The 70,502-nt window shown below is 37.4% G+C and overlaps 6 protein-coding genes, 3 non-coding genes and 1 pseudogene across 9 annotated transcripts; 5 read left to right on the forward strand and 5 right to left on the reverse strand.

The window, feature by feature from the left end:
- Positions 1 to 1,683: 1,683 nt before the first annotated feature.
- LOC143601647 (uncharacterized) lies at positions 1,684 to 6,317 on the forward strand. The gene is made up of 13 exons (XM_077079006.1): positions 1,684 to 1,777; positions 1,878 to 2,036; positions 2,853 to 3,104; positions 3,175 to 3,294; positions 3,383 to 3,463; positions 3,548 to 3,643; positions 3,720 to 3,815; positions 3,876 to 3,929; positions 4,012 to 4,215; positions 4,283 to 4,408; positions 5,084 to 5,149; positions 5,230 to 5,529; positions 5,611 to 6,317. Exons 1-13 carry the CDS (start codon positions 1,715 to 1,717, stop codon positions 6,085 to 6,087), a joined length of 2,094 nt encoding a protein of 697 aa, XP_076935121.1. The 5' UTR covers positions 1,684 to 1,714; the 3' UTR covers positions 6,088 to 6,317.
- A 1,594-nt stretch (positions 6,318 to 7,911) lies between these two features.
- LOC143601645 (putative methyltransferase PMT27) lies at positions 7,912 to 10,984 on the forward strand (annotated as a pseudogene).
- Positions 10,985 to 16,188: 5,204 nt separating this feature from the next.
- On the forward strand, positions 16,189 to 20,695 carry LOC143601648 (uncharacterized). The gene is made up of 8 exons (XM_077079007.1): positions 16,189 to 16,417; positions 17,146 to 18,627; positions 18,708 to 18,869; positions 18,934 to 18,985; positions 19,059 to 19,207; positions 19,962 to 20,048; positions 20,131 to 20,259; positions 20,359 to 20,695. Exons 1-8 carry the CDS (start codon positions 16,343 to 16,345, stop codon positions 20,440 to 20,442), a joined length of 2,220 nt encoding a protein of 739 aa, XP_076935122.1. The 5' UTR covers positions 16,189 to 16,342; the 3' UTR covers positions 20,443 to 20,695.
- Positions 20,696 to 20,932: 237 nt separating this feature from the next.
- TRNAG-GCC (transfer RNA glycine (anticodon GCC)) lies at positions 20,933 to 21,003 on the forward strand. Its single transcript has one exon. It is a non-coding gene; the product is annotated as a tRNA-Gly (tRNA).
- Positions 21,004 to 39,093: 18,090 nt separating this feature from the next.
- On the reverse strand, positions 39,094 to 41,527 carry LOC143601649 (protein FMP32, mitochondrial-like). The gene is made up of 7 exons (XM_077079008.1): positions 41,313 to 41,527; positions 41,057 to 41,188; positions 40,112 to 40,171; positions 39,926 to 40,002; positions 39,785 to 39,841; positions 39,578 to 39,644; positions 39,094 to 39,502 (listed from the first exon to the last, which is right to left on the reverse strand). The coding sequence occupies exons 1-7, from the start codon at positions 41,496 to 41,498 to the stop codon at positions 39,383 to 39,385; spliced, it is 699 nt and encodes a 232-aa protein (XP_076935123.1). The 5' UTR covers positions 41,499 to 41,527; the 3' UTR covers positions 39,094 to 39,382.
- Positions 41,528 to 41,770: 243 nt separating this feature from the next.
- Positions 41,771 to 41,843, reverse strand: TRNAK-CUU (transfer RNA lysine (anticodon CUU)). Its single transcript has one exon. It is a non-coding gene; the product is annotated as a tRNA-Lys (tRNA).
- A 1,582-nt stretch (positions 41,844 to 43,425) lies between these two features.
- On the reverse strand, positions 43,426 to 46,521 carry LOC143601650 (uncharacterized). The gene is made up of 5 exons (XM_077079009.1): positions 46,260 to 46,521; positions 44,892 to 45,061; positions 44,737 to 44,797; positions 43,912 to 43,981; positions 43,426 to 43,710 (listed from the first exon to the last, which is right to left on the reverse strand). Exons 1-5 carry the CDS (start codon positions 46,471 to 46,473, stop codon positions 43,590 to 43,592), a joined length of 636 nt encoding a protein of 211 aa, XP_076935124.1. The 5' UTR covers positions 46,474 to 46,521; the 3' UTR covers positions 43,426 to 43,589.
- A 2,619-nt stretch (positions 46,522 to 49,140) lies between these two features.
- On the reverse strand, positions 49,141 to 54,761 carry LOC143601651 (transmembrane and coiled-coil domain-containing protein STS1-like). Its single transcript, XM_077079010.1, has 15 exons — positions 54,447 to 54,761; positions 52,310 to 52,391; positions 51,395 to 52,162; positions 51,153 to 51,318; positions 50,901 to 51,053; positions 50,729 to 50,826; positions 50,564 to 50,655; positions 50,424 to 50,494; positions 50,206 to 50,341; positions 50,077 to 50,136; positions 49,921 to 50,000; positions 49,770 to 49,846; positions 49,607 to 49,677; positions 49,473 to 49,530; positions 49,141 to 49,394 (listed from the first exon to the last, which is right to left on the reverse strand). The coding sequence occupies exons 1-15, from the start codon at positions 54,674 to 54,676 to the stop codon at positions 49,284 to 49,286; spliced, it is 2,253 nt and encodes a 750-aa protein (XP_076935125.1). The 5' UTR covers positions 54,677 to 54,761; the 3' UTR covers positions 49,141 to 49,283.
- Positions 54,762 to 68,890: 14,129 nt separating this feature from the next.
- Positions 68,891 to 68,963, reverse strand: TRNAE-CUC (transfer RNA glutamic acid (anticodon CUC)). Its single transcript has one exon. It is a non-coding gene; the product is annotated as a tRNA-Glu (tRNA).
- Positions 68,964 to 69,151: 188 nt separating this feature from the next.
- Positions 69,152 to 70,484, forward strand: LOC143601646 (protein CHAPERONE-LIKE PROTEIN OF POR1, chloroplastic-like; the record flags this gene model as incomplete). The annotated part of the gene is made up of 4 exons (XM_077079005.1): positions 69,152 to 69,259; positions 69,585 to 69,757; positions 69,854 to 69,960; positions 70,028 to 70,484. Coding segments are annotated over exons 2-4 (701 nt in total), but the record flags the coding sequence as incomplete, so codon positions are not given.
- Positions 70,485 to 70,502: the final 18 nt, after the last annotated feature.

Consider the following 70,502-nt stretch of genomic DNA (forward strand, 5'->3'; position numbering starts at 1 on the left):
CACATGTAGCCACTCCTCGGGAGTTAGCTTTCCTCTGGATTTGGAATTACGTTGATGGGACCTCGCCATGTCAGAGTCGCCTGAATCATCCTCCAGATCCAACACTGACTGGTTTCGACTAGTCTCTTCCGTAATTCGTCTGAGGTTACCCAAATTAGAACCTTCCGGTGCCGAGACACGTCCCATGTCTGTGGGAGTGGGGCCGGTTGGTGTTGTAACATTTTCTAGGGTAAAACCCCCAGGTTTTACGTCAATGCTTCGTGACCCCGGAGCTGTGACACATTCAAGAGTACGACCACTTGGAGTCGTAATACGTGCAAAAACACTGAGACCCGGAGGTGCTTCTGTGTTAGTTACACGTGACTCAGGTGCAAGGGTTCCCGTCGGCCCTTCAGGAAGTTTACTCATATCGAACGAACCAAAAAACCAACGAAAACTATTGATGTTCTAACACCAAACACGGATGGCGCCAATGAAGAAACACGGATCCTTCCCCAGGTAGGGGTCCTGGATCCAATGATTAGAAACAAATGTAATTAGGTTGTGTCGACAAAGAAATAACATCCAAGGCCCTCACTACAACGACTTAATGTCAAGTACGTATTGGAGTCATCAAAAGGGTAAAGTATACTCTATAGGGACAAAAGGGCATTTACGGTGCCTAAGCCCTCTTTGCACTTAAACGGAATAACAACTTGTCCTGGATGTTTCATTACAGGTTCCTCAAAAAGTGATTATATAAATGGCACTCTTCTCTCTCTACTCTTATGCTTAATATCCTTTGTCGATTCTTATTTTCCAAACTCTAAAGACACATACTTATTGTCATACCGGTGAGTGATGACAAGGAGAAATTCGCTCTTCTCAGTAAGAGAAATCTGAATGAGACGAGCCACTCTCTGACACTGTTTCTAAACTTTAGTCCCATGGCCGATAAATAACAACCTAACCTTTTCCTTGGTGTAAATTTGGAAACTAAGAGGGTATGACTAATCTTTTGAAAATAGTCAATCGAGGTACCCATTCTATGACAGCTCTTAACTTTCCCTCTATTTTGGTTCCTTTAGTTGCTCATTTGATTTCTCAAAAAGCAATAAACCATTTGAAAAAGCTCTATTTTAAAGCCTTTGAAAATTGATTATTTGATTTTTCTTTCATATAAACAAATAAGCAATTTGTAAAAGATTAGTCAAACGTCCTCTAAATAGACAAAATTTCATGGTGAAGTTTTATTTAGGGATTAGCTCGGTACCGTACCGGTAGCGAAAATACCGATCCCGAAATTTGCAATTCTTGGTACCAGTACCGAAATATTCAGTTCAGTATCGGTACCGAAGGTAAAAAATCAGGAAATACCGGTATTAGTACTCCTGAAACTCAAAATTTTGGTGCCAATTCGGTACCAATTTCATTACCGGTACCGAATTTGCTACTATCTAATTTAACAACTATACGTAATTCAGTAGTAACATAAGCTTGAAAAGGGTTAGTAATGTAGATCCTGCAAATATTAGGGTGAAATTAGCAAAAGAAATGAGTGAAAAGATCCATCAGCAGAGCACGCTCGAGTCGACTCGAAACCGTCGTCTTCTGCAAATTGGTCTTCAGCTCATCTTATTCTCCACAAATCGATCTGATTAAATTAATTAAGCATAAGCATAAGCATAAGCATAAGCATAAGCATAAGCATAAGCATAATTAGCAGACGATCAGTATGAGGAAGCGAGATTTAGCAATTCTTATGCTTGCCGCCTTCGCCATTTTCTTCTCTCTTCAGGTAGTAGTTAGTTATCTCAATTCATTCATTGACCTAATTCAAATTAAATGATTAATTTTGTTTAACTAATCACTTGTTTATAATAAAATATATCAATCAGCACGAAGGCGATTTCTCGTTCAAGGAGGCGTGGTACCATCTGACAGACGAGTATCCGATCAAATACGAAGGGGAACGTCTTCCTCCGCCTATTGTCTCTGATCTTAACGGTGATGGCAAGAAGGAGGTCCTTGTGGCCACTCATGACGCTAAAATTCAGGTATTTTATCTATTTAGGGTTTTAATTAGCAACCATATTTATTTAGCTTTGTGTGTTTGGGAACTTAATTAGGTATTTGTTGCTGCTGCACCTATACTTCTAACTTTTAACCAATTGGAATTGTTATTACAACTATACAGTGCAAGAACAAATGCCTAATTAGTTGAGCTCTTAGACCATCACGTATGGACATTCGGATGCTGACGTGGCTCCAATGACACCATTGGAACACCACGCCGCCCATTTCCTGGTCACTAGTGGCGTGAGGGAGTGACCACCCTCACGCCGGTCGTTAGGGGAAGGACCAATCAGAAATTTTGTTCTTTTCCCCTTTTCTTTTTCATATCTTTTTGTTACTAAATAATTTAAATAAAAAGGAATGGTAGAGGATGATGGAGATGAGGTGTTACATAGGTTGAGTGGTGGGGTTGAATGATGGAGGAAAAACTGAATTGGCGAATGATGGAAAATGGTGTAAAACATCATAGCCTTAGCTGTGTTTATCATCATCATCTTAAGTTGAGCTTAGAGTCCCTAATTAGTTACTTGTTGGTCTCGGTGTCTTTTGTTTATGTAACAACTGCTAAACACTTCTGAATCTTTACCTTTTTTGTACGCTTTGATTGATTCTAATGATAGACTTTTAGTATTCCGTTTGCTTGCAAATCATTGTAACTTTTTTGTTAGTCAAGTTTCATATCATATAAGCTATATGTATTTATGTGTTTCATTGAGTTTAGCCTACTTAATTACCTACTGGATATCAGTAATTGAGCAAAATTACAGCTTTGTGACATCTTATACTTACTGATGTAGGTTTTGGAGCCTCACTCAAGGCGTGTGGATGAAGGGTTTAGTGAGGCGCGTGTTCTTGCAGAGGTGAGCTTGTTACCTGATAAGATCCGGGTAGCTTCGGGCAGACGAGCAGTGGCCATGGCAACAGGGGTGGTTGACCGAACTTTCAAACGTGGTCAAGTACAAAAACAGGTCTTGGTTGTTGTGACATCAGGTTGGTCCATTATGTGCTTTGATCACAACCTGCAGAAACTATGGGAGACAAACGTTCAGGTGAGAGCACGAAAGGCAATTTTGGAATCATAGTGTATGTGATCAAATTAATAAACTTTTACTGTTTTAGGAGGATTTTCCACATAATGCTCACCATAGAGAGATATCTATCTCTGTAAGTAATTATACATTAAAACATGGAGATGCTGGTCTTGTAATTGTTGGTGGACGAATGGAAATGCAGCCACATGTATGTTTTTTTCTCAACTTTTTTGAATTTGATCAAACAATATTACATAGTGAACTTTAGAATTATATTACTAATTTCCTTATTTCAGATGCACCTAGATCCTTTTGAAGAAATACAAATGGCTAAAGAAAATGCAGATCAACATAGAAGAAGTGCAAGTGAAAAAGAAGTAAGTAATTGCAAATTAATTTCTGTATCATATTTTTTAATCAAACATTTCATTTCATTTCTTTTCTTTTGTTTTTGTTTTTAGTCTGCAGATGCTTCTGCTGCTGTGGATTTACGACATTTTGCATTTTATGCTTATGCGGGGCGAACGGGTACACTTCGCTGGAGTAGAAAGAATGAGGTTATTTAAGTTAATGCTGAGCACGAAAACTATACTATATTTTCATTTACTTTAAGTTATTATTGTTGAATAATAGAACATTGAAGCGGCTCCTTCAGAAGAATCAAGACTAATCCCACAACATAATTATAAGCTAGATGTTCATGCTCTTAATACACGTCGACCAGGAGAGGTACTCAAAACACATGTTTTATATATCTTAATCATTGTTTCTGAACATTTTCATTTGTAGTTTGAATGCAGGGAGTTTAGAGAATCAATTCTTGGAATTATGCCACATCACTGGGTGAGTGAAAGGAGTTTGCTTTTCATTTTTTTAAATTTTTTTTATTTTTTTAAAATCACCTGACAAGTTTTGTGTGCCACAGGATAGACGGGAGGATACAATGTTAAAGCTGGCCCACTTTAGGCGACACAAAAGGAAGGCAGTCAAGAGAACACCTGGAAAAACTTCAAATTACCCTTTTCACAAGCCGGAGGAAAACCATCCTCCTGGGAAAGACTCAACAAAAAAGATTTCAAATTTAATTGGAAAAGCTGCAAATTTTGCAAACTCAGCCAAGACAAAAAAGGTAAATTTTGGAAATTTGTTTTGGTATTTTTACATGTTACTGAAGGAATTTTATGATCTTTTTGCAGGCATCACCTTATGTTCCGACAATTACAAATTACACACAGCTTTGGTGGGTACCAAATGTCGTTGTGGCTCATGCAAAAGAAGGGATTGAGGTTTTGCATTTGGCATCCGGTCGCACGTTATGCAAGGTAACATCACGCTTTTGAAACTAAGTGAACGTTCAGTGAACCGTTCGGCAGGAAGTTTGTTGATGTTCGTTTATTTAATGAACGAGCGAACATGTACAACTTTTTTTTATTCATCTAGTTAAATGAGCGAACATGAATCATGTCTCGTTTGCTCATTTATGTTCATCATTTACGCTCGTTTTCGCTTACTTATGTGTGTTATAAGTCCGTTCGTTTATATATTCAGTTAAAAGTTTTAGACCCATCACAATTTAGTCTAGCTTTATTAGATTTCTAGGCCGACAGGATTGATGTTCACGTTTAATTATAATTGGTATACGCTTGGCTATGTTTATTATTCTATGTTTGTTCATTTGTGTTTGTAAACCGTTTGTTTATATATTATTAACAAGCAATCATAAACGAACACGGACACACTCATGTGCTTAAAGAACAAACAGGAACAAAAAAAAACCCGTTCATTTAATCATTTGTGTTCGGTCGTTTGTTCAGTTAAAGATAAACGAACGAACACAAACGTGTTCCATTCGCGTTCTTTCTACTCGTTTACAAGCCAACAAAGCTATATTATTAATTACTACTACAAATATTTGTGTCCATGTATCATGTGTATATCAATTATTTATCCCCATATATATTTTTGTTGAGTTATTTCCAAAATTTTGCTTTCTTCAGCTTCACCTTCAAGAGGGTGGCCTGCATGCTGATATAAATGGAGATGGAGTTCTTGATCATGTCCAGGTTTAGCTTTTGCAGCTTTGAGCTTTTTTTTTTGTCTTATCATTTGTCATTAAATTATATTAATAATATACTGTGTGCAGGCCGTTGGAGGGAATGGTGCTGAACAGACAGTTGTTAGTGGATCAATGGAGGTGTTGAAACCTTGTTGGGCTGTCGCAACGTCTGGTGTACCCGTACGCGAACAGCTTTTTAATGTTTCTATATGTCACCGCTCACATTTCAACATATTCCCTCATGGAGAATATTCTAGAAGCTTTAGTAGATCTGCAGATGTAACTTCACTCGAGGTAGCAACACCAATCCTCATCCCGACAAATGATGGTCATAAACATCGAAAGGGTAGCCATGGAGACATTGTTTTTTTAACAAATCGTGGCGAGGTATGAAATATAAATCATTAATATTCTAGTTTTTGTTATTGTTCTTTTAACAAACTAAACCGGTGGGATTGTGTGTGGCAGGTTACAGCGTATTCACCTGGTCTGCATGGACAAGAAGCGATCTGGAATTGGCAGCTGTTGACTGGTGCAACATGGTCAAACCTTCCGTCACCAGCAGGGATGATGGATGCTGGTTACGTGGTCCCTACTTTGAAACCGTTTAATTTACGGATGCATGATAATCAGCATTTTATCTTAGCGGCAGGTGATCAAGAGGCGGTAGTAATATCGGCTGGCGGAAGTCCACTGGCTTCCATTGACCTTCCTGCACCACCAACTCATGCCTTGGTTGATGCGGATTTTTCAAATGATGGGTTAACTGATCTTATTGTTGTGACTTCTAATGGGGTGTATGGGTTTGTTCAAACGAGGCAACCGGGGGCTCTGTTTTTTAGCACACTTGTTGGCTGCTTAATTGTTGTGATGGGGGTTATATTTGTCAGTCAACATTTGAACTCAATGAAGGGAAAACCTCGAGTTCCATCGGGCCACATTTGAAAAAGATTGACCAGAGATGGTTTACAAAGATGATGTAAGGTGTTTAATGAAACAATGAAGTGTCTTTATTTGTTTTTAAGTTGGTTGTTAAGAGAGGTGCTATGAGGTTGTAGTATAAGAGGGTTTTATGTATACAAACTCGCGGACTGGTAGACCATTTAGTCATTATGCAGTTTCATTTTTGTAAATTCGGTTATGGTGTTGGTTAGAGAGTGAAAGAGTCTATTTGCAAGATCTTTACTTTATTTAGCCAAAAGTCTTTAAAGTAAATGCGCAAGTACTAAATCTGTAGATACACATATTTTATCAGAGTGATTTCAAGGCATGGAGGAGCTGTTGATTAGATGTGATTTCATCTCTCCATAAGATTAATATTACGGGTTAGCATTCTGAAATTACTAATTTGCCCTCAAATTGAATTGGATAACTATTAAGCGTTTTGGTAGTAACTTAGTTTTCTAATTTTAGTTTCAAGAAATAAATGTAGAAGTTGGAGATGTGAAACCTATAAAGATGTTTGTGAGATTGCATGGCTACTTGAGAAAAGTTGTGTAGATTAATAGAAAGGTTTGTGGGAAGGTTGCTTGTAGGTGGTGTTAATGATTGTCATACTACAGGCGACAGTGAAAGACACACCACGTAGAAACCACCTAGGCAAAGGGGTGATCACACTGAGGAGTGCTATGGTTAGTGAAAGGCGAGGTGTTGCTTTCTGATTGGCTCCACCAAAATATAAATATTATTAAAAACTAAGCCATCTCCTTTCACGTGTGAAAATTAACCAAACTCATTTTCACATTCACTTAAAGGGTGAGGGGTAGCGTGGTAAGAGTGACGGCTATGTGGCATATTCCATTTTCACGGTCGCATAACATAACCTTTGGCCTAAAGGTTTGTTTGTAGAGGCTTTTAGCTTTATGACCCTTTATGATAGATGCTATAAAAGGATTTGTGGGATAACTTTGTCTTTTAAAACTGTGCTTAGAATTTCACAAAATCAACGGGTATAAGTAGTGGCAAAAGCGCTAGGATATTCAGAAGATTTCGGTTTATACTCGTTGGTATTCCATGGTGAACGTATTTGCATTGTTGATGTTCTTCGGTTTGATGTGAACCTTAGCATAGACGAGGAACAAACCGAGTTAAGCAAAATGTAACCGTATTAACCATATCAAACAAATACCCGATGGTTCAGTAAAGTCGTTTAATTATGAAAACCAAAAATTGAGGTTCAGTTTTGGTTTTTGTGTGTGGTATACTGGTATATATAATCGATCAACAATTATCGAGCAGGCATGTTATTGCTAGCTTGTGTGATTTGAGGACCTTCTTGATGTGAAATAAACAAAATTTTGTCTATGCTCTTTGCCTGTTCTAACTCAAAGGATATTAGAAGTTGATTTTATCATGAAGCTGCTACTACATGTGTTATGTTACACACTAAAATAATGATTTCTTTCTTGATATATACTGTATAAAAAACAACATAATATTTATCATCAACATCTATATATAGACACACATACACACAAGAAGCTATTATGAGCTAAATTAGATTATGCAAGACCATTTGTGAGAAATGGTAGAGAAATAACAATAATAATGTGTAAGACTAAGAGAGAAAAAAGGGCAAGGCAGAAATGTGGCAACAAATGCAATACCCTTGTCTTTTGGATCTTGACAATCTAATTTTTTTCTTTCTTACAAACTTACTAAAAAACTTCTCTTTGTGATTGTAACCATCATGCCCACCGGAAAACACCGCGCAAACAAGCGATCTTCTAGTGGTTCCTATGCATCCACCATCTCCACCCTTGTCGTTGTATGCATATTCATGTTAGTGTCTGGATGCTCACTTCCAACTCCTATGCTTCCTCAAACAAACCCATAGCCAAGATCACCATCCGCAAGATCCCCATCGACCCTCCTGCTTTTGAAGACAACCCGGGTGACCTTCCTGAAGATGCCATCCAACCGGACGATGGTTCAGGAACACGCTTTGACCACCCGACCACCAGGTCAAATGTTACCAAACCACAAGTTGACAAACAACCACGTGTTGAAAAGGAAGCTGAAGAGACTCAAAATCAAAATGTTGAGCGAGTCCCGACGTTTGATAACACTACGGGCGTTGAAGAAAAGAAAACTCGTAAACATGCATACGTGGCAGATGTCAGTAAAACGGGTGCGATGAAAAATGAGGAAAATGATGTATCAGAGGACGAACAAAAGAAAAATCAAAATGATATGCAGACGGACGCGTCAAGTGGCAAGGATACCGAAGAGCATGATGTAACCGAAGACGAACAAGAACAAACACAAAATGATCAAATACAAACGAACGAAGAAAAACTAATAGAAACTGAAAACCGTTCAGAAAATAAAACAAAAATGCCAGTGGATGAAGTAAAAAAAACAGACAGCACCGCTATTGCCATCATAGCACCGACTAAAGACTCAAAGGCGACGACAAGCAGTGGGACAATGATGGTTGGTGGAAGTTCTTCCGGGATTCCAATGGAGTCAAATGAGTCAAAGAGAGGATGGAAGACTCAAGCGGGTCAGTCACACAACGAAAAAGAACGACTAAGTGATGTCGCTGGCGTGGCACCCGGTTACAAATGGGAATTATGCAATGTTACAACTGGGACAGATTTTATACCTTGTTTGGATAATGAAAAAGCAATCAAGAAACTGGCTGGTAGGAATCATTATGAGCATAGGGAACGACATTGCCCAGAGGTGGGTCCCACGTGTCTTGTACCGATACCCGAGGGTTACAGGACATCGATTCCATGGCCTCATAGCAGAGATAAGGTATAGTTTTACTATATTATTATAATATGTTGATACTTAATATCATACATATTTGGTCATGTTTAAATGATAATATAAAGATGTAAATGCATAATGTACCACACAAGTCATTAGCAAATGTAAAGGGCCACCAGAATTGGGTCAAAGTGACTGGAGAATTTCTTACTTTCCCGGGAGGTGGAACTCAGTTTATACACGGTGCTCTGCATTATATTGACATGCTACAACAGGTAATAAGTTAATCAATTTAATTAAGTTATTTAAGTAGTTATAAAGTATGAATAATTCGCGGGGCTTTCATTTAACGCAGGCAGTGCCAGAGATTGAATGGGGAAAGCACACTAGAGTAGTTTTAGATGTAGGGTGTGGTGTAGCAAGTTTTGGAGGCTATCTTTTTGACAGAAATACCCTTACAATGTCGTTTGCGTCTAATGATGAACACGAGTCTCAAATTCAGTTTGCACTTGAAAGAGGAATACCTGCTATTTCTGCTGTTATGGGCACTCGTCGGCTACCATTTCCAAGCAACGTTTATGATCTTATACATTGTGCTCGGTGTAGAGTACCCTGGCACAAAGAAGGTTCAAACATGAACTTTTTTGTTTATTTCATAAAAAAAATACTAGCTTTAGTCTTTAGAACCTGAAATACCATATGAACTGAGTTAATATTCTTTCTCTTAAGGTGGAAAGCTTCTTCTGGAGGTTAATCGTCTGCTTCGTCCGGGAGGTTATTTTGTTTGGTCAGCAACGCCTGTGTACCGAAAAGATGGAGAGGATGCAAAAATATGGGAAGGTATTGTTAAATAATATTCATGATTAATAAAATTATATTAACTTTAAGTAACTAAAATAAAATAAAAAACTTACACTCAGAAATGTCGGCTTTAACTGTTGCAATGTGTTGGGAGCTTGTTACTATCACTAAAGATGAACTCAATGAAGTTGATGCAACCATCTACAGAAAACCAGAATCAAATGAATGCTACAGTGGAAGAAAAGTACAAGAACACCAATGTGTAAACCGGATGATGATCCAAATGCTGCATGGTAAACATGTAAAGAATAAAGAAAAAATAGATCAAATTTAACTTTTAACTTTGTAATTTATAAATAAATTATTCGAGTTTTTTTTGGCAGGTACATACCTCTACAGGCATGTATGCACAACAACCCAATCGGAGACATAGAGAGAGGTTCAAGATGGCCCGAAGACTGGCCCGTTAGGGTCCAAACACCGCCGTATTGGTTAACCAACTCCCATATGGGAATTTATGGAAAACCATTTCCAGATGACTTTAAAGCAGATTATGATCATTGGAAAAAGATTGTAACCAAATCATATATGAAGGATTTACGGTTAAACTGGGCCAATGTTAGAAATGTTATGGACATGAGAGTTGTTTATGGTGGGTAAGTGCGAAATCAAACATTCGTCTACGTTTAGTTTTAACTATTAAGATACAATTTGAAATCTTACTAATGTATGTTGACCCGTTGTTAACAGGTTTGCTGCAGCATTAAAGGATTTAAAACTATGGGTGATGAATGTAGTGAGCACAAGCTCTCCCGACACGCTGCCAATAATATTCGAGAGGGGTCTTTACGGAATTTACCATGACTGGTGTGAATCTTTTAGCACATACCCTCGAACATATGATCTGCTTCATGCAGACCATCTGTTTTCCATGCTGGCAAAAAGGTGCAAAATCGCACCTGCCTTCGTTGAAATGGATAGAATTTTGAGGCCAGGCGGACAACTGATTGTTCGAGATGATGCCAGCACGATAATGGAAGTTGAAGAGTTGTTAAAGTCACTACATTGGGATATCCTTGCTAAGAAGCAAGGAATATTAAGTGCCCGAAAGTCAACTTGGAGGCCGGATGTTTATGCGGTAGCTTTGTAGTCAAATAGATGATTCTAAATATGAGATGATGCAAATCTTGAAATGTGAGGTAAAACACACATGAAAAAGTGTTGGAAAGTAAGAAGTTAAAAACTTGACATTAAAAGATAATACTGACAGTTTCACTTCTTATTCAGTTTGAACCTAGTAGATCTTGCAACATACCATTCTGAACAGCTTAAATTATTATTTACATAGCATAAAGAAACATTAGTAAATAACTTTAGAGTAATCAAATAACATAACCAGAAATAAGAGAAGAAAAGCTAGCTAACCATCAGCACGATCGACCAATATGTTTCCGGTTCACAAATATCCAACCAGGAAGCACATTCTGGATTTGTACTCGTCATCTGAAAATAACATAACATAGTTTAGTATGTTTATGTTTAACCATTAATTAGACACATATTATTCCAAGTGAAACTGCCTCAAGAAAATGTAAACAGTTAGTTGTCAAAAGAAAGAAAGAAGGATTATTCAACAAATACCTCATAGAAGATCAAGCTCCACAATATAAGGTTGCTCATTTAGTTCACTAAATATGCATTTTGCGCGTAGACAGATAACACCAAGTGTTGTCATATTGTTTCTAACAAACTGTATATTCAATTTATATTATGGTAGAACCATCAACCATATGCTTTCTTCACAAAAACTATACACTACTTTCTTGATTGGAGAAGATTAATAGTTGAATAATAATTAGAAAATAGAAGGCAGCACTATATGCAGCAAGAGGCTATCATAAGTCATAACTACTCATACATTACGCATATCAATTGTAAACGAACCGGATGTTCAGTAAACTATTCGTGAACCGTCCGGCGGAAAGTTGTTTATGTTCGTTTATTAGTAAACGAACTAACATAATCAAAGTATTTGTGTCCGTTTAATTAAACGAACGAGCATGAACGCATGTTTCGTTTGTTTGTTTTTTCTCTATTTATTTATGTTCATTTACATATTAATAGAAAATATATAATTGGCTTTACATTTGTTCGTTTGTGTTCATATCTGTCCGTTTATGTGTGTTTGTTAGATTTTAAACGAAGGAACATAAACGAACACGAACATGTTCGTTTTTAAACAAACAAATATGAGCACAAATATTTGTTCGATTAAGTATTCATGTTCGTTCGGTTCATTTGCAGTCCTAGTCTTCATCACAAATGTGAGAATGTGTGGGGGTTATGATTGATGTTTTTACAAAATAAAAATGTGAGCTGTGTTCGAGTTGAACAATTCAACTTGTCAATCCGACAATTGAATTTTTGAATTTTCCTGACACTCTCCGGGAGCATTTTGTTTATTGAAAATTGACAAAAGGAATTAAAATATGTCAAATGAACTTTGATTTTTTATATACATTATTATTTGGAACCTACGCTTTACGGTAGGACTGTTAAACCAAATAGAAAAACAAACCTAAAATGTTAAACTACACACTCTCTTTATGACGTGTTAAATCACAAAATTTAGAACGAAACGTAAAACATTATCGTAGAAGATGATAAGTAAGTTGAAAAGAAAAAAAGCATTATTCAATCGGCTATCCATTGCGACGCGACCGTTAATTAAAAAAAATAGATGAAAAAACATTGAATACACGCTTGATAGTTTGTATTTATATTAATACTCTAACGTGTTGCAGCGGGATCTTTAAACCAAACAAAAACTTAGAGTTAGAAAATTAAACCATGCACTTATGTTGTAACATTTAAAACTCATAAATTGAATTATAATAATAGTAGTTAAATAAAGTTATGAAGTATAAGGTTTCTTAAACTAAAAGTAATGCATGGGGACTAATTTGAACTATTACTAATACTCTAATAAAGAAAAATAAAATAGCAATAAATTCTTGTACATTAAGCATTAAATTTGTATTAATGGAAACACAAATTAACAAATCAACTTCAAAAGTTTGAAGCATGGACAATACTAACAAATAAAACTAAGAAAGGAGTTAAGACAATAAAAGAACCGAAAAATGAATAGTAACAATGTGAGGGGACACCAAGTTGCAAATTAATATATATTTAATGGTTAAAAAAATAATTATGTTTGGTTTGTAAATTTGGTAAAGAAGTTAAAGTGTGATGACGACAGTTATTGTAGCAATGTTTGTCATGGTGAAAGTTATACCGCTGGTGATAGTAGTGGTGGTGATGGTAGCAAATTCCTAGGGCGCTCTATATGATGTTTGATTAACATTCAGGTCTAGTGTATGCTCTTTAGATTCAATAATCGTTTTTACGATGAATTTGACAATGTGTTACTTGTGTCCTTAAGATCCATGTATCATTTTAAGAGGAGGAATTTAAGTTTATACTCATAAAACTCTAGCTAAATTTTCAAAATAATTAGTTGAATGATTGGGAAAACGATTGCTTAATGTTTGGAACTTGTAGGAAACTTTGTAATTTCGAACGACGATGCATTTATACTATGTTATCACATTTTAGTATGTGAACGGACCTGAACCAATCCAAAAGTTGTAGTGTCGAGTTGGTAGAAATCCAAGCACAAAAAGGTATCCCTGTATAAAAAAATATTGGATCTACCATTTGTTAGAATGCGAAATCGACCTCTGCTTCCTCTTCTTTATTGTTGCTACATATTTTAACTTATACCCTTTTCATCCCAAGAACACCATCGCAACTGGCCTTTTTTCTTAACAATATGGGGTTATTGTTTCCTCCTCACAACTGATTCAAGTTTACTTTTATTTACTTGATTAGTGTTTCTTAAAATGGGTGTTTTGATATCGTAATATGATCTTTTTCAGATTCTGTTTGAATAATTTCTGTTTTCAGACGGTCTAGAAATCATCACAATATGGGTACCAAATATGGTTTGATTTCGGTACACATGTTCATGTCCTATTATCGTAACTGATCTTTACTCATCCCTACAACATATAACAAAAGTAGTGACGGAACACACAAAATGCTTCGACAAAAAACCATATCTATAACTTTTAGCAAGCCATGTAAAACGTAAGTATAATTTACTTAAATATAGGTTGTTTTAATGCTAAAGTAATTTATAACTTTTAACATAGTTTAGTATACTAACATTATCATTACTTTCTAAATATACATCTTTTAAGCTTTTGATTCTTGAATAAATGTATACATTGAACGAATGTATGTTTCAATAAATTCTTAAATGGGACTTCTATAAATTATACAAACAAAATAACTTTATGTAAAAGGCTAGAAGCCTAGAACTTATGCCGAAAAGTGTGGAAGCGCTATGCCGAAATCGAAGAGTCTGACGTGGCATGGTAACACCATCTCCTAGCTTTGGATTGAGAAAACGAGACTATGAGATGAAGCAACCGACACAAAATCGCCAGAACACGATACATTCACAATTCGGTAAAAGCATAATGTTCTCCATCCCATAATTGTTTTATATAAAACAAGTAATGTTTTTAAAAGCTCATGAATATCATGATTAATAAAAAAAATATAGTCGAACCCAATTAATATTCTTAAGAGTAAAATGTCATTTTTGTTCTTGTGGTTTGACAAATAATGCAAATATAGTCAAAAAAGTTTATTTTTTGCATATGAACCCTCCACGTTTTTCAATTCTTGCCAATTATATCCAAATCACTAACCCCGTTAGATTTAATCATTAAGTTAGGGGTAGACATATCTTTCACTCTTTCTTTGTTATAATACTTATTTCAGTGAACTGCGGTTTTTGTCCCTGTGATTTGTCCAAATTTACGGTTTTAGTCCAATAGTTTCAACTTTGCAATTTCCGTCCCTATCAAATTTGCGATTTTCGTCCTTGTATTTTCATTTTACTTGCAATTAAACCCAAATATTAACCCCGTTAAATCTGGTCGTTAACCCATCTGCGTGCCCCTCACGTGACGGCCAATTTTGTCGTTTTTCTCCCAAAATAAATCTCAGTTCTAATTCGCAAGCCCCCTCACGTGAGGGGCTGGTGTGTATTTTGGGGAAAAAAGGACAAAATTGCCCCTCACGTGAAGGGCACATTGATGGGTTTATCGATCAGACTTAACGGGATTAGTGAATTCAGGTTTAATTGCAAGTGAAATGAAACCATAATGATGGAAATTGCAAATTTGAAACTATTGGACTAAAAGATTTGGACAAACCATATGGACGAAAACCGCAGTTTGCTGAAATAAGTATTATAATAAAGAAGGAGTGAAAAGACATGTCTACCTTTGACTTAACGATTAAATTTAACGGGGTTAGTAATTTGTATGTAATTGGCAAGAATTGAGATACCTGGCGGGTCCATATGCAAAATATAAACTTTTTGAACTAAATTCGCATTATTTGTTAAACCATAAGGACGAAAATGACACTTTACACTATTCTAATGAAGATAGTTAAAGCCTGGTTTAGTGATTTAGATCTAACTAATGATGATATTGGGTCAGGCTAAACGTACCCCCCTCCCTTGCTATCCATACACCCCTCCTGAACTTTCATTTCCCTTTAACATTTATAATTGACATGCTAGTCCCCTCTTATTTTATTTTATAATTTTCTCAAATTACTAAATAAAAACCTATTAAGTTTTTATTTTTGTTTTATAGTTTTTTTTTTATATTTTTGTTATTGATTTTATTATTTTATTTCTTTAAGATCTTAGTAAAAGTTTATTTATTCTTTTACATGTATTAAAAAGTTTTGTATGTTTTCTCTAGCTAGTTTTTTTTTTTTTTAAATGTATTCAAAATAATTTGATTTTTTTGTTAGGTTTGAATACATGACATTAATGTTACATGATAAAAGAGTCAACTTTTTTTTATATCAAATTGTATGTTATTTAACCTTTTTATTTATAAACGTAATACGTTTTTATAGAAGAATGTAAACTATCCCTTAATTAAAAAAAACGCTCTTTAAAAAGATTAAAGCAAGTATAGGGAAAAAAACATTTTTCTAAGTAAGAAAAAATATGTTTTTAGTAAAGGATTTTAAATATACATAAAAAGATAAATAGAAAAAAATTGTTAAATAAAAAATAGAAAAAAAAATGCTTTTATAAAGGTAATAATAATAATAAAATATAACAAATGACAAAAGAAACAACAAAAAGATTTAAATTGTATTAACGTAAAATTTGAAGGAGGGGGTATGTTTAGTAAAAATGAATGGGAGAGGGGTACGTTTAGCAGCACCCTTGATATTTGGTTTTGTAATTTAATTAAACTAATAAATAATAATATTTTGTTTCAGGTATTCGCTGGATTTTTCTCTTTATGTAGCAACTACAATTTAATGAGTTAAAAGTAAAAAATCTTACAAAGTAGGACAAAAGTCCCAAACATTAAAAAACAAATAAATATAGAAACATTGCTTCTTCCCCTCTTTCAGTTATTGTTCGTCACAGACGTTACGTACGTCATGAATTTGCACATCTCAAATTCGATACTCATACTCTAAATTTGTATTTGTGTTCTCCACCCAAATGAATTGAATTATTCGAATTCGACTTATTTGAGAATTTAGGGTTTGTTTTTGTGTGGAGAAGATGACGTCAGCAGCAGTGGCTGCTGTTACTGCTTGGCTTCCTGAAGATGACTTGCTCCTCAAGAATTCTATTGAGGTAGGTTTTCACACATCCGTTTAATCGATTCCATTGTTAATTTGTTATTATGTTATTGTCTCAGATATTTTAGGTTTAATTTGATGCTTTACTCTATGTTAATTGTAATTGAGTTATTTAATTTTGTTTTGTATTTGTTAATTAATTTATAGCCTTAATATATGATGTGTATTGCTTATAGTTATGTATTAGTGGCCCTAATTAACTTGCTTATAACATTTTTGTTACATTCTACTAATATTTCGAGTAATTCAGACCGCGCGCACGTTACTAAGCGTAGTTTGCCCTAATATATGCATTATTTGGGTCCTTGCCCTAGAAGCTATTGCGTTTCTGAAAAGAGTACAACGGGTCGTGCACAGGAACTTATCGACGCCAAAGAACTATAACTTTGTTTTCAGTAGGATCGGTTTTGCTATTCAATAGGGGGTGGCGGTGCAGCTTGTTGCCCTCTTGCCCACCACTCTGTTGTAATTGGATCCTTTTGTTCAGTATATGAAATTATTTGTGTATTATATTACTGAGATGTATGCTTCCTTTTCGTTTTTGTCTAATTATTTGACTATGGAATATTGGAATTGAAACATTTTCATACATCTTAATAGAAGAATGATATAAGGATCTGTTATAGGATGTATGAAATGTTCATATAAGCATATGCTTGTCATCATATTGTAAACTTAGCTCATTGTTTTTTGTTGATTTTCTGTTTTTGTTTTCTTTTTCAGGGTGGAGCTTCTCTCGAAGCACTTGCTAAAGGGGCAGTAAACTTTTCACGCAGATTCACGTTACGTGAAATTCGCGATCGGTGGCATTCTCTTCTTTATGATCCTGATGTTGCCACTCAAGCTTCTGCTCGCATGGCGGAACTTGAATTATCTGGTTCTAATCCATCATCAAAACCTAGAATAGACAAAGCCCCCGAGAAAAGAAAAACCAGAAGCATCCGCAGACATTATTATGCCATGCGTAAACGATTGAAAAACGAGTTTTTTAGCTCTCAAAATCTCGGTTTTTTTGAAGAACGCAATCTTCATAAGTTTCAAGATACAACTCATGGTGGTGATGCTATGATAGATGATTGTCTTGCAAATAATCTAGGGTTTGAGGAAAAAGATTTTGAGATCTTGCGTCGAGCTTTTCCTGAATCGTTAACGAGTATATCTACTACTGCGACTACTACTGCTGCTGCTATTGTTAATAATAATCCAGATCATAATTTTCATTTGGAAAGATGCAATAAATCAGTTGAAAATGAATTGATGGTAAAAAATGCCACCGGTATTGATGAGTCGGGCCCATCTGAAACTCCAAACGAAAAACTTTCCAAAATTGATAAATCGGTTTTTGGCGGGAAACACCATTTTAACTCCCCGGTTTCAGACGGTAGTGCTTCGTTTCAGATGAGTGGATTGCCACTCTGGAAAACAATGGAAGATATTTCTGCGCCCGATATGCCAGTTGATGATACCAATGCAGAAAGTCATCAGGTTGCAAAAGAAACATTAACAGATGGGTCCCACCAAGTTTCCATTTTGGCAGACAATGAGTTAATCAGTTTGATGGGTGTTCAAGAAGGTGAATATACAGATTTACCAGAATCTTTACTCGACTTCTCAAATGAGAATGATATTCTTTTTATGGATGATGCAAAAGATACAGTAGATGGAGATGTGCAAGAACGGGATTCGCATTTACATGATGCTGCCACGTCAGCAGTTGCGAGTCCTAACCTAGAAGAGTTGAAAGATTCCTCATTTCATAACAATCAGCATGATGCTTGTCATCAGGAGCTTACTGAAGGAACGATTATTTGTACTTTAAACAGAGAAGATCCCGATATTCCATGTAATGATGATATTTTCTTGCTGATTCACCCGTCCACTCAATTTGCTTCATCAGCTGGACCACAGATTGTTGCAGATTCTAGTGGCCCGCTATCCTCGTCATCACTTGAGAAAGATGGCGAACTTGGACTAATTACAGTTAGAAAAGGGAAAGAACTAGCGCCAAGTTTCTCACGGTCAGTTACAGGTGGACCAACTGTATTACTTGTGTTTAAACGCGAGCCATCTGATGGTGAATACGTTGGCCTGCTTCCTGGAAAGCCTAACAATCTTAGAATTCCTGGTCAAACTCGACCCTTGCCGCCTCTAATGATTAGTGGGAATGGAGTACTAGAGGAAACTGCTAGTAAAGTTGAACCTCAGGTAACAATAATATTCTAAAATTATGTGATATAATATTATCATTTCAATCTTATCTGAAGTTTTTATTTAATTGTGCACAGGTTTTAAGTAGCCCGGCAATGTACAGTGAGATGCCATTACCATTAGAACTTGGCAACGTCAAGATGATTGATCCAGAATCAATGGACGATTCGTATATTAATAATGATAACAACTCTGATAGTGATGGTGACATACCTTATTTTTCGGATGTTGAAGCTATGGTAAAGTTTTGTACTTTCATTTTTTAGGTTTTATTCTTTTATTAATGTTAATATATTATTTCAGCTACTTGAAATGGACTTGACTCATGGTCAGGAGTCATCTTTCACAAGTGAAGGTAATGATTTAATGTTAGTTTTGTAATACTAATCTTGTTTTATATATATTGTATGTTTTGTCACAATCTGCAGTTGCAAAGTATCAATTTGATGATGCTAAAAAGATGATCATGAGGCTGGAACAGGCGGCTCGTTCTTCTTTCCAAAGAGCCATGTCATCACATGGAGCACTTGCCATCTTTTATGGTCGACGCTTGAAGCAATATATCAAGAAAGCTGAGGTATGCAGATTAGTTTCTTTTGGTTTAAGAGTTAATTGCACACATGGGCCCTTGTGGTTTGATCATATTGCATGTTCGGCCCGTGAATGAAAATTGTAAACTTGGTCCAAAGTTCCACATTTGTTTCTTTTGATGGGTATGCAACTGAGATGTTACAGTTAATCTTTTGGGATGTTTTTTTTAACGGTTGTGTAACTAAGATATTACAATTTAATCTTTTGGGTTGGTTTCTTGAGTTCTGTGAAATAATACAAAAAACCAGCTGCTCAGTTTGTGGCAGGAGCAGGACTGAAGTCAACAGAAATTTTTACCAATACTGCTTGATCTATGGATTGTGATGTTATTTGTGTTTTGAAGAGAGAAATAAAAGAGAAAGAGTTAATTGCACAAATGTTTAGTCTAAGTTTGCGATTTTTTTCATACCTGGTGGCCAAACATGCAATGTGATTACACCACACGAGCCATTTGTGCAATCAACTATAAGAGAAAGTATAAAATGACGAGTATGCCCTCACATGGAATGAGGTTACTCAACCCTCAAAACTGACGAGCATTAATGTTTGGGGCTAAACGTGCACGGTGCACCCGTATACAAATATTACCAAGTTTTCAAGTTTTTATTCCAGGGGAGCAAACATGCAATATGATCAAACCACAGGGGCCCATTGTGCAACTAACTCTTAGTATAGTTATTAAAGCTGTTACACTTTAGTTAGATTGAAGCCCGGGATGATAAATTTTTTGTGTTTTGCAGGTCACAATTGGAAGATCAACAGACGACACCGAGGTTGATATTGATCTAAGAAAAGAAGGTCGTGCCAACAAGATATCCAGGCGGCAGGTGATAATCACTATTTTAACCCTGTATTAATCTATTCAACATGTTATATATTATATAAATCTCCCCTTGTTTATGTTGTCAGGCTATCATAAAGATGGATACAGATGGATCATTCAGTCTAAAAAATCTTGGTGCGAGTTCGATCTCAATCAATGGCAAAACAGTGGTTCATGGACAGGTGGTTGCACTCGCTTCAAGTTGTTTAATTGAGGTAATTATGTCTCCCTGTTTTAATTTCAATTAAAGCAAATATTTTGAAATGGCATTTAATTTTTTATGTACAATTGACATGTTTATTTCGAAATGGTAGATACGCGGGATGAGTTTTGTGTTTGAGATCAATGACAAGTATGTGAGACAGTTCTTGGATAACCAACAAAACGTTCCAAACTAAAGTGCAGTCACATGACTTTGACGGTATGAGAGGAAGCGCATAAATTTCAAGCGGGCCCTTCTTTTTTGCCTGATCGTATAATTATGTACTTTTGTTAAAAATTGTGAATCCTTGTCGTGTTACTTAGGATATGTATACCATATGCTTCCCCATAAATATGCAATTGTGTAGATTTGTAATATATATCATAATCTGTAAACATGGTTGCTTTATTTTATTTAGTCTTGGGGACATTGAGTTTGACTTGCTTTTCTGTCATTTTATCTTCTGTAACATCTCTGTTTCAGAGATTGATAATTTTTAAGCAGTTTATATTAATCAATTTAAAAAATATTTTCATATGCTGAAGAGCTTACTTGTTACAAACAAGTGAAGTTACCTGTATCTATCGAAACATGGTTAGTTCACATCAAAAATAATGTAGTACAGTGGGACAGGTATTAAATTTAATAGTATCTAAATATATTACTTATATCCACCATTGCACATAGCACCAGTGGTCTAGTGGTAGAATAGTACCCTGCCACGGTACAGACCCGGGTTCGATTCCCGGCTGGTGCATAATTTTTTAATTAACTCTTTTTTTCAAATGAAAAGGGACTATAATTTAACTACCCTACCCTGCCACTGTTTTAAACAATGTCTAAAGAACGATGCGGGATACAAACCCTTAAATTTAGCCCCCTTTTTGACCATTGTGAGTGGAATGTTGGATGAAAGAGACGTTCCCCGCATGGCCGCATGTAGTTAAGGGCGCACACGTAGATGAGAGAGATTTTGATTGCAACAGTGAGAGGTTGGTAATTGCTTTGGCACATGTTACAGAGGATGGTGGTGTTGTAGAGCTCATTAGTCGTTAGTCGGGCTGTGGGATGGAAGCCAGTGATTAATTGGATTTGAATTTTTATACATAAAATTTTCAATTTTATATATATTCCTAGATTGAAAGCATAAAATTACTCGATGTGGGTATGTCCTTTTGGGCAAGGCAAAGTGACGTCAACAAAGTTAATCCTAATGGTGAGGTTATACATGAAAAGATAAACTAGTTGACAATGAAAGTAGATTTGACGTTGGAGCTGCAAGAACTGTGATGTAGGGTTAGAGACTAGGATTGAAGGAGTCCATGCTAAAAAGAAAGCATAAGCAAAGTGGGGAGTCGAGAATAGGCGAAATGGAATAACGAGTGAAGCAAGGGGGTTGATAATGGTAGTTTATGTGATCTCTACAATATATTGAGGTAAACCTACATTTAAGTTGTTTTGGCCACATTGCATTATATAAGCAAACTGATGTTTACACTACATAAAGTAGTTATGTCTACACTGTATTAGATATGACTACAATACATTTGAAAATGTGCCTATAATATATTTAGGTAAGCTTACATTTCATTTGTTTTGCCTACATTGCATTATATAAGAAAACTGATATAAGAAAACTGATGTCTGCACAACATTATTTTTGCCTACACTGTATATTATGTAAGAGTAAACTGTGGTTTTCGTCCCTGTGGTTTGTCCAAATCTGTGGTTTTTGTCCAATAGTTTCAAATTTGCGATTTTAGTCCCTGTGGTTTCATTTCACTTGCAATTAAACCCGAATTCATTAACCCCGTTAAGTTTGGTCGTTAAACTCATCAGCTTACCCTTCACGTGAGGGGCAGTTTTGTCATTTTTTCCCAAATACACCCTATCCCCTCACGTGAGGGTGGCTTGCGAATTACGACTGGGGTTTCTTTGGGGATAAAAAAAACAAAAATGTCCCTCACGTGAGGGGCACGCTGATGGGTTTAACGACCATACTTAACGGGGTTAATGAATTCGGGTTTAATTGCAAGTTAAATGAAACCACAGGGACTAAAATCGCAAATTTGAAACTATTGGACAAAAGCCGCAGATTTGGACAAACCACAGGGACGAAAACTGCATTTCACTCATTATGTAATATTGGTTTTGTGCGACCGTAATGTGATTAATGATGGAGCTATGATTTAGTAGGAGTGTGTTGAGGTTTATTTGGTGGTGCTCTTCAATAAACCTGCTGTGGATGTAAAGCAAGAACACAACTTGATCTTAGTAGTTATTACTTTTTGATTTTATTATTTATGATGTACTAAGTGCTCGAACAGCACGTTAGTTTACATATATGTAGCTCCAGAATTTAGTTCTACATATATGTAAACCATTAAGTTACATATGTATACTTTAGTATGAGTTCCACAATACAAAAAGTTGTAGCTACAAATACGTAAACACACATTACCTGCAGTATGACTTACCATGTCCGGTTTCAACAAGATAGTTTTGCACATGAGGGGTCTCACAATGTTTAGCCATTTGCGTGGTTCATAATGTGGTTCGGAACAAAAAATATATAAACGTTTCATAAGGAATGAACATTGGCATTCACAGTAGTTCTTATAATTTGAAATCAAAGTGTTGGTGGTATGTCTTCTTTGTTACATGGCATTGGTTTGGGAATTGATATAATCCAACATACTAAATTAACTTATCAAGAAAATAAACCAACAAGCAGAAAAAACCTATCGAAACTCTAAGAAACCAATTACTTAGCAGGAAATGAAATATGAAAACTTTGATCTAACATGAATACCCAATGATCAAAGCTCAAAAGATCGACATTCGTTTGGCCATTCATGACTTGGAGCTATTCTCTTCTTTAGGAAACCAATAACCATCATAGAACCAAAGTGAAACTCCCGATATAGCCACACTATCTTGATTATGATGCCAAGTGTAAAACGTATGTGTTCTGTTCTGTAAATAATGTTAAATTTTGATACATAACTTTTTTTTTTTCATAAATAAGTTTTAGAAAAACATTCCCTTTTCCGTGATCCTATAATTATGCACTTGTATAAAAAATGTTAATCATAGTCATGTTACTTAGGATATGTATACCATATACTTCCCCCATAAATATGCAATTGTGTAGATATGTATTTTTTTTATAAATGTAATTTAATAAAATGGACATTGACTGTGACTTGCTTATCTTTCATTTATCTCTTGTACACCTTTGTTTAAGAAAATGGACAATTTTTAACTTTTATTTTTTATAAAATTAATTAAAAAAATACTATCATCTACAAAGCTAACTTGTTTCATAGAAAATATCTTACTAATGTGAATTTCCCACACGATTTTAGTTGTTATTGATGAGTGAGAAAGGTCATAAATGAAATTTGCTTATATAACTGTCAAAGTGAAAAGACTTTATGTACAAAGTCACCGACAAGTAAGACTTTTTGAACAATGCTTAAAGGACGATGAGGGAAAACAGCCAAAAGATATTCATATAAGAATCCCTTTAACGTGATTGCTCATTCAAACATAGCGTTCAGGCCCGACCCTCACTCAATACCTGATACTTTTTTGAACATATAAAAAGTTGTTAGACCTAAGTGCCCAAGAAATAACATACATTGTTACTATTGGTATATGACACCAAGCAATCGTTCTATGTACATGTCTAAACAGTGACGAATTTAAGAATTTTTTCACAGGGGCCGGAATTTTGGGGATCAATCATATATTACTATATATTATTATTTTTCCCGCCCATTCGGGTTGGTTCGGGCCATATTCAAAATTGATTTATAACTAACCAATGAAATTATGTTAGTAGGCGCACCAAGACGACATGGCCGTGACGAGGTGCAAAAACGTCTCAATTCATGTATACAATAAAATATAATAAGTTAACAATAAGTTATATATGAATTTTTGTATATAAAAAAAAACTATTTGTATAACTTTTCTACTGCAAAAAAATACAAGAAACTTAATGCCTTCGACTCGCTTATTACGTTGTTAATACTTATTGATTTGAAAAGTTAGATAGTAATTATAAAAGAAGTTAAAAAGAAAGCCAAAACTTAGTAATAGACTAAGTTCTATAGTAAATATAATATTAAAAGAGAAAACATGCACATAAACCAAATCTATGTAAACTCTTCCTTATCTTCTTCCTTAAAACATATAGCCATATAGGCAGACGGAAAATGCAATAGTTGCAGGTTTTTTAATCGGAGTTTTTTCTTCATCATTTTCCTTTTCTCCATTATTTTAAAGGCGTCGGTATCGAAATTTGACAGGGGTTGGATCAGAATTTATCGTATATAGAACATTAGGAAAAAAAATTTCACAGGGTCGGCCGACCCCCGTAGTCTTGCTGTAGTTCACCTTGTTTCTGTGTAATTATCCTTTGTTATATGTCAAGATAGTTATCATCAAGAAAAATGGTAATTCTGTAATATCATCAACTATTATTATCATCATATGTTATTGTAAATAAAAAAAAGTAAAAATCATTTTAGGTTGGTTTTTTTCACGAACAGTTCGTTGTGGAGAACCAGTTTGCAATCAATTCACATGACACATGGCAATTAATTATTGGTGGTTATTTTTTTTTCTTTTTACATATTTTTTTAACAATTAATTTATCATATAAATTGATCTTTGTTTAATGACTAACTTCATTTATTTTCTGAATGAAACTAAAACACACTTCTTTAAAAAAATATTTACGAACATTTCGATGCAAATTTGATAGAAAATGTACTTTTTTCCCAAAAATATGTAATTTTTTTATAATAGGATTCCCATATAATATTATTGGTGCATAACTTATTATCTTAAAATTTTATTTTTACTTATATTTTAAACAATTATAAACCATATTTATTTAATAAAAAGTTTGGTTGGATTGGGTTGTGATTTGTGAATGAGAGTAAAATATTCGGTGGATGGAAGAAAGAGAAACGTTGAATCACACACGCGTGTTAACTCACAAAATTAAAATCGAAACGATAAGCAAAAATCTTGTAAAAGATGAAAACAGATTTCATATCAAAGTTAAAAGTGGAAAAGTGTTCGTAGTGAAAACTGAAAAATGCTTCTTTTTTTATAAACTTGTAAAAAATGAAAAGTATAAGGTTAAAATAAAGGAAAATAACACACTCATTTGCATAATGTACAACCTTTTATGAACACAAATGTTGATAATTGTATATTTATAAATGTGTTTTGTAAAAACTATGGCAATTGGATCATTGATAGATTGATGCTTAGAGTTACTATTCTAGAGTTAGTATCTTCTTGAAGGGACTCGAAACCATAGATTGAAGGTATAGTGATCCAAAAACTATGAAAGACGCCTATAATAAACTTGCTAATAAACAAAATGCCACTTTAGCCTATTATTAAGTACCACCTCCCAAATTCTATTCCAGTTTTACAAATACATCCAACCCTCCTAATTATCTTTCTTTACCAAAGACTCACTAGTACCAAAAGAATATCACAGGTAAAAAATAGTGGTTGATACATGAGTTTTGCGGTCAAAAATGGGAGCGATAAAGGACAACAAATAGCTTTGGGTTTTGTCCTGTGAATAACCAAACAGTCAAATTGTCTTTAGATTATAAGTAAAATGAATGACAATGTAACATGCACACGAACACATACTAATAGACTTACATGAAAAACTCTTACAAGAAAAATGGTAACATACACGTATAAAGTATAAACATAATTGTTAGGTGGTAAACGAGCTACTCATGGATCTTGTTAGTGTTTAATAAATTTTATTTTCCAGTTGTGGTGATTCAAATTTCAAACTATCCTCACACACAAAATACGAGTACAAGGGGGCAAGGGGCACATTCAAATTTCAAACCATCCTCACACCCCTTAGATTCCAAGCAAAGCTAACCTCACAGGCACCAAATCCCACATTCCATGAAAATACCCTCGGATCCTAACCATCACATGTTAAAACACCCACGGTAAAAAGGGCAGTTTGGACACTTCAGGTCGAGTTACCAAAGAGATAAAGATAAAGACACAGGTCCGTTACCAAGTGAAGAAACACGGATCTACTCCCCACTAATGGGTCCTAGATCCGATGAGTCAACAGGGTAGGATACGGTTAACTGCCAATACGATATGAACTCAATTGCCCAAAGTCCAGTGACGAAGACTTGCAAAACAGACACCGTGAGCTCGTTACAGGAAGGACAAGAGGGGGGGGTCTTCCCGTAACCACCCTCCGGCGTGAGAATAAGTACAGTTCTGACGAAGATAATGCACTTAAGTAATAGTGATAGTACAGTGGGAGTGAATGAATACCCCATGATGATCGAGAGGGTATTTATAGCCGAAGGGTGTGGGGAAGTGATTGGGCCAGCTGTCCCTTTAGAAGATGCTCGAATAACCGTCTGGACACGTGTCATCATGTGATAGGCTCAGTCTATACGTTGCATGTGCATGTATAACAACCTGGACACGCGTCTTTATCTGATAGGGTGGAATGCACTATCACACCCCGACCAAAGGGGGCGGAACATGCCGGGGTGCAACGTGATTGGACAAATACACAAGACACTAGTTAAAGTGACAATATTTATTTAACTCATTTTATTTCAACAAATCAATAAGCAACACATCTCGTCCACACAAACAAGTTAACTACAAGTAGCAATTATATTGTTCGTTTTACTAATATCCAAATAGTCTTGGTAACGTTTTCGTCGAGTCCTTTAGTCAACAAAAGTCAAACCTGTAACATATCATAAAATAAAGTTTGTCAACACAAAGGTTGGTGAGCAATTCATAAGTTTGAGCATATAAATATATAGTAATAAAAAGCCACAATACTTGTATACAAAACAATAAATAAAAGCTATAAATTTGGATAAAATAGTTATCGCTAACAAGTTAGCGACACCCAACTATAAGGGGTTGCCAAATAGTTTAGGATTTTATAGACAGTTGCTAAACACATTAGCACCACCTAGCTACAAGGGGTTGCCAAGTAGTCTAGGATTTAATAGTTATCGTTAATTGCATTACGTTAACGACACCTTGCCATGAGGGGTTGCCAAATGGTCTAGGATTTATAGTTCCACCATCCAAAAGCGATAAACACATAAGCATATAAGCATGTAAGCATTGAACACCAAATCGAGCAATTATTCAAGTAAGGTATACAATCACGTTTGTGGGTATTAGATTCAAGTATATAAAGCATTTAGTTTGATAAGTATGAAATGCCACCCCAAAACGAAAGATGAAAACAGGGGTATGAAAGTACTCACCTCGATTGACGAATCGGGAAATAATAAATGATCGACAAATAGAAAGCTTGTAAACGAAACGAACGAATCCGAATTGAAACGATAAACACCTTAGCTCAAAATAAATAATGTGTATAATAATGAACTTGAAACCATGAAGAAACTATATTGGAAACAATGAACGATGAGGTTCGGTTGTAAATCGGATTACCGGTTAAGTTGTTAATGATTAGGGACTCGTACTTAAATGATAATTAATATGAAAATAATATTATTTTATTGGGCTTTTAAATAACTAAACCAATATTAAATATAAACAAGACGGGTTTAAAACAAGAGTTCGGTTTTTATAAAAATGAATTGATAATAAAGCTTATAATATTATTATTAATGATAATGATAGTAATGCTAATAATACTTCTAAAAAGATGTTATATATATATAGATATATAAGATAATGATGATAATAATAATAATAACAACAATAATTATTATTAATAATACTAATAATAATAGTTACAGTCTTGGTATTAGTTAAAGTGTTGTTGCTAAAAATAATAATAATAATAAATAATATTGATAGTAAATAATGATACCATACTCGATGTCGGGTTGATTTCCAAACGAATTCATAAAATAAATATAATAATATTATTGTTAATAATAATTGATAAAAACATGATTTTACTAAATAATAATAATATGATCTTTATTAATAATAATAATAACAACTTTAATATTTATAAAAATAATGTTAACAATAATAATACTAATAATATATAATAGTAATACTAAATAAATGTAATGCTAAGTTAAACTTAATAACACTAATAATAATTTTTACGTAGTGATATTAGTATTAATAAGTGAAAGTAAATTTGTTAAGTATATAAAACTAATAACACCAAAACCGGTCTAGGATGAGACCCGAACCCGAGACCTCTAGTACAACAACTTGTGTATAAATAACCGAACCAAAATAACAATTGTTAAATTTAAACCCATAACCAAATTCAAAACAACACTATCTCAATCCAACAAGTTTCAAAGTATATAACCAAACAATATATCCGTTTATTACCAATTTAAATCCGACAATCGACATGAAAATTAATAATAACAAAACCCGAATTTAAATGTACCTATTATATGTTTCATGAATCGTGGTTGTATACCGAGAAGGAATCGAGTCGAAACTGCCGGAGACGACAAAAACCACAGTCCCCGAGGCCAATTTCCGACCACTTGAGGTGCACCGGAATTGAAGAAAAAGAACAGAAAGAGGGAAGAGAGAGGGAGAGAGAGAAGCCGTGAGAGAGAGAGAGAGTGAAAGAGCTGAGAGAGAGGTACACCGGTGGCCGGTTTTCCGGTCACCGGAAAAACGTGTAAAGGGGAAGTGGCTGTCGGGGATGCGCGAGGGGAAGAGGGAGAGGCGGAGAGGAGGGAGTAGGGTGGTCGGAGGAGATGGAGCTTTGTCGCCGGAGATCCGGGGTCGCCGTAAAAACGGCAGGAGGTGGGGTGGCGACGGGATTTCGGAGGAGCCGAGAGTGAAGGAGGGTGGTGGTTTGCGGCTGAGATGGTCGGAGCTGATTCCGGCAGAGGCAGCGGAGGCGGCCGGAACAAGAAATGAAGAAGATGGGTGGATGGTGGTTAATATGTTGTTAGGGTTAGGGTATTTTAGTTCATATATGTATATACATATTTTCACAACAGGCCCCTCAAGTTTGATATTTTGTTTAAAACGAGTTAAAAGGTTTTTTAAAGCTTATAACTAGTTTACGAAAATCATTTTAAACTCTTATGTTTTTTTAACACATTATAATATGACAAAACATCGATTATTGATGATCGAAGTATATAATAATAATTAAATAAGGAAACAAATGTTGAGTCGGGTTTGTATAACAAGAGTTTACAACATGGATACAAATCGAGATCCGAAATTTTGACGAATGTCACATGCACCCCCTGGCCATGTGCACGGTTATAACGGCCTTGCCAGGTGTCATTCTCTGATTAGCTAAGGAATCACGTATTGCTCAAGAAAGCATCTTGGAAAGTCTTCTAGAAGATAATTAGTTATTGACAGCTGTCCCGGAGCATTACCTCGTGGTCATTTACGCGGAAGGATATTCCTTCTTGCGGATGACCTTTGAGGGTGCCAGGATGCTTCCACATGCCTTGTGGGAATGTTTCTCCCTCAGATGATTTATGCGGATGGTTCATATGTCCCGCGGGTGCCTTATGAGGGACTTCTGGTTAAACCGCGGGTAGCACTTAAGGGCATTGGGGTCTTTTTGGTACCCTACCTCTATAAGTCCCCCAGTCCAGTGTTTCTTCCGTGTGAAGTATTTTATGCGGGTGAAATTCTGGTAATGCGTATTTGGGGGCTTTTATTTTTGCAAGTTGGTAGAAAATATCTTCTATTGCTGTGGATAATCATGAAAAAAGGACAAGTTGACCACTCGCAGGTGCGTGTGTAGGTGACATGACTTTTATGAGTTGTCATTGTACCCAACTGTACAACTTTTGCCTTTTTCGAATTTCCTGCGTGACGTGACGTCTGAATACTAGGTTATTTTTTCTCTCTCCACTGTTCATATCCCATCGCATTAATTGCGATGGGTATAAATAGAGGGAGTTAACTTCCTTTCAAAGTTTTATCGCCTTTGAATTCTGAATACTAATTTGCTTTCTTTCTCTTAAACTTTCGATCTTTCTCTTAATTTTCTTTGAAATAACCCAATATTTTATCAAGTGTTTACTATAATGGCAACTGTTCAGTCTGAAGTTGATGAGATAGAAGTCCACTGGGATCAGGACGAATACCAAAAACTCATTACAACCTATGGCATTCCGCGCGGAGTGGGAACCAGAGTTCCCTTCTGTCGGCTCTATCGCCAATTTTCCACCTCCTAGGAAGATGGCGTTGTATGCCGATTTTGATCATGGGAATTTTCGCCTTCCCATCACAAAGTGTTTTCTACGTGTGGTGAAAGCCTATGGAATCAACCTATCTCAACTTCACCCCCGTGACGTCTTGCGAATTCGTCATTTCGAGTTTGTATGTATGGCACATGAGATAGTGCCCCGACTGGATCGGTTCGTTGTGTTCTACAAGATGGCCAACCGGAATGGATGGTTCACTTGCCATAGTTTTCCTGATAGAATTATTGGCAATGTAACTGAGGAAACTTCCAAGGATTGGAAGAAAAAGTTTTTCTGGATTTCTGAGGACGTGGTGCCGGAGACCATGGTCCGTCGTGCTGTTAACGAGCCCTTATTGATATTACTCCGGCTGTACATGAGAAGCGCGACTAGTTCCAAAAGCTAACTTCTTCACCAACCTCGATGCGGGCACTCCCTAAGGAAGCCCTTGTATGGGCATGCATGATTCGCCTATGGCCGTCTCCATTTTTTGAGCCTGTTTTCATTGAGCTAGATGGCCGTATTTTTTTTTCACTTTGTTCTTGTTCCTTTTTGTTTTAAGTTCTATTATTGATGTCTGTATTTGTTTTCAGTTCTTGGATCAATGTTGAATGCTCTAGATGACGGCAAGGGTTGCGTGGGTAGGAATATCTGCCACGCGAAGGATACGCTTGTCCTTGAAAAGACTGCAAAGTATTTTCTCTTCCCGGTTAAAGTGCGTGCTGAACCGGTTGTCTCGGAGGCTATCTTCGAATCAGGTGCGTACATCCTGAACCCTCCGCCTCTTAACGCACTGACCTCCGACGGTACAATCGTTATTTTAAGTGACGATTCTGCCATCCTTGAGGAGGAAAGCTCAGATGATGCCTCTGAAATTTCATCTGTCTCACATTTGCTGGCAGAACTTTACCGGAAGAGGCCTTTTCACGTGTCCCAGGCGAGTGACGCAGGTACCAGTTCTGCGGACGCCGGGAAGGGGCCGAAGACAAAGAAGCGCCGGACCCATCGTCCGAGGAAGCCACCACCGCCCAGTCTTGCGGAGCGTCTGGGGACGGTGACTGGTGAGCTCTTTAACTTTTATTGTTTTTTTTTTGAAAATGAGATCTAACTATGATTTCCTTATGTAGATTCGTCCATTGCTGAAGATTATGTGGCTGGTAGGCTACCAACGCCAACACCGAATGTTGAAAAACAACCGTCTCCTCCTCCGGAGAAGGAAGCGGATAAACCTGCTACCCCTCCTACTGAAACAACCGTGGAGGGGTCCAACATTCAGCCGGTGATTACCGAATCCCTGGATTATCTTTTCCAGGGTGGGGATGCCACTGGTTCTCAAAATGATAATCCTGAAGTCACTGTAGAGGGCTTCAGGATTAATGAATCTCCTCCGCGATCTGCTCCTCAATTTTATTCTACTTCCTCGCCCTTTACGTCGGGCGGAGGAGGTGATTTTTTATTCGGACCATCTGTCCATGAGGCTGGAGGGGGTTCCTCACAAGGGGCGGAAGACAAAGAAGCGCCTGGTACCAGGCGAGTGACGCAGGTACCAGTTCTCCGGACGCCGGGAAGGGGCCGAAGACAGAAGCGTCGGACCCATCGTCCGAGGAAGCCACCACCGCCCAGTCTTGTGGAGCGTCTGGGGACGGTGACTGGTGAGCTCTTTAACTTTTATTGTTTTTTTTTTGAAAATGAGATCTAACTATGATTTCCTTATGTAGATCCATCCATTGCTGAAGATTATGTGGCTGGTAGGCTACCAACGCCAAGACCGAATGTTGAAAAACAACCGTCTCCTCCTCCGGAGAAGGAAGCGGATAAACCTGCTACCCCTCCTACTGAAACAACTGTGGAGGGGTCCAACGTTCAACCGGTGATTACCGAATCCCTGGATTATCTTTTCCATGGTGGGGATTCCACTGGCTCTCAAAATGATAATCCTGAAGTCACTGTAGAGGGCTTCGGGATTAATGAATCTCCTCCGCGATCTGCTCCTCAATTTTATTCTACTTCCTCGCCCTTTACGTCGGGCGGAGGAGGTGATTTTTTATTTGGGCCATCTGTCTATGAGGCTGGAGGGGGTTCCTCACAAGGTGCCTCACAACAGTCTTCCTCCACCCCTGTTCGTCTCGGAACCTCAAGTTCTCATTATTTCGGGAACGTACAGTTGGGAGGAGACTATGACTTGTTTGTCCCGCCTTGGGACCCCTCAGGTTTCTCATCCCAAGACCTGTATGAGTTTTGTTGAACACTGTATGCCGCCGGCTGAAATGGCGTACCAGCAAACTCGCTCCCGCCAAGAACTTCATACTGATTTGTCCGTTTCTTTGACTAACAGCTTAGCCTGTTGTCAAGAAATTTTATGGGAGTGGCAAACAATGGGCGGGAAGCTGGGTGCAGCTTCCGAAGCTGTTAAGGCTGCGGAGAAGGATGCTGCAGTGCAACGCCAAGTAGCGAGTGCAGCTAGGTGGAAGCAAGTCGACGCCGAGGCTGCACTCAGACAGGAGAAAGAGCGAAGTGTTGCTGTTGCTCAGGGTTGGAAGGAAGCCTGCGAGAGGTCTAACGCTACTCTTGAGGCTGCCCGGGCTGAAACTCAAAGGAAGAAGGACGATTTGGCGAAGGCACAGGATGAAGTGTCTCACCAAGGCGCCCGGATCCAAGAGCTCGAGGCTGAACTAAGATTGCAGAGGGAGCAACTGTCAAATGATAAATATGTTTATTTGATGTATCTAAGTGTTGACGAATTAATTTTTTTGTTTAGTTCGGGTTACGTAACCCGATACCGATCAAATTCGCGTTGGCTTGCTTTCGCAACGCCCGTACAAACAGTTAAACATCACCAGTCCGACACAACACGCTAGGAAAGTCACCTAATTTATTATAAAGTAGATTAAAATTATTGTAACTCTAGGTTGTCTTTTTGTTATATTTTTTTTTTTGAATGTTTAAGCTTGCCTCCTACTATTTACAATAAACCGCCATTGTCAGGGATCGAACCCTGGACCTCTCACCCAAAGGCCTAAGCCTTTACCATCCCACCAAAGTGGAGATGGCGTCCATGTAACACCCCGACCAAAGGCGGATTATACATCGGGGCGCCACATATTGCTTCATTACTCGCGACACTATTGGTGTCAATATTTATTAATACACATTTTATCGCGCACGCGCAGCGGGGAAAATAAAGAACATAAATCAAACATAAATCAATATATTATAAATTATAACATTCAAACAACATTAACTTGTCTTGATACATTTTAATTCTAGGTCCAAAAGTGAAAACGTCCTACGTGTCCACAAGCTCCAAAACAGCTACTGCAAACCTGAACATGTGTTAAAATAAACGTCAAACACTTGCGTGTTGGTGAGAAATCAAGTTTAATACAATACATAGATAATCATAAATCTGCGCGCAACATGTGTATGTCTGGTTTTCAACAAGGGTGTAATCTGATTTGGGACCAACTCTAAGATTCATAAGACTGCCAGTGCTCACAATTGAGCTCACAAACAAGACTAACTGTGCATGTGTAAACAAAAGAGAAAATCATAAACGAATGTTCTCCCGTGTTCATCTAATGGTACCATGAAAACTGCGGAATAGACCGACAAGACGGTTAATGATCCACACATACAAATAACAGCCAAGTCTACGTCCTCAACACATGGGATACTGCGCGACTAAAGTTCATAAACAAGTTTAAGACTCTAAGTTTGTATGAACACATGAACATCCCAAAACATTAAAAGCAAAAAGGGATTAGGTACGAGATTACTCACTTGATAAACGATGCGGTGTAAGATAAAGCAAGAACCAACTTTAAACAAGCACAAGTTAACCTATAAATAAGATTATTGTTTTAATGATTTGTTTCAAGTCTTGATTATAAGTTAGCATAATTAATAAGTATATATTACCGGAAAAGCAGGGCAGAACAGGGAGGAAGACGGAGGCAAGAGAGGGAGGCGGCAGAGAGCAAGGAAAACAGGAGAGAGTAAGTGTAGTGTGTGAAGTGTTAAGAAAATAGTACTATATATAGGCAAACCCTAGGGGACACAAACCCTAGAAAAAGGGGAAAAGATCTCAAAAGTAAAAAGTTCTGAAAAGCAAAGATATCAAAAGATATGGTAGCAGGGAAAAAGAGAAAAAGGCTGACAGGATTCAGAAAAAGGCATGGGAGAGGACAGATAAAGTACTGGTCAAGCATGGCAAAAGCAGATTCTCAAAAGATTATGTCAGTCACTTTTTCTGTCAACCAATGGGGTTGGTGCGCATGCTGCGCCGAAAGTAACTTTTCAGACATAAAGCAGATTAGGTCAACAGCTCAAAAGATAAGACAACACAAAAGCAAACGGCTAGATTTAAACAGAAAACTCGAAGGATTCAGCGCGAGAAGGCTAAGGCGCGAAGGCAGACACAGAAGGTCAAGAGAGCGCGAGCGCGAAGGCAGACAGAACCAACCTTAACGCGTCGCGGAAAGAACTACATTTCTAAGCGTGCCGCGGGAAGAATCACATTTCTTAGCGCGCCGTGGGAGGAACTAAAATTCCTAGCGCGCCGCGGGAAGAACTATAATTCTTCGCGCGTCGAGGGATGAACTACGATTCTTAGCGCGCTGCGAGAACTACAAATCCTTAGCGCGTCGCGGGAAGAACTTCCGTTCTTAGCGCGCTGCGAGAAGAATTTCAATTCTTAACGCGCTGCGAGAAGAGTTCGTCTCGCGTATCGCTGAAACAGGTGGTCTTCACGCAGGATTCCTTGTAAGGGAGTCTGGCGCGTGGAGCTGCGCAGACAACCTTAGGCGGGAAGGAACAAAGGACAAGCAAAGAGTTAGAAGAAAGAGGGAAACAAGGCGTAAGGGCGGGACGGCGACAAGAGGGAAAAGAAGGCGGAAAGAGAGGAGAGGGACGGAACGGCGGAAAGAAAGAGAGAGAGAGGCGGGAAGGAAAAAGTATATTATTATTATTAAAAGTAAAATATAAGTATAAATAAATATTAAATCATAAAAGAAAGAGATCGGGTCAGAGAAACGGGTACCTGGGTCGGGTCGGATCGGGTCAGATGTCACAGTCCAAATATGTGATCCTTTTGTTTTATCTAGATAATGACCGTTCATTTTGTGCACACAAAACTTCATATTTTATAATTATATAATAAGTGTGTGGATCATATACAAATAAAATTAATGTGCTAAACGTAGAATCAAGTAAAGTAATTACATATACAAGTAGAGTAATTCTGTAATTACTCTATGATGCAATTACATAATTACTCTACTTGTATATATAATTACTCTACTTGATTCTTACGTTTAGCACGTTAATTTCATTTGTACGTTAATCCTCCCCTATATAATAATATTTATAACTTTTTTTGAGAAAATTCCCTATATAACTTATAGAGAAAGAGAAAGTGCGTGTTAGCCCTATATCCTCTGATATTCTCAAAATAGCCTACAAAATTTGGATTGAGGCGACACATTGGGAAAAGATCCGACCAGAAATCTAACCAATAGTATTTTGACACGTGTAAAGATTTCTGAAAATCCGACCAAATTTTTGAAAATATGGAGGGACCCGTCTATATTTCCTCACTAAATCTTCTTCTCAAAAGCAGTCTTGCCAGACGGTTTTTTAATGTTTCCTACCTGATCCCTACAAATTCAAAAAACATGGAAAAATGTGGTTTTAAATTCCGTCTTTCAAAACGTATTTGAGATAAATTTGTACCAAAGAGACGATAATTTGGTTTTGTTCTTATAAGTTGAAATCACGTCCACATCGACAAGATTAATTTTAATCCGTCCACATCGACAAGGTTTAAGTTAATTCCGTCCACACCAACATGTTTGTCCACTGAATATAATTTCCATTATTTTCATGTTTTGTATATAATTTCCTTCGTCTTCTTCCTCCTTCATCCATTGATAAACCTTCATGTTTGTAGTCTTGCTTTAAACATCAACCATACCAACCTAATTGATTTACATGAAGCTCAGTTTAAGGTGGGAAGAAGATGATGTTTGAACCGAGCCGAGCTTAAACCGGTTTAAGCTAATTGATTTCCTTCATCTTCTTCCCACCTCAGTTCAAATTTTATGGGCTATTTTAAAAATATTAGAAGATTTAAAGCTAAAACACATTTTCTCTCTCTTTTAAAAATGACTATTTAGGGGATTTTCCCTTTTTTATATATAAACACGGTTCCCTAACATAACAAAACATTATATTCAAATAAGCTGGTACCTTTCAACGAATGAATCCTAAAAATGATACCCAGTGTCGCCATGCATGTTGAAGGGAAGAATTAAGATAAGAGTTGACACCTTATTTCAACATTAATTATAACCAGTATTCAGCCCCCCGCGTTGCGGCGGGGGACGTAAAACTTTGATTCGAATAGGCATCATCTAGCGACTCTCTTTCGTAGATCAAGGAAGCCAGGTTTGAGACAAAAAAAAAAACATGAAAACAAAAAAATGCATAACCAAACTATAAAAAGAAACTCCGAATACAGAAAACTTAGACCGAAACTTGAATTAACCCATGTGAAATCTAAATTTACAGAATGTTCAAATGTGCAGCCAATTTTAACTTGAAATTCTAATGTGCAGCCAATTTTAGTCAGTAGTAAAATGTACTCCCAAACTACATTTTGACCGATGAATAGGTCAAACATATAACTTGAATAAAAATTCCAAGATGTAGATAGTTAATACTTTCACTCTAAACTAGTAGGACACATAAAATGATCATCACAACTGTTTTAAGATACAATGTAATCTCAAAAAGCATAAAGCAAACGTCTTGTAAAACAAAACGCATGTCCCTATCCAACACATGCCATCAGACAACGTCAGTTGCTCCCTATTCAAGTCATCAAGCAATATCATATTGTGGACCAAACAATTGAGCATTCCGTTCACCCGAGCACGCCGTCATCACACCAAACCAACAATAACACAACTAACAGTTGAACATGATGGTGGTGAAGACGGCAGTAGCTGAGCTGGAAGACGACTGATGGTGGCGATGGGCAGCGGCTGGCTTGAAGAGTATAAAAAGAGAAGCGATAAACGGGCGAATCGCCGACGGTTAGTCTTTTTCTCATTTTTTCTGAAAAGGGACCCGGTAACAGTTGAATCAGAGCCGCAACAGTCACCACCTATCACCACAATTTACCAAGCTATGTAGGTGAAGATAGAGAGAGGAACCAAGAGTGACAAAACAGAGAGAGAGAGAAAGATACGGGTCAAACAATCTGCATTGATATGATCCTCTAATTTTGACTTGATATGGTTGAGTTCTGATTTTCGGATACAAGAGATCAAATTTATCCAAAATCCAAAACCAACTTACGTTTAAGATTTTATCATCCTATTCTTATTACACAAAATTTATTGTGTCCAGATCAATTTGGGACTCGTCTAAGCTATCATCATCACATTATAAATACTTCAAACTAATGATGTCACTCATCCTCAATTAATGACGTTTACCAAGTCCTCCCATCTGTAAGCAAAACACATAAAAATGTGTTTTATGGTATTTATAGCGAAACATTTGAGAAGATTGAATTCATGGTACTTTATACATTTGGATTTTTCTTTAACGTGTGAGAGTTTCAGGATCGTATGATTGTTGTTAAAGATACCAACAAAATTAACCAAGAGGATATATACGCTTTCATAGAGTACACGCATACACTTGACATGAAAGCTGCATATAAACAAGCAGATGGAAGGAAGGTTGATAATCGAAGGGTGCTTGTGGATGTGGAACCGGTAGAACCGTTCCTAATTGGCGACCTCGTAGACTTGGCGGCAGACTTGGAACAACCAAGATCGGGGGTAAAGAAGTTAACCAGAAATACACGGGGATAGAGGTGCACAAATCGGGTTTTTCAAATACCCGGGTTCGGGTATGACCGGGTATTGGTAATACCCGAGTCAGGTTCGGGCCCGTGTATTGTCTCTAAAAACCATACCCTATCCATCGGGTTCGTGTCAAGTATAGAACCGGGTATTCTAAAACCGGGTATTTGAATACCCTATTTTTGGGTTTAGAAAAAAACCTATTTTCGGGGTTTTTTTTTTGTTGCTTTTTTTCATGTATTTTTCGGGTATATATTGGATTTTTTAAAAGTTTGCACTAAATGTATTTTTCGGGTATTCGAAATACCCGGTTTCGAGTATCGAAGAAACCCGGTTTAGGGTATGGAACCGGTTCAGGTTTTTGGGTATTACCGGGTACAAATCGTGTCCAGTTCAGGTTTTAGTACCGAAATGCATACCCTTTCCGTACCCTACGGGTAGGGTCGAATACGGGTTCGGGTATTAAAAAAGCGGTTCCGGGTTTTTATTTCAGGTCCGGTTCCGGGTTCGGGTTTTGTTGCACCTCTACTTGGGGAGGTACATAAATCATCTCATTTTATAAGGACAAAAAAAACACCTTTGTACTATAGTTTTCTAAGAAGCTATCTGCAAAACCGAACAAACTAAAGGTCTCAGTTAGTTGTGGCTAAGGATTTCTGTTAAACAAAGGCCACTTAAAACAGATATCAAGCCACCTCCGCGAGCCCGTCTGTTTCTCAGGGTACAACAGCCGAAGCAGTATACCCTAGCACCCGAACCATAATGAAATCAAATTTCTTACACATTCAAATTGATCTCAAATAAACCACAAATACAAGCTTAATCCCAACTCTTTTGAAGCAAATATTAAACCAGAAAGTGTAAACCAACAACGTGACGACGGTTCAGTATGGTTACATCAGTGCAAGAAAAAAACAAGAATCACTTATCAACTATGCTACATTTTCACTAACTGACCAAGAATAATGTGAAACTAATAATGGTTTTCTGTCTATGTGGTTAATGCTAATCACTACAATTAGCAAGATCCCCGAGTTTATATGAGTATGCGCAGCACCGCCAAACCAACAGCAGAAATTGAGACAAGGGTACCTATGCAGTATTTTATCACATCATATTTTGCTGCTTCTAGTTGGGCCTTTAACGAATGAATTTCCTGGTTTCAAACAAAGTTTACAAGTCAACTTTTTGGTCAAACTCAAACTTAACAAATACACAACCAAAAACTCACCCGATCAAGTTTGTTTGTGAGGTTTGAAGTTTCTTGGCTCTGGTTTGCTAGTTCATCACGAATTCTCCTGCAGTTATTAAACACTAATAATATTATTATAATATCACATTGGCTGTAATCTTTACTGGTAATTTCTTTTAAACTGATCACAAATATGCATCAATATTTCATAACCTCAAACTTTTACAGTCAGTAAAACATTCTTACCCTCTTTCAAGATTTAAATCCAGACGTTGCCCTGCAGTCACTTTGTCTATCTCGTACCTGCATCACATACAAAATCACTACTTTTCATATGCTACCACCATCAAAAACCTTTGAGAATCAATAGTCAAGTACGCATAATACCTCAAATCACTACGCATCTTCTCTATATCATTCCTCAACTTTTCTGTCTCCCTTTGTAACAAAGAGAAATGGTTTTCCTGTAAAAGAATGAAACTTCATTTGAGAATATATCTTAAATTCCAAAATGCATATTAACATATTATGATCGCAATAGAAATGCTTCAAAATAAAACAAGAAATAATCACCTGAGAGCTTTGTATTTGCGACTTAAATTTCCCCAAATTACCATCTTGAGTCATCTCAATCTAGAAACAACACCAAACATCAAGAGTTAAATCATCAGAGCCATGTAAATTGACAGCGTACATAAGACTAAGCGTTGTGGGGGTGGCACCCCAAGCCACCTCACCATCAAACCTCCGCCAAACCATAACCAGAAGGTCGCCAAGAGCATCGAGTCCCCTTGGGCACTACCATGTTAACGGGCACAAGGGTGCAAGGATGCAGGACACAATTTTCCAACCAATCAAATTTACCCTTTCACATTTTTATTAAAAAAAAGAATAAAAAATAATTGTGTTTTCAGTTAAACCATTACGTGTTTTTGAGTGAAAAGTCAGTGGGAGGCCCCATGTCTGGGCCTGTATATGAACTGAACGTTCAGCAGAAAGTTCGTTTATTTAATAAAAGAATGAACATGAACAAAAAATTTGCGTTCGTTTAACTAAACGAACGAACACGAACACATGTTTCGTTCGTTCATTTATGTTCGTGAATGTTCGCTTATGTTAGTTTATTTATGCTCGTTTTCATATTAATAGAAAATAATTAAATATTATTTATATAAGTTATCTACTTAATGGTTTTATACTTGTTCGGTGGAGTTCATTTTTATGTGTTCAACTATATCGTCAATGTTTGTTTATATTTGTTATGCTCATTTATCTTTGTTCATTTATGTTTGTTTAGATTTTGAAGTAATTTAAACAAAGGAACATAAACGACACAAACATGTTCATTTTTTAAATAAACGAACATGAACACAAATTTATGTTCGATTAAGTATCTGTGTTTGTTTACAGACCTATCTACGTGACAGGTTGTTTTTCACTTTTTAGTTAAACCACTACTGCACATACACTATGATAACGAAGAAAGACAGATATAATTCAAATAACAAAGAAACAAACCTTCTGCATTTCACCCTTGGAAACAAAAGACTGAGCCACATTCTCCAAACTATCATTCAAAACATCGGTGATGGCAGACGTAATCGCCTCGGCTTGCTTTGACGGCACGCCTTGTCCTTCCAACCTCCTAACCTAAAACATCAATCAATCAATCCACATTTTCAACATTCAAACCCTAGAAATTAGGGCAAAATCGATACAACAGCATTAGCATTAACCTAATTCATATCAAATAAAAAAGGATAAAGGAGATTACAAGTGCTAGCGTATCAACGAGGAACAATCGCTTGCCGTTGGATTGAGCGAGTTGAAAAATCTGGCGGGAATCGAATCTGGTGTAATGATGATGAGATGATGTTGTTGTTGTTGAGGCGTATTTGAAAAGCGATGAGTTGAAGGCCGGAAGAGATCGGAGTTTAGTTCCGGCACGGTAAGCGGCCATGAATGAAGAAAGAATGTTGAACGAAAACGAGATCGACGGGATGTTATTATTATAATTATTGTTTATGATGCTGAAATGAAAAAGAATGGTTGAATGATTGGGTTTATATTATTATCGTTTGTTTGTAAAAAGGAAGTGGATTAAGGGTTGGTTTTAAACGTTTCTTTTCTTGTTTGCCAAGTTGATGAAGAAGAAGAAGAAGAAGAAGAAGCCATCCGTACACGTTTACGCGGAGTTAATGAATGATTAATGGGGATAAAAAGAAAAACAAACGCCCACCGTGGGGCTCGAACCCACGATCACAAGGTTAAGAGCCTTGCGCTCTACCAACTGAGCTAGACGGGCTTTTGCTTTCAACCAGTACCTTTATTCAAAAGAACATTGCCTTTTGAGTCTATACTATATACATACCAGTTATAAATCACGTGTTACACTAGTTGAATGAACGGTTTCATTTTTAATTATGCAACTTGTAAATTTATATATTATGAATTTGTAAAAATGAAATAAGATATATAAGAAAAATTAGGTTGAGTATAGAGAATTTTAGCAGTTGATGATAGATAGTTACTTATTTATCAGGTATACATATACAGATTAGACGGGTGCCCGCGCTATGCAGCGGGAAACGCAGACTATGTAATAAGTTTATGGGTGTTTATTGTTCGGTTTGAAACCGTAAAACCGTTCATCTTTTGATTTGACGGTTGATTTTTTTCTTTAACTTTTGGCCAATTGTTTTCAACTTTCAAAGGTTCTGTCTTGGTTTTCGATGACAAAAAAAACTATTACAAAAGGTTTGGCTCACGATTTAATTTAAAATTATCAAAACCAGGCCGAAACACACATACATAAAATGTATTTTTTTAACCGAAAAAATTATGACAATATCATACTCAAATTAAAGATAAAAATATGCTCTTTTTTATAGTATAATGTTTTTAAAAAAATATTAGCGTATGAAAAAGTTATTAACATTTAAAAATCATGGGGGTATTTGAGTTAAAAGTGAAAATTAAAATAAGATTTAAGTAAAAGATTAAGGGTTATTGTTGTAATTATTCTTTAAATTTAATTATAATTAAGGGGTGAATATTGTAACTATATATTAAATAAACGGTTGATTTTTGTTTTAATGTGAGAATGGTTATTTTGTCCTCCTATAAGGTTGTACCATATGCAACACTATTTATAAATCCCTTAAAAAGTAGTGTCTTAATTTGCCCCTTGTTATATTATATATAGCATAGATATATTTTTAACTTGTTAAAAAACAAACATTAAGAAATGAAAAGTTACATTCCATATTTCCATTAAAATAATAAAATTTCAATTCATTTCCTCACCAACCAAAGATCGTAGTTTTGTGGTACACCACATTAGATGTAGAAGTTGGTTTAGGTTGGTTATTGGTACAGGGCCGCTTAAGCACTTGTACATCGTACATGGTGTTTAGGGCGAGTGACAAACAGAGACTTGTTTATACAATTCTCATATTTAAATTGGTTCTATACTTCTATATTAAATTGTCGTACATAGTGTTTCGGGCGAGAGAGAAACATATACGTCGTTAAATATATACCACATTTAAATAGAAAGCAGGAAGCAGATAAATACATACACGTTGATTTAACTGCTATACATAAGAGTGTTATTTAACCATATAACTGTGTCTCTTTCCTTCTTGATCACTACATACACGTGTTTATTAAGCAATTATTCGAATAAAATTTGTTTTGTATTACTTAATCTCTGGATTAGTAGTTTAAAAAAGTAGGATATTAAGCAAAGTTAGATCAAAGTTGTTGAGTAGTCACAACTGACAGGTGAAATTAGTAAAAAGATTGGAAATGCAGCAACAATTATTCAACTATGATTTCGAAGAATATACAGTACAAAAGTGAACTCATTGAGGTGTACCGTGTACAAAAACAATACTAGGATGCATATCACAAACCTAAATCATCAACAAATTTGATACTTTGTTTCACCACATTCATTATGAGCAAAATTGAAAATTCAAGCATCCTCAAAAGTAGATGATTTACCATATTCTTCAACTCACAAAATCATCATTTCTGTAGACATTTCTTATTTTGGTCGTCTTCGATAAGGATACAAAATGTCATCAACACTTTCCTTTATTTGATTCCCAACTTTGCGAACGTTCTTTGCTACCCCTGATGCAACTATATTTGCATTTCTGGTAAATCTGTCAAGCACAATTTATCGAAGTCAGAATAATAAAGTTCAACATTTGAGGTCAAAACTCAAAACACGTCGTTTTTTATTAAAAAAAGATTAAATCTTGCATCATTTTGAAGCAAGGAATCATCTTATTTCATCTCGAGTCAAATTGTAACAATTATGAAACAAATGGAGCGCATTAGAAAACATAAAGATAACTACTTGCCTGCTAAAGAAATCATCTGATGTAGGCTGAGGTGGCCTGTTTACTCGTGGTTGTGGAATTGCATGATTATCTTCAAAAAAACAAAATGCATTAGTTCTGCTATACCAACTATGAGTACAGAATATATACAGATACAAGATCAAGATAGGGTACAAAACACCATAACTTGGCTTTGATCATCAAATGAGCTACCTAGGTCTGTAACGAACCGAACGAACATGAGCAACGGCATGTCCGTGTTCGTTCATTTAACTTTAAACAGACATGAACACTTAATCGGACAAATATTTGTGTTCATGTAGTTCGTTAGGAAATACACATGTTCGTGTTCGATTATGTTCGTTCATTTAAATCTAAACAAACATAATTGAACAAAGATAAATGAACATACATGAACAAATGTAAATGAAAACACACGTAAACGAACATAAACGACCACTTAAACGTAAAACACCATGACTTGGCTTTTATCATCAAATAAGCTAGCTTTAATTTGCCCTTTAAACCTTTCAAAACCATATGTATATCTTTACTTTTAGGGGGGAAACAATAACTATACTATAAAATACAACTACTGTGAGTTATAACTAGAACAAGAATCGTCGTTAATTATGTAAAACAATGTACGTACTATTAGTTTGACATTCTAAATTAAAGAATGATAACAAACATATAACAAACAAAGTGTATCATATAAATAGATCTTTTGAAAGATCACTCTAATGACATTGGTTACAAAGTAGAAGATCATGTGCAATAACTGATAGCACTTAGTAACTAGAACTCTCAACAAACTAAGCTCATGATGTTAATCAAACAATTTACCTTTGGTATGCGCATGAGTAGAACCCGAGTTAGCATTAGTAACCTTTCTGTCCACCAGAACCTGCAAACAGTTATGTAAATGTTATTGTATTATACATATAAATAGATAGATAGATAGATGGATGGATATATATATAGAGAGAGAGAGAGAGGACCTCTATGCCAACACAGACTGGCAACTCCTTTTGTGTTTCTTGTACATGGCCAGGTTGATTTTTGATATCTGAGTAAACAGAATAACCAAGACAACCGTATCTAAAATCAGCAAGGCTCCTGCCCTCTTTTGAAGCTTCCATCTCAGATTCTCCAACATAATAGTGAGGTACTAGTCATCAGTGTTAAAAATCAGGATCTCATATATTTTAATTTAACTACAATTATGTTTTCCATGATAATTTCATGTTCAAGTTAGAGTTCATTGGTTTTCTAGCAATGACCGGCACAGTATTCAATAGAGTGTTGAGACTCTATTCAAAATAAGCAAGAGCAATAATAAATCTTTTTCTTTTACATACAGTTTATAGTCAATACACTACAAGATTATCATTTCTCTATCAAATGTAAAACAACTTGAATTGGCATCCAAAAACAAGTTAAACATGTCAAAGTTCAAATAACACTACATGCATAGTATTGTAGTGAGGCACCAATAACTCAAAACTTCAAAAGAAGTTATTACATTTGTTAGTGTTATGACTGTTATCACTACAAATTTCATATGTAATAAGGTAATATTGCCATGATACTTATTAGTGTGATAAATTAGTTTTAAATTGTTAGTATTCCCTGTAACTCTGCAGTAAACATCTTACAATTATAATGGCTTATAGTGCACAGATACTTAACATATAGCTATAGAAGAATCAAATTACGGTTTAAACTTAACTTCTCTTACTGATTTCTTTAAAGCCTACAATAAAAAAAGCTGCACTTTTTTTTTCATTTGACTTTTAAATCTTTTTCAGGCACCCTCTAACCGCCATGTCTGAGTCTCAATGAAACGAAACAATCAAATGGAATGGTACACTTCGTAAGTAGCCAGGTAGGACTTGAAGAGTTGAAGGAGATGATATAAATTTATAAACACTTGAGCTCAATAATATTAACAACTTTAATCCAATATGGAAATATACGATATAACAATTAACAGATACTGCATTATATACTCACTGCCATCAATTCCTACACAAACTTGATAACAGACTATAATTTGAAAAGAAGCAATAGAGTTGATCAAGAGAGCCAAAAGGTAGGCAAGTTGCAAACAGACTAATATAATTACATGTTGTTGACATCTAAAAGAAGCAATGATCCGAAAATTGTGAGAGGAAATTATATTAATTATCCTATAACAATGATTTGACTACTGACTACTTGACTGGATTAGTTTCAAAGTGAATTGTACATAGAAACTGACAAAACAAAATATGAAGCTGCCTGATATAAATAATCAAAAGATAACATGTATTCCAGATGCATATAATTCCAAATCAAAGCAATCTAAAGAAAAGAAAATAGAATACCTTTAGGAAGAGAACGAGTGAAGCCGAGGCAAACAGGGTTCTTGGAATTGGATTTGAGAGTGGATGAATAATACAAGCATCCTTTACATGATTTACCTTTTCTCGAGCCACCTTTATTCTCATTCAACAACTTTAGATTATTATTATTATTATCATCATCATCTTTGTCTTTGGGGTTATTAGGGTTTCCTCCTTTCACTTCTTCTTCCCCCATTTCTTATTAATCTAAATATAATCTCTACAGAATAATATATGTGCAACACCTATCTAATTTTGCTTCAGATTACATTCTTCCTTCCTTGCTAACCCAACAATCATGTACTTATGTGTACTAGCTACATTGAAAGAATAGTTGTCGGTACATACGTCTACGTAGCCTGAAATTAGACGCGTAACTCGTGCAAAGCCAGTTGCGTGTAATCAAAGATTGAACACGCGTAACCAGACGGGAATGCACGTTATCGACATTAAAACATGCTTAACCAACACCACGTGTGTAACTCATGGCGATTAACGGTGTAGGGTGCTGGGGTTGATCGTTTACCAAGATTGGGTTATGTGCGTTACGTGGTGTTGGACTTCATTGGCCCCAGTACATGTAAACAACGGTATTTGCGTAACTTGTAACGAAGATAACAAGGAAAACCTGAAATATACAGTAATTTGGAATAAATCATTTTTTTAAACCAACCCGTTTTGGCCTCAAACCTATTTGACATGGCCCCTTTCTACTCGAACCCGAACCAAATTAACCATTTTTTGTATCGACTCATTCCGACCCTAATGTACTTTTACAAATGACTCATACTCGCCTGACTCGACCTATTACCCGGTTCTAAATGGTAAGCGCATAACATGCTAACTTTTTTAAAACTAAAAAAACTATAGCAATATCATAATCAAATTAAAGAGAATAAAATGCTCGTTTTTATGATGTCTTTTTTTAAAGAATATTAACGTGTGAAAAATTATGACTGTTAAAAAAGTCGTGGGGTAGTTAGTTTTGAATTAGGGGTCATATGTGTAACTATTATTAAACTTTACAAAAAGGTAGCAAACTTGAGGGACTAAAGTTTTAAATATATTTTGAAAGAATGAAAGTTACGTGACATATTTGTGAGTAAAGACCTTACTACCCCTCTTTTTTAAATTTTTGATGCATGTATATAAAGCAATGGGTTTGGTACCTCTTAAAATTTAAGAGGTCCCTAACCCATGCTTTATATATAGTATAGATATAGATATAGATATGGGCTCTGCTTGTTCCACAAAGGTTTACTTGAAACCGGCTACTACTTGTAACTACGGATTATTGTTGTCCAACTTTTTTAATGACCAACGAATTTTATATATATATATTTTTCCGAGCATCAACTTTCATTAAAAAAATGCACAACTAGCAAGTTGTTAGAGGCCCGAGCTACAAAGCAACAATTAGAAATGAAAATTACACCAGTCAGTCCACGATAAGAACTTAAACAAAGACCTATTTTTTATCCAAATATTCCCTAAGATTATTATTGTCCAACTTTTTTAATGACCAACGAATAATCTTCTTTTTTTTTCGAATAACAATAAAATAAAAGGGCAAACTGGCAAGTTGCTAGAGGCCCAAGCTACAAATCAATAATTAGAAACGAAAATTACATCAATCAGTCCACGATAAAGACTTAAACAAAGACCTATTTTTTATCCAAAGATACCTTAACATTTTAATGTTTTTCACCACATCTGCATCTGTCCAATTCCTTTTGCTGAATATGGTATCGTTTTTCGCCTTCCAGATGCACCAACAGGCCATCATCATGATTCCGTTCAACACCTTTCTCCTTTTTTTGCAAAGCGGAGCCGATAAATGTAAAGTGAGTAAGTTACGAACCGTAAACGCGTATATCGGTGGAATTTTACACCGGGAACTAATCATATTCCAAACCACATTAGATACATGGCAAGCTGTAAGAATCTGTTCCGCGTTTTCCGGACTGCTCCGACACAACCCGCACTCCACCGAAATTATCGGAATGGATCTGTACGCGAGACCTTCTCTAATGGTCGATCTATCCATCTCCGCCTTTCACATGAAAATGTTTACTCTTTTTGGGACTCAATTATTCTATGACATAAAGGAGTTGGAGAGACCTTTAGTATTAACAAGAACACTCTTCATCGACTTTACTGAGAAGGTTTTAGGGGGGCTTCTAACCACCTCCATTTGTCCTCCTCATGAGACACAGCCACTTGACCAAGCAGTTTACCCAGATTTTCAAATTCAGCAGCTTCGTACATGTTTAACGGTGTTCTTTTCCACCTCCAAAGCCAAGAACCAATGGGTCCATCAAAAACAATCAGCTATCGTGCGATTTTTCCGACTTTCATTGATTGGGGAATTTTTCATTTATAGGCTGAGAAGTGATTCAAGCGTCAATCCAAAACCGAATGATTTTACCATTTCCAGTTTAGTCCTTCATTAGATGAGACGAATTCAAGTTGGATTTGGCGAGAGAATTTTCCAATCCAGCAATTGTGTTCCAAATCCCTGTCAACTTTTTAGCATGTGGTAAAGCGCCCGTAAACACTTTCAAAGGCATGACAGTTTGATGAGGTAAAACTCGTTCAGTTCAAGGATCCAACAAGTGAACGACACCTATTCGCCTAATCTCTCATTATCATCCGTTGTCGTCGAAACTAAATTATGAGGACAAAAATCAAACTGGGGTTACATAAACGCTTTTTCGACGATCTGCAACTAACAGCGTTAGGATTCGGTTAGTCGCGGACTGTTGGGAACAAATACATTAAAAGTTGGGATCGTCAGCAGCCAATTCGTTAGTTGGGACCGACAGCGACCAAAAAGCGATAGTTAGGATTAATAAAAACCAATATACCTTTAAAAAAAGGCAAAATGGGGACAAGTATTACATATATGATTCATACTGAGATAACCGCAAACTGTACAGAAACGCTATGAAGGAAGACACAGACATCCTCCTCTGTACACCACCCTCATTAATCAAACATGTAACCTTAGTTTTTGTTAAAAACCGGAAAATATGATTCTAGTTCCAGACGATCCAGTATCTCCTGTGTAGCCCATAAGTAAGATGAGTGCCCATCAATCAGTTCCGTAACATCAACCTGTCCATTCGTTTACCCAATACAAACCTTAAACATCTTATTTAGAAATCATCAAATAATACTCAAATCATTACTTACATTCTCGATTCCAGGAACATTCACAGCCTGAATTCCAGCTAATCCTTGACTAAGAAGACTGTAAATTCAACCATATAATTAGAATCAAAACTTTTCAAAGTTCGGTTTCCAAATATAAAAGACTCAATTAATACCTGGCACGAAAAGCTACTCCCAGCATCCAATCATTTGTTGAGTAAGCATTTATCAATCTACCAGAAACCACCTAAAAGAGTACATTTTTATAAATATAAAGGTGCCAATTAACGTACTCGTTCTAAGTAACTAAAAGCAGTTTAATGAAATTAACATCGATACCTTCCTAACATCTCCCCAATCTTCACCTTTTATAGCAACAGGTGCCCCAAGTAGAACCACTCTTTCCACAATTCCATCTGCAAATTCAGTTAATAATATAAATTAATTTTTCCCAAACCAAAAAAAACCCGACTCCTCATGACTAACTGACCATGTCCGTTTTCAGCAAGATATTGAAGACACTTGAAGATTGCACGTGCTCCAAGTGAAAACCCCACTAGTATCACAGGCCTGAATTTTATAACCACGCGGTAAGTACAAAAGACTTTAATAATGCATAAATCGTGTAACTTAATATTAGTTGCACCTGTTGCCTTGTAACCCTTTGATAAACACTTCAGCAAGCAGCTTTCCAGCCTTGTCGGTTCTGAAGGAAACTTAAAAGTTAAATGAGAATAGTTTCGAAAAAAGGGGCAAGACTGTAAATTGAAAAAACCTGTTCACAGCAATTGTCCATTTGCTGTCAATAAGATCAGTTAAATAAAGAAGAGTTGCAGGCCAGGCAAAAGCTGATACTAAGGAGCTTAATACAGTCATCATTGCACCTCGTTTCATTAATTCCAATGCAAGTGCTGTGTATAATCAAACATTAGTATATACATATCATCAACTATATAATTACTAATTAGTAATATCTAAGGATTAAGTAATTACTTGATTGAAGCCAATCCTGAATTGCAGTGCTTACAGCAATCAAATGCTTAGATTCCCATTGTAGTACATATCTGATATAATAATACTTAATACCTCGGTAATTACAAAATAGAAAAAAGTTTTCATGAAAATTCAGTTACCTTTCCATGTTATCGGTTTCCCCTTCCCAAGGCCTAAAAAAATCTTGCTCCTCAAAGACAAATCCGGAGATCAATATCTCAACCGCCAGCCTCTGGTAATGAAAACTTTATATTATTAAAAGCAGTCACAAAAATATATATAAAGAAAAAACTAATAAAACTCACCCCTTGGTTATGATTTCGCCCTATGGCTTTGAATTCAAATTCATCAACGCTTCCCGTCCTTCTAGCCATTTTAGTCCCAGTAAGTCCCGCTCCAGCAGCTGAATCAAATTATATACGACATGAATTCTTATAATAATACTTAATAAAGCCATATTAGTTATTCTTTCTTCACCTCCAAAAGAAGCAGCCACTGCAACAGAACCAGCAACACTACCAGCAGCGGTTGCAACCGCAGCGAACCCACTGGCTCCAATAACTGGTATAATGGTACCTAATGTAGGTGCTAAAGCACTAAACCCAGCAGCAATGGCTGGAGCAGCTAAACCTGTTGTGGAAGTTATAAAATACTAATTACCATTTCCCATTCTACAGATGAGATTGAATTTACAAAAAGATTGCATAATTTGAGATAACCATACTATACCGCCAGTAATTGCCATTAGGGTTCCGCCAGTTAAAGCAGCAGCTCCAATAATACCTCCACGTTTCCACTTGGCCCACATGCTTTTTGGTTCTTTATCCTCTTCTTTTGCCTCTTCTTGTTTCAATACCGCCATTGCAGAGCAAGCAACAATTATCTCAATTGCTTCCTGCAAAACATAATAATGGGAATTCAAATTATATTTTAATGCAGATGTGACGTCGTACATACAAAGTAACACGAACCATTTTGATCCATTGGATGTTAAACCATGTTGTCAGCAACCGCAAAGCAGAACGGTGTCTAGCATCGTAACCTTTACCTCGTTTCTTAGATTTACTTTTATTATCAGTATCAATATCTTCAGGTGTATTTGCCAAACAAGCTGAAAGAAGCTCGTATAAAACCGTCACTTTTCTTCCATAACTGAGCATCCCCATCTCTTCACTGAGTTTTTCTTCAATCAGTTTTTCTTCAATGTAACTGTCGGATGCATTGTGCACTTCTTTAGAGCCAGGTTGCTTACAGTCTTTCCCCTGCTCGTTTTTAATGTTTTCATTTTTGCCATCTTTATCCTGCTCGTTTTTTAAGTCCTCCTTTTTGCAATCTTTTTCCTGCTCGTCTTTCTCCTGCTCGTTTTTAATGTTCTCATTTTTGCAATCTTTCTCATGTTCATTTTTAAAGTTTTCAATTTTTATATCTTTCTCTAGCTCTTTCATAAAGTTCTCATCTTTTAGATCTTTCCCGTGCTCGTTCTTTAGCTTATCCTTGTTGGAGTCTTGTTCCTTCACAACTTTTATCTGGTTTTCTGATTCAGGCACGGGTTCACTAGGGGTTAACTTTTCCTGCAACTCATCAGCATACGCGCGTTGCATCTCTTTTTTAACTATATAATCTTCAGGAGTTGTTTCTATGCTCGCCACCATGGCATTGATAGCATTGGACAAAGCAAGTTCATGATCTGAAGCTTCTGAAGAATCATCATCACTTTCTTCAGCCAGTAATCTTAAAAACTGTCACAAAACAAACAATAGTTACACAGAACATTATTCGTAATTAGAAACTCATAAGCCATAAGTGTTTTAACTTTTGAGCATACTGAATGTTCTTTAAGTAAATCATTTTTATAAAAGTTTACTTAAAAGTATAATGCGGCTTACCGCCCCAACATGATGACTTGCAGAAGAAGAACCAGCAGTTTCCTCTAAACCAGACCAGGCTGAATTATTGATTTCTAGAAACCTAATTTAACAAGCGTTAGGATTAAATACAAACAACTTTTACCGTGATTAGTGTGCAAATAAGTAAGAGTAATTAATATTACTCTACAATTTTTATACTCTAGTTCAAAACTGTAGAGTAATAATAATCACCCTTACTTCTTTATATAGGGCGTGTTTGGGATTGGTTATTGTACCTCCTTATAACTTTTTTTCTAAAAAGTTGATAAGTCGTTTGTCAGACTCATAACAACTTTTTGTTTTAACTTATCAAATAGTCGGGAAAGTGTGACTTATTAACTTTTGTGTTTGGTAGCGCCATGGTTTAAAAAACGCTGTGAGGCGGCGCCTCGAGGCGCGCCTCAGTTCGAGGCGGTAACAAAACGAATATGAAGCGGCGCCTCAGGGGATAAAAATAAACGTACGCCTCTTCATAGCTGAGGCGGAAAAAAACGGTCGAGGCGGAAAATACGGCTGAGGCGTAAGAGAGGCGGGAAAACCTATTTTTTTTGGCGGTAAAAAATTTGGCGCTAAAAAAAATGGCGCTAATTTTTACCTATTTTAACTCTGCACACCACACAAGAAAATACAAAGATCTGGACTTCTCTTCTTCTACGCAAACACCAAATAGAGGTAATTTTTCATCTTTTTTAATTCCCAATTCCTCTTTATCAGTTAGGGTTGCCGATAGTTGGCCGACGCCACACACAAAATTTCCATTGCCAAAACATGCATGTGAATGGCCTTTAGTTTATCTAGAATATTTCCATGGTTTTCCATAATTTAGTTTGTAGTTTAATACTTTAATATTGCTGTTTGTGTAATTGTGTTTATTAGTTTGCTGTTTGCCATGGAATGAAATAATTCTCAAGTTTATTTTCATATGTTTTTGTGTTTATTAGTAATTTAGTATCATATTATTTATGTTCTGTTTATTTTGTACACAGTATTTTTGGGATGTCTAGTAAAAAGGCAAGGAAGGATCCTGCTTGGAAGTATGGGGAAGAACATGAAGTAGTACCTGCACATGGTGGGAAAAAGGGTTACAAATACTTAAAATGTAAGTTTTGTAATAAAGTCATTAAAGGAGGAGTGAAGAGAATGAAGGAGCATCTTGCTTGTACACATAACGATGTCATGCCTTGCCCTAATGTGCCCAAGGAAGTGAAAGATGAAATAACACAATACCTAAAGCAATTTCAAGAGTCTAAATTTGTTGCCCAACGCAACTTTGAGGAGAATGTGGGAAGCGGGGCATACTACAACAGTGGCGGAAGTGTCAATCCATGCTGATGAAGATGACAATGGAGGTGGCGAGCCAGGTAGGGAAGGAGATGGCGAGGCAGGTGGAGGAAAAGGAAAAGCATTCAAAGAAATTTGATTGATGAGGAGGAGGACGATGTTGAAGTAATTTCAGATGAGGAAGATGATCTTGAGGATGACCAGTTTCATGTTCTTTGAATTTCATTAAAAACTTTTTGTGTTTTGATGTTTTAAACTTTTGGTGTCGGGTTTCAAACTTGTCTTTTATTATGTTTTAGACTTTTGTGTGTTTTTCATGACTAGTGAATCTGATGATGAAATTATTTTGGAAAATTGTTTGTTTGATGTTAACTATTTTTTTTATAAGATATATAAATTTTATATTTATTTTTAAATCCCGCCTGAAGCTTACGCCTCGTGAGGCTATGGGAAAACGCCTCGAGGCGCGATTCCGTACTTTTAAACCTTGGGTAGCGCCCATTACACCCTTCTCAAACCCTCAAAACCCAAACAACTTTTTTTTAAAAAAATGTCATTTTTGGTCATTTGGCTTTCCTCGCCACATAAGCGGATCCAAACACTTTTTTAAAAACTCAGTCCTAAGTTAATAAGTCCTTTCGACAAGAAAATCTTTTGAACTTAACTAAGCAATCCCAACACACACCCTATATGTTTAGCATGTTAATTTCATTTGTACTAGATCCCGGCCCATTTAACAAAAGTTAAATACTTTATAACAACAAATTGCAATCACAAACATAATAACTAGCAGTTAAATGAAAAAGGGAAAAAATGAATGATTAATTGAAGAAACCTGAAAATGGGTCGGAGCAGACCGAAGGATTCGTTAACCCATAAGAGAGGATCTTCAGAGACTGAATCGCTGCTACTGCTACTACCACTGCTAACACGCTCTTCGGTGTGTTCATCGGAGGATGATGATCCCAAGAGAAGGGTTTGATGAATCTGGGCCGCATTCAGGGCCAACCCGAATAAAGCTGCAGCCGCGTATCTCTGCGTCGGTGTTAACTTTGAACCACCCATTTCAATTGCATCTGATTTGGTTGGAAAGATGGTACTGATCGATTTGATTGGTTTGATCGTTTGTTTGTTTGTTTGTTTATTTGTAATTGTATTGATTTTCAACTCATCGTCGGCAACGACTCGTTAGTCGTTCGATCCACCGTTTAGATTCACAAATGTTTATTTATTGAATCAAACTAAATTCTGCCTGCCTTAATTAATACGTTTTTCTTTTTTCTTTTTTTTGTTTTTAACGACAAAACCCTCCAAATTTGGGGAGCCTATTGTCATCGTCGGTCGTTGTATCAACACAAGAGCAGAACTCTCTGGTGTAACACACGGTAGGACAAAAACTCAGGTGGGCTCAGGGTTCGAACTGACAACATTTGCACAAGGCTTAGTTCAAATCATTAATTCCCAATATTCACCCACTAGTGACACAAGTGAGATTCAAACTTGAGTCTCTACTAGAGAACCTAAACCTCCTGCCACAAGTGGGATTCATAGATGTATATACACGTAAATATTTGTGTTGCGATGGGGACGTTGATAAAACATAAGGTTGATAAAGTTTATCAGTGTATTAGGTTTGTTCAGTTTTCAATACAATTTATATTAAATCTATATAGATGTAAGCATGAAAATGAATCGAATATTATTATGCAAAGCATCTAACTGAAAAGTAATTTTAAACATAAAATAAAATAATTAAACATAGAAAATGCATAGTATTAATCTTGTAAATAAGTCAAATATTGTTTAGTCGTGAAAGTTGACTGTAAATATAAAATAATATTATAATCAAACGTTAAAAAAAATTGAATTTGTTACTACCCATGTGCAAACCTATTAAAAGCCCATATAAAATAGTCGATTATTAAGCGTGATCAGCTAGAAGTAGTAGCAAGATAGGTGACCTTCTAGATACATGAGCAACCAGAAATAAACTCGTGAGCTTATCGTGGGCAAAAACGTACAATATTAGTGGTGCGGGGGGTCAGATGTTACAAGTGGTATCAGAGCCACTCTTGTGTCGTTCGGGGTGGTGGGGCAAACCACATCAGAGACGGTGAGTCCTCGGGGGTGTCGTGAGGTACACCTTAGGCAAATCCCACATCCTAGATGGGATGATGGGGCAAACCTCATCGAGGGCATGAGTCCAAATGGGGTGTTTGTAACATCCTAGGCAAATCCCACATCGGCTGTGGACAATAGAGATCATTGGTTCATAAGTAAATGTTCAGTCTCTTGAATCACCAACGCGTTTTGGGCTTAACAGTAGTGGACGAGATGAGAGGTTCACAGTTAAGTCTGCTCAACTGGAAGTAGTAGCAGGATGGGTGACCTCTTGGGAAGTCTCCACATGAGCAACCAAAAACAAACTCGTGAGCAAAAGCGGACAATATTGGTGGTGCGAGGGGCCGGATGTTAGAAGTGGTATCAGAGCCACTCTTGTGTCGTTCGGGGTGGTGGGGCAAACCACATCAGAGACGGTGAGTCCTCGGGGGGTGTCGTGAGGTACACCTTAGGCAAATCTCACATCCTGGATGGGATGGTGTGACAAACCTCATCGAGGACGATGAGTCTAAAGGGAGATGTTTGTAACATCCTAGGCAAATCCCACATCGGCTGTGGACAAGAGAGATTCTTGGTTCATAAGTAAATGTTTCGCCTCTTAAATCACCAACGCGTTTTGGGCTTAACGGTAGTGGACAAGAGGAGAGGTTCACAGTTAAGCCTGCTCAGCTGGAAGTAGTATCAGGATGGGTGACCTCATGGGAAGTCTCCACCTGAGCAACCAAAAACAAACCCGTGAGCTCTTCGTGAGCAAAAGCGGACAATATTGGTGGTGCGAGGGGCCGGATGTTACAAGTGGTATCAGAGCCACACTTGTGTTGTTCGAGATGGTGGGGAAACCTCAACAGAGTTGGTGAGTCATTAGGGGTGTCGTGAGGTACACCTTAGGCAAATCCCACATCCGGGATGGGATAGCGGGGCAAACCTATCGAGGACGATGAGTCCAAAGGAGGGGGGTGTTTGTAACATTCTAGGCAAATCCCACATCGGCTGTGGACAATAGAGATCCTTGGTTCATAAGTAAATGTTGTAACATCCTAAAATTTATAATGTTGAATAAAGAAAGTTATGTTAGTGATTTCGCGTTTTTAATTATTAATATCGGGTAGGAGCGGGTCATGGACTTGGATTAACTGAGATAGGATAAATGAGAATGGGATTTCGGGGATATAAATACCCCCAAAATCCCAAAATATCTCATTTCTCACCAAACTCCACACACACTCCACACACTCCTCAAAACACCACTTTCTAACCGATCAAGATTCGAAGCCGAGACCCGAGATTTCGTTGATAGATCTGAGTTGGTAAGGTAAGAACAAACCCAACAAAGTTAATATTACTGAAAATGGTTAGGATTGGATGGGTTAACCGGACCCGAAACCCAAACTGCCCAAATCGGACCCCTAAAACGTCGATTTTAGGCCGATTTGATGGTTGGGATTTGTAGGCGCCGATCATACGATTCCGTGGGTACCAAAATCGAGTTATTTGGCTAAGAAACGAAGGAGTTATGGGCAAACAGATCTGCAGCGCGATAACTTCGCCTGCAAGATTAAGTTCGCCTGATGAACTTCGCCTTCAAGCGTAACTTCGCCTTCAAGCGTAACTTCGCCTACGGCCAAGTTCGCCTAAGGTATAACTTCGCCTGAAGCCAAGTTCGCCTAAGGTATAACTTCGCCTGAAGCCAAGTTCGCCTAAGGTTTAACTTCGCCTGAAGCCAAGTTCGCCTAAGGTATAACTTCGCCTGAAGCCAAGTTCGCCTAAGGTTTAACTTCGCTTGAAGCCAAGTTCGCCTAAGGTTTAACTTCGCCTGAAGCCAAGTTCGCCTAAGGTTTAACTTCGCCTGAAGCCAAATTCGCCTAAGGTTTAACTTCGCCTGAAGCCAAGTTCGCCTAAGGTTTAACTTCGCCTGAAGCCAAGTTCGCCTAAGGTTTAACTTCGCCTGAAGCCAAGTTCGCCTAAGGTTTAACTTCGCCTGAAGTGAAGTTCGTTTATAAAATAAATTAAAAACCTAATGGAAAATGTGTTAAGGCAGTTATCGAAAATAAAATTTTTCCAAGCTGACCTGGCAGCTTAACCCCAGCCAGGGGCTCTGCCCCTTGGACCCCGCTAGGGGCTGCCGCCCCTAGAACCCCGCTGCCAGGGGCGCTGCCCCCGGACCCCCGTTCGTTGTGGGTCATATATAGATAGAAATACAAAACGAGTAGTAGTAGTTAATTGATATGTGTAAATATTATACAGTTAGCCGGGCCCAGTTAAAGAAAGGAATTACGATCAACGGCGAGCGTAACAGGATCCAGGTGAGTTTCTAGCCCCATTCCTTGTTATGTTTTCGGGGCTGTGTGCATACTTGATGTGTTGTTAATACATTTATCCTAAGTGATAAGTGTATGCCATATGTGATATATGTGATATGTATGAATGATTGCTTGATGGTTCGTGAACGATCTTCGGATATTGCACGTACTGTCAGGTTGTAACGTTATAAAGCCATATGTGATATATGTGATATGTATGAATGATTGCTTGATGGTTCGTGAACGATCTTCGGATATTGCACGTACTGTCAGGTTGTAACGTTATAAATATGGCAAGTATGATATGAATGTTTATGTGTATGAACGTAATAAAGTTAATAAAATAAGGAAATGACGGTTGTATGGTTGTATGGTTACGAAAAGGGTACCGAGCCCTATTAATACTCGAGGTATGATGCATGGTTGTATGGTAACGAAGAGGGAACTGAACCCTACTAATATTCGAAAGCAAGGGACCAGACCCTTATAATATCTGTGATGTTAGGGACCAGACCCTTATAATATCTGTGATGTTAGGGACCAGACCCTTATAATATCTGTGATGTTAGGGACCAGACCCTTATAATATCTGTGATGTTAGGGACCAGACCCTTACAATATCTGTGAGGATAGGGACCAGACCCTTATAATATCTGTGATGTTAGGGACCAGACCCTTATAATATCTGTGAGGTTATAGGGCGAAAGGCTCTTTAAAACGTATGATCATGAATGTAAAGAAAGTATGTAAGTAAGAAAGAAAGTATATAAGTAAGAGTGAAGGTATGAGTACTTATGTGTGTATGAAAGAAAGTTATGAGGTTAAGTACGTATGTATGTAATGAGGTATCGTATGGTATTGTATGATTAACTAGAACTCACTCAGCGTAGCTGACTTTTAGTATGCACGCAGGTGAGTAGGATGAGACGGCTGGCTTGAGTGGAGGACACATGGCAGAAGACTAAAGCCTGGCATCTGAAGATCTGATATGTTTTATAAGTTATGTTTTGAAAATGAAAGACAAGAGGAATGTTTTAAGACATGATTATGAATTGATATGTAATGTTTTATGAAAGTTTTATATTCCGCGTAAAGTTTTTAATTAACTCTGATATTTATAACTGTGTTTATGAGTAAATCCAACACGAAAGTAGGGTTACCGGTGACGGGGCCTTACAAGTTGGTATCAGAGCAAAGTTCGAGAGATTTAAGCATCCTACATGCTTAGACTCGAACAGAGAATGGGATTTAAGTAAGAAAGGAAAGAAGATGCCAGTCCAAGAATGCCATGTGTCGCTCAAGCAAGATCAGTAAAGGTAAATTGTATGATTAAATGATATATGTTAATGAGAAAGAAAAGATATGTGAACGACAGGGATAGGAATAATTGATTGTTTGATTTGACTAACTGCTTAAGTAGAACCAGCACAAATAGACTCATAAAGGGAAGTGTATAGGACACGGAAAGCAACGTGATCAGCTAGTCACAGCTGGCCACTGTTATTACCTGTTAGCCTTGCTATCCTTGTACTAAATAGTTCCTTGAATGATGATGTTTGTGTTTTCCCCTTTAGAATACTAATGGCTGGAGCTGGAGAATTTGTTGAAACTGGGGGTCGCACTGGACGTCGTGGCAGGCCTCGTCTTGTCCGGCAACCTTCGTAGAAGAAGCTTCCCACCCCGAAGATGAAGGAAGCGCAGCTGGAGGAGACCAGAACAACAACGAAGAAGTTCAACTTAGCCCCGCAGTTCAAGCAGCCATCGTTCAGGCTGTAGTTGCTGCTGTGAAGAACCTGAATCCCGAAGGATCTGCTGGAAGCCGTGAGCGAACTGCTGAAGGGGCGGGTGGTGATGGTAGAAAGGATGGGGAAGGTGAAAGAGGGGCCTCGAGTGGGGATAAGTCTGTGAAAGTCGATGATAGGAGAGGAGGACAAGGTGGGTGCAGCTATAAGTCCTTCAAAGGTTGTGACCCGCCTAAGCTGACTGGTTTAGGAGACGCAATCGCTACTCTCCAGTGGATAACCGCTATGGACAAGGTTATCCGCATTAGCGAATGCCGTCCCGACCAAGCTGTGGGTTATGCTACTCAGTCATTCGTAGATGAGGCTATGTATTGGTGGGAGAGTGTGGAGCAGAGGAAGACCCGTGAAGAGATCAAAGAGATGAGGTGGGAAGATTTGAAAGAGTTGGTAATGAAGAAGTTCTGTGCAGATGCCGAGGTTGAAAGAACGGAGATGAAGTTCCAGAATTTAAAAGTCGGTATGATGACGCATCGTGAGTATACCACGGAGTTCAACCGACTATCTAGGTTGGTGCCTGACATGGTTGACACTGAGGTCAAGAGAATCAAATGTTATGTGAGGGGGTTGCCACAAAAGGTCCGCATGTTAGTCAGGGCGATTCAACCTGCTACTTTTGATTCGGCTGTTGGACTCGCGGAAATGGTCTATGCTGACGTGGCCGCGGATGATAGGGTGGAAAGGGACGAAGAGAAAGAGAAGAAAGGGGTCACTCCTGCTAAACGACCCGGTACTCAGTTATGGAACTCCAAGGATAAGAAACAGAAAGTGTGGGAGAAAAGATCGTGTAAGACCTGCGGAAAGTGGCATGGTGGTGAGTGCAAGTGGGGTAAAAGTTCTAATGTTTGTCTCAAATGTGGAAAGGCCCATGGTGGAGAATGCAGAATGGGGTCGAATGCCTGTTATAAGTGCGGGAAGGTAGGGCATTATGCCAATGAGTGCAGTGCGAAGCCAGCATGTTACAAATGTGGCAAGACAGGCCATATGTCAAGGGAGTGCACTGAAGGTGTAGCTGGAGGTAGTGGAAAGAAGGATGCCGATCAAGCTAGGCCCAGAACTAGAGCCTACATGCTGACCCAGGAACAAGCCAGGCAGATTCCGGATGTCGTCACAGGTACGTTTCTAGTGAACGATGTTTCCGCTTCTGTATTATTCGATTCTGGTGCGAATAGAAGTTTTGTAGCTACGACGTTTAGTAAACTAGCTAAAATGAAAGGCTGCCGAGTGTCTGAAACTTTTGTAGTAGAAACCGCAAGTGACACTTCGGTGAAAATAACAAAAATGGTTAAGAATTGTAAGATAGAGTTAAAGGGACATGAGTTCCCTGTTACTTTGTATGTTATGGCCTTAGGAGGGTTCGATGTAATCTTGGGTATGGATTGGTTGTCTGAGTTTGAGGCTCAGATAGTATGTAAAAGTAAGATGATAAGGTTAAAGTCATTGGATGGTAGTGCGGTGACGGTTTATGGTGATAAGGAGAGTTATGGGCTTAATGTCATTTCGATGATAAAAGCCGAGGGTTTGTTAAGGCGAGGGTGCGGTGCCTACCTGGCGTATGTTGTCAACGCTACGGCCGAGACGAAAGAAATGAAGAATGTTCCTATTGTGCGCAACTACCCAGAAGTATTCCCTGAGGATCTTCCGGGGTTGCCACCTGAGCGAGAGATAGAATTTCAGATAGATCTAGTACCAGGAGCCCAGCCCGTCGCGAAGGCGCCTTACCGTCTAGCACCGTCCGAGATGAAGGAATTGATGTCCCAACTGCAAGAACTCCTCGACAAGGGTTTTATCAGACCGAGTGTTTCTCCGTGGGGCGCACCGGTTTTGTTTGTGAAGAAAAAGGATGGAAGTATGAGAATGTGCATAGACTATCGTGAGTTGAATAAGCTTACGGTAAAGAATAGATACCCCTTGCCTAGGATTGACGATCTGTTTGACCAACTGCAAGGTTCGAGTTGGTTCTCACGAATAGATCTCAGATCAGGCTACCATCAACTGAAGGTAAAGGAGGCAGACGTCCCTAAGACGGCGTTCCGAACGCGATATGGACACTACGAGTTCCTCGTAATGTCATTCGGTCTAACAAATGCTCTTGCAGCATTTATGGACATGATGAACAGGGTGTGTCGACCAATGTTGGATAAGTCAGTTATCGTTTTCATTGATGACATATTAATATATTCAAGGAGCGAGTCTGACCATGCGGAGCATTTGAGAGAAGTATTGGAAGTTCTGAAGAAAGAAAGGTTGTACGCCAAGTTTTCGAAGTGCGCGTTCTGGTTAAGAGAAGTGCAATTTTTAGGTCATGTGGTTAATCCGGAGGGGATTACCGTGGACCCAGCTAAGATTGAAGCGATAACGAATTGGAAGACTCCGCAGAATCCGACTGATATACGAAGCTTCCTAGGGTTAGCTGGCTACTATAGGAGATTCATCGAAGGTTTCTCCAAGATAGCCGCACCGCTGACCGGTATGACCCGAAAGACGATAGTATTCAATTGGGGAAAGTTTCAGGAGGAAGCCTTTGAAGAATTGAAGAAGAGACTCACGCAAGCTCCAATCCTTACTTTACCCGATGGTGATGAGGATTTCGTTGTTTGTGCTGATGCCTCGCATCAAGGGTTAGGTTGCGTGTTGATGCAACGAGGGAAGGTGATAGCTTACGCGTCTAGACAGTTGAAAGTCCATGAGAGTACTTATCCGACGCATGATTTGGAGTTAGCAGCTGTAGTGCATGCTCTTAAGATATGGAGGCATTACCTGTACGGTACTAAGTGCACTATCTATACAGATCATAAGAGTTTAAAGTACTTCTTCGAGCAGAAAGAATTGAACATGAGGCAGAGAAGATGGTTAGAATTGATAAAGGATTACGACTGTGAGATTAAGTATTACCCCGGTAAAGCTAACGTGGTCGCTGATGCGCTAAGTCGTAAGAATGAGGAAGTCCTTGCAACCGTGAAGTCATACAAGTTGATCATGAACTCAAGTCTTTTTGAAGAAATCATCAAAGTGCAGTCAGAAGTGTTAGTAGACGAAGGGTTAGTAAAGAAAGAAAGGATTTATGGCCAGCAAGATGAGTTGATGGAAAACACTCATGGAGTTAAGACTAGGTTAGACCGTATGTGGATCCCACGCCATGGTGATCTTAGAAGTCGAATCTTAGATGAAGCTCATAAGTCAAGGTACTCAATCCATCCAGGAGCTACAAAGATGTACCAAGACTTGAGGAGAGATTACTGGTGGCCAGGAATGAAGAACGATGTAGTGGATTATGTTAGTAAGTGCTTAACTTGCTTACAAGTCAAAGCCGAGCACCAAAAGCCTTATGGGAAGATGCAACCGCTAGAGATACCTGAGTGGAAATGGGAACACATCACCATGGATTTCATAACTAAGCTACCTCGTACAGCTAAGCAACATGATACCATCTGGGTGATTGTGGACCGTTTGACCAAGAGTGCTCACTTTCTGCCCATACGAGAGGCCATCTCGTCAGAAATGTTAGCAAGCTTGTTCATCAAGGAAGTGGTAACCAAGCATGGAGTACCGTTATCGATCGTGTCTGATAGGGACACACGGTTTACTTCGAGGTTCTGGAAGAAATTTCATGAAGCTATGGGGACGAGGTTGAACATCAGTACGGCGTATCATCCTCAAACCGATGGACAGTCTGAAAGGACGATCCAAACCCTTGAGGATATGCTACGTGCTTGCGTTTTAGATTTTGGTGGAAGTTGGGATGATCATCTGCATCTGGCAGAGTTCTCCTATAACAACAGTTACCATTCGAGTATTGGTATGCCACCGTTTGAGATGCTTTACGGTAGACGATGTAGAACCCCGGTGTGTTGGGGTGAGATTGGTCAGAAAGAAATGGGAAGCCTAGAAGTGGTTCAAGAAACGTCTTCAAAGTTCGATCAGATCAAAGCAAGAATGAAAGCCGCTCAAGACAGACAAAAGTCTTATGCAGATAAGCGGCGACGACCAATTGAGTTTAACGTTGGCGACTATGTGATGCTTAAGGTCTCGCCTTGGAAAGGAATTATCCGTTTTAGAAAGAGAGGGAAGCTAAGTCCGAGGTACATTGGACCATTTAAAATTTTGTATCGTGTGGGGGAAGTAGCTTATAAGCTGGATTTACCCGACGAGTTAGAAGGAATTCACTCAACCTTCCATGTTTCTCATCTGAGGAAGTGTCTAGCTGATGACACGTCTCACGTGCCATTAATGGACATTGAGGTTGATGAACAATTGAACTACATCGAGCAACCGATAAAGATCGTTGATCGCAAGGAGAAGCAGCTTCGTCACAAAACTATACCTTTGGTAAAAGTAATATGGAAACACCGCAAGGGATCAGATGCTACTTGGGAAGCCGAGGACGAGATGCGCAAGTTTTACCCTAGTTTGTTTATGTAATAGTTAGGTTTCGGGGACGAAACCTCATTAAGGGGGGAAGACTTGTAACATCCTAAAATTTATAATGTTGAATAAAGAAAGTTATGTTAGTGATTTCGCGTTTTTAATTATTAATATCGGGTAGGAGCGGGTCATGGACTTGGATTAACTGAGATAGGATAAATGAGAATGGGATTTCGGGGATATAAATACCCCCAAAATCCCAAAATATCTCATTTCTCACCAAACTCCACACACACTCCACACACTCCTCAAAACACCACTTTCTAACCGATCAAGATTCGAAGCCGAGACCCGAGATTTCGTTGATAGATCTGAGTTGGTAAGGTAAGAACAAACCCAACAAAGTTAATATTACTGAAAATGGTTAGGATTGGATGGGTTAACCGGACCCGAAACCCAAACTGCCCAAATCGGACCCCTAAAACGTCGATTTTAGGCCGATTTGATGGTTGGGATTTGTAGGCGCCGATCATACGATTCCGTGGGTACCAAAATCGAGTTATTTGGCTAAGAAACGAAGGAGTTATGGGCAAACAGATCTGCAGCGCGATAACTTCGCCTGCAAGATTAAGTTCGCCTGATGAACTTCGCCTTCAAGCGTAACTTCGCCTTCAAGCGTAACTTCGCCTACGGCCAAGTTCGCCTAAGGTATAACTTCGCCTGAAGCCAAGTTCGCCTAAGGTATAACTTCGCCTGAAGCCAAGTTCGCCTAAGGTTTAACTTCGCCTGAAGCCAAGTTCGCCTAAGGTATAACTTCGCCTGAAGCCAAGTTCGCCTAAGGTTTAACTTCGCTTGAAGCCAAGTTCGCCTAAGGTTTAACTTCGCCTGAAGCCAAGTTCGCCTAAGGTTTAACTTCGCCTGAAGCCAAATTCGCCTAAGGTTTAACTTCGCCTGAAGCCAAGTTCGCCTAAGGTTTAACTTCGCCTGAAGCCAAGTTCGCCTAAGGTTTAACTTCGCCTGAAGCCAAGTTCGCCTAAGGTTTAACTTCGCCTGAAGTGAAGTTCGTTTATAAAATAAATTAAAAACCTAATGGAAAATGTGTTAAGGCAGTTATCGAAAATAAAATTTTTCCAAGCTGACCTGGCAGCTTAACCCCAGCCAGGGGCTCTGCCCCTTGGACCCCGCTAGGGGCTGCCGCCCCTAGAACCCCGCTGCCAGGGGCGCTGCCCCCCGGACCCCCGTTCGTTGTGGGTCATATATAGATAGAAATACAAAACGAGTAGTAGTAGTTAATTGATATGTGTAAATATTATACAGTTAGCCGGGCCCAGTTAAAGAAAGGAATTACGATCAACGGCGAGCGTAACAGGATCCAGGTGAGTTTCTAGCCCCATTCCTTGTTATGTTTTCGGGGCTGTGTGCATACTTGATGTGTTGTTAATACATTTATCCTAAGTGATAAGTGTATGCCATATGTGATATATGTGATATGTATGAATGATTGCTTGATGGTTCGTGAACGATCTTCGGATATTGCACGTACTGTCAGGTTGTAACGTTATAAAGCCATATGTGATATATGTGATATGTATGAATGATTGCTTGATGGTTCGTGAACGATCTTCGGATATTGCACGTACTGTCAGGTTGTAACGTTATAAATATGGCAAGTATGATATGAATGTTTATGTGTATGAACGTAATAAAGTTAATAAAATAAGGAAATGACGGTTGTATGGTTGTATGGTTACGAAAAGGGTACCGAGCCCTATTAATACTCGAGGTATGATGCATGGTTGTATGGTAACGAAGAGGGAACTGAACCCTACTAATATTCGAAAGCAAGGGACCAGACCCTTATAATATCTGTGATGTTAGGGACCAGACCCTTATAATATCTGTGATGTTAGGGACCAGACCCTTATAATATCTGTGATGTTAGGGACCAGACCCTTATAATATCTGTGATGTTAGGGACCAGACCCTTACAATATCTGTGAGGATAGGGACCAGACCCTTATAATATCTGTGATGTTAGGGACCAGACCCTTATAATATCTGTGAGGTTATAGGGCGAAAGGCTCTTTAAAACGTATGATCATGAATGTAAAGAAAGTATGTAAGTAAGAAAGAAAGTATATAAGTAAGAGTGAAGGTATGAGTACTTATGTGTGTATGAAAGAAAGTTATGAGGTTAAGTACGTATGTATGTAATGAGGTATCGTATGGTATTGTATGATTAACTAGAACTCACTCAGCGTAGCTGACTTTTAGTATGCACGCAGGTGAGTAGGATGAGACGGCTGGCTTGAGTGGAGGACACATGGCAGAAGACTAAAGCCTGGCATCTGAAGATCTGATATGTTTTATAAGTTATGTTTTGAAAATGAAAGACAAGAGGAATGTTTTAAGACATGATTATGAATTGATATGTAATGTTTTATGAAAGTTTTATATTCCGCGTAAAGTTTTTAATTAACTCTGATATTTATAACTGTGTTTATGAGTAAATCCAACACGAAAGTAGGGTTACCGGTGACGGGGCCTTACAAATGTTCTGCCTCTTAAATCACCAATGCGTTTTGGGCTTCACGGTAGTGGACAAGAGGAGAGGTTCACAGTTAAGCCTGCTCAGCTGGAAGTAGTATCAGGATGGGTGACCTCCTGCGAAGTCTCCACTTGAGCAACCAAAAATAAATCCGTGAGCTCTTCGTGGGCAAAAGCGAACAATATTGATGATGTGAGGGACCGGATGTTACAAGTGGTATCAGAACCACACTTGTGCCGTTCAGGATGGTGGGGCAAACCTCAACAGAGACGGCGAGTCATCGAGGGTGTCGTGAGGTACACCTTAGGCAAATCCCACATCCTGGATGGGATGGTGGGGCAAACCTCATCGAGGACGATGAGTCCAAGAGGAGGGGGTGTCTGTAACATCCTAGGCAAATCCCACATCGGCTGTGGACAAGAGAGATCCTTGGTTCATAAGTAAATGTTCTGCCTCTTAAATCACCAACGCGTTTTGGGCTTAACGGTAGTGGACGAGATGAAAGCTTCACAGTTAAGTGTGCTCAGCCGGAAGTAGTAGCAGGATGGGTGACCTCTTGGGAAGTCTCCACCTGAGCAACCAAAAATAAATCCATGAGCTCTTCGTGGGCAAAAGCGAACAATATTGATGGTGCGAGGGGCCGGATGTTACAATAACAATGAGATATAATTATAATTTTTATTAAGCCACACATTTAATAAAGCAACAATATAATCCAAACCTCGTGATTTAAACCACTATTTAAATGCAAACATCTAGTCCAAACGTTCATAAATAATTTTGCAAAATCCAAAAAAAAAAAAAAATAACAAAGTTTCAAAATTTAGAAAAATAACAACGAAAACAATTAATTGTCTTTATTACTCAATACATGATGATTATAACTATTAATTTTGAAAACTTTTTCAATTTAGGAGTTAATGTTTAAAATTAATGTTCAAATTAACATGTGATAATTATATAAATGAAAAATTGGTTAGTTGAATGCTTATGTGAACATGCTAGTTGAATACCATGTAAAAACCTTGTATTATTTTAATAGTGTAGTAAGATAAGTCGTATCAAATGTTAGTATTATACTTGGTTTTATGTCGCTTGTTTGTAATACAGCTTACACTAAGGTTAGATGAAAACTAACATATATCTTAAACAATTATTATACACTAAAATTTAAAATTATATATTAACTAAAGTCAAATCACTTAAAGCCAGGTCATAGACTCATAGTCATTATACAATGTAACAGTTGTCAGTGTATACTTTGGATCCAACCAAGCACTCACTGGCATCATGCACTCGAGCTAATGAATAAGCATCCCGTAGTGTTTGAGGTTTAGCTACGGGTAAGATTGTTCAATACGGATGCTTAACAATACTCATTGAGTGGCCTAATTTGTAACTCTAACATTATATTCTTTGAGTTTGTTATTTAAAGGATTGGAAAAAGAAAAGATAAGAAATTTTTTCTTTTTTCATTATTGAGTTTTTTTATTAAAAGCAAAGAAAGAGAATCAAAAAAAATTTAGGCCTTTTTTCCTTCAAATTTTTTTTTATCAAATATGACATAATTGTGAAGAAAAATTTATAGCCCATTACAATATTACTAATTTATTTTATCTCAATTCTCTTTTTCATGTTGCTTTGAGGACATAATTGTAAAGTTACAATTTTTTTTCATATCTTTTTCTTTCGATCTAACTCAATAATGTAATTAACAATTTCTTTTCTTTTATTTTATTTTAACCCGAGAATTCATTTTAAGTATATAATTTCTTTTCATTTCTTCAATTATCCAATCTTATAATTTCTTTTTCTTGTATTTTAAATACAAAGAATGCAGTGTAAGGTGAGCTCTTCTATCTCATTATCACACATATAGGTATGAAGTGCGCGTAAACAACCCACGACAAGTCTTTAATACCTATTCCTTGTGTTTTCATATACGATTGATGCCACTATAGGTCGTCTCCCTCTAAATGAAATAATGAATCACCACACGTAATTGTACCTTGATTATCCTAGAATCATCTAATTCCCCATGCGCTTTCCACGCGATTGCCAAGGAAGAAGTCTCACGCCATTGTTGAGCTATATTATCATCTATCTTCGTTTGTGGCAGAATAATAATATACAAACAAAAATAACCTTCCGTTGCCGGGACTTGAACCCGGGTCTCTCGGGTGAGAGCCGAGTATCCTAACCAACTAGACAACAACGGATTGCCACTTTATTGTAATCGTTTTATAGTAAATTATATAAAACTCAATATATGCATATATTTTGATTAAAAAAAAAAAAAAAAAATTATCAAACATCATTACTCTAGGGTTCAGGAGCCATGTATCCCCTAATCTGACAAAAACCCTCGATTGCTTCAGTATTGCTCCCAATCCATTGCTTGTCGTCTGATAAATTCCCATGAAAACCACTACGTACAAATTCAAACTATTTTTTTATCTCATTCTCTGATACTTGTCACTCAGTTCATCCTTATATTATACTCTTCATCCTTCAGGTAATTAATTCCTCTTTGTATCAATAATTTTGCACTGATTTACGCCTAGGGCACGACATGTTTCATATGTATACAAACAGTACCCAATTGCTTGTTCGTACAACTACCCAATTGAATATGTGATAACATTAGTTGAATACAATGTAGGTTTACTGAAATTACTCTCATATATCTGGAATTGTTCACCTTTTTCTATTATATTTTGTATTAAAAGAGTCGATTTTGTCGGTCAGTTTATACTCAGTTCAAAGAAATGGTAACTGTTTTGTTATTTCGGGCAATTTTTATTTTTCATACTCATGGTCAATCTTGTTGTGTTATGTAGGCTTAAGATCAAGTTTAGTTCTGCGTATTAGATAAGATGAATCTGTCGGGATTGACCGGAAGCCCCGTAAGATATTGCTTTAATCCACATTCGAGACGTCCAGCTGTATCGTCTAAGCGCGCTTCAACTTTCCAAGATAAGGGTAAAGTCAGAAACTTGTTTTGTCTTGGAAGGTAGTTCTACTGATCACTCTTTGTGACTTTGTATGTGACAACTAGTTAATTAGTAACTACATTTTTTTTAATTATTTTTTTGATATCGTTAAGCAGACGGAATAATTTGGCTGGCTCAACAAATAGATGTTTCACAAAGAGGACGTTTTTGGTGAAATGTGCAATGGATGCTTCGTTTGGTGATGCTAGAGATGAATCATCTGGTAACTTTTTAGTTATTGATATCTTGAAAAATCAGAAATTGCTCAACTATGTTTTTTTTAAATGCAGCCGTCTTTCCAAGAATCAACATAAAGGATCCATACAAAAGACTCGGTATCAGCAACGACGCATCTGAAGAAGAAATCCAAAGTGCTAGAAACTTCTTGGTTCAAAAATACGCGGGTCACAAGCCGAGTCTTGATGCAATTGAATCTGCACACGACAAAATAATAATGCAAAAGTTTCATGAGAGGAAAAAACCCAAAATCAACGTGAAGAAAAAGATAAGGGAAGTTAGTCAGTCTCGAGTTGTTCAGGCTGTCACGAGCAGATTTAGAACCCCGGCTACTAACTTCATTATCAAAACATCGGTTGCATTTGTGGTACTTGCAGCTCTTACTGTTCTTTTTCCAACTGAAGAGGGACCCACACTTCAAGTTGCCATATCATTGTTTACCACAATATATTTCATACATGACCGCCTCAAGAGCAAACTCAGAGCTTTTCTTTACGGGTATGCTTCACAGTTCACACTTTCCATTTT

Source organism: Bidens hawaiensis, unplaced genomic scaffold, assembly GCF_021521415.1.
Source record: "Bidens hawaiensis isolate Kalapana, Puna unplaced genomic scaffold, B.hawaiensis_p1.1 tig00056909_1, whole genome shotgun sequence".
In the NCBI taxonomy this organism is placed as follows: Eukaryota; Viridiplantae; Streptophyta; class Magnoliopsida; order Asterales; family Asteraceae; genus Bidens; species Bidens hawaiensis.

Coding starts and splice junctions, on each gene's coding strand:
- LOC143601647 (XM_077079006.1), top strand. CDS start 1,715: ATGAGGAAGCGAGATTTAGCAATTCTTATGCTTGCCGCCTTCGCCATT. Junction 3,644..3,719: donor GCTGGAGTAGAAAGAATGAG/GTTATTTAAGTT, acceptor GTTGAATAATAG/AACATTGAAGCGGCTCCTTC. Junction 5,150..5,229: donor GAGTTCTTGATCATGTCCAG/GTTTAGCTTTTG, acceptor TACTGTGTGCAG/GCCGTTGGAGGGAATGGTGC.
- LOC143601648 (XM_077079007.1), top strand. CDS start 16,343: ATGACGTCAGCAGCAGTGGCTGCTGTTACTGCTTGGCTTCCTGAAGAT. Junction 16,418..17,145: donor TCCTCAAGAATTCTATTGAG/GTAGGTTTTCAC, acceptor TTTCTTTTTCAG/GGTGGAGCTTCTCTCGAAGC. Junction 18,628..18,707: donor CTAGTAAAGTTGAACCTCAG/GTAACAATAATA, acceptor AATTGTGCACAG/GTTTTAAGTAGCCCGGCAAT.
- LOC143601650 (XM_077079009.1), bottom strand. CDS start 46,473: ATGGGGGAAGAAGAAGTGAAAGGAGGAAACCCTAATAACCCCAAAGAC. Junction 45,062..46,259: donor CACTCGTTCTCTTCCTAAAG/GTATTCTATTTT, acceptor ACTGATGACTAG/TACCTCACTATTATGTTGGA. Junction 43,982..44,736: donor TACTCATGCGCATACCAAAG/GTAAATTGTTTG, acceptor GTTTTTTTGAAG/ATAATCATGCAATTCCACAA.
- LOC143601649 (XM_077079008.1), bottom strand. CDS start 41,498: ATGGCCGCTTACCGTGCCGGAACTAAACTCCGATCTCTTCCGGCCTTC. Junction 39,645..39,784: donor GATTTAAATCTTGAAAGAGG/GTAAGAATGTTT, acceptor TAATAACTGCAG/GAGAATTCGTGATGAACTAG. Junction 39,503..39,577: donor TCACAAACAAACTTGATCGG/GTGAGTTTTTGG, acceptor GTTTGAAACCAG/GAAATTCATTCGTTAAAGGC.
- LOC143601651 (XM_077079010.1), bottom strand. CDS start 54,676: ATGGGTGGTTCAAAGTTAACACCGACGCAGAGATACGCGGCTGCAGCT. Junction 50,827..50,900: donor AGTGGCTGCTTCTTTTGGAG/GTGAAGAAAGAA, acceptor AATTTGATTCAG/CTGCTGGAGCGGGACTTACT. Junction 50,495..50,563: donor GAAACCGATAACATGGAAAG/GTAACTGAATTT, acceptor TTATTATATCAG/ATATGTACTACAATGGGAAT.